At 33.8% G+C, this 72,089-nt stretch overlaps 1 non-coding gene across 1 annotated transcript; it reads right to left on the bottom strand.

Annotated features, from left to right (window-relative positions):
* Positions 1-48,254: 48,254 nt before the first annotated feature.
* LOC128042198 (small nucleolar RNA R71) lies at positions 48,255-48,361 on the bottom strand. The gene has a single exon (XR_008197403.1). It is a non-coding gene; the product is annotated as a small nucleolar RNA R71 (small nucleolar RNA).
* Between the last annotated feature and the right edge of the window lie 23,728 nt (positions 48,362-72,089).

Below are 72,089 nucleotides of genomic sequence, written 5' to 3'. Positions count from 1 at the left end.
TAATAATCCTCCACACTTCGTTGGCCTTGAGTTAAACTTTGTATTTTTTGATACAACTCCCGGTGGTAGTAAGCCGGGATAAATCGCTTCCTCATTATTGCCTTCATTTCTGCCCATGTAGACACAGGACGTTCACCATTGCGTCATCGACTCAAAGTGAGTTGATCCCACCATATTATGGCATAGTCAAAAAATTCTATAGCAGCTAGTTTAACCTTCTTGCTCTCCGAGTAATTATGACACTTGAAGTCTAATTCAACCTTCTTCTCCCATTCAAGATAGGCTTCAGGATCCGATCTTCATTGACAAGCAGGAATCGCCATCTTAATGTTCTTTAAATCATCATCAGGCTGCTCTCGATCTCTTTGTCCCTGTGCTCGTTGGCCTCGTCGCCTTTCGCTTTGTCGCGAAGCTTGTTCACTTTCTACATCGCTTGATTCGTATAAGTCATTTGCATGTTGCCAAAGACGTTCTTGCTCTCTTCTTGGGATCGGAGGGGTGTTCGTACATTGACTTCAATCCTCTATTTGTCCCATTCGTTCATTGAGGGAATCAAATTGGGGTTGGAACAATCGGGAGATTTCTCGTACAATGCCTTGCACTTGAAGATCAGGCACTCCACCTCCGGGAACATTTCTTCTTGGTTGAAGGTTTACTCCTCCACCAGCGGCATTTGAAGCTCCTCCACTTATGACTCGATGTTCAAGACTCCTTGACATGATGATTAAAATAAGAAAATATCCTCACCACAAAAACCTCACAAGTCTTTCACAAGAAAAGATTAAACACTCCACTCGTGTTTCACTCAATTTTTGGCTTTTAACTTGATGTAATCTCTCGTGCCTTTTACCTTTCAAATCCAACTCTCGATATTCTAAAAAGCTACTTTAGACTTATCCACAATTCGTGGGTCGGCTTTAAAGGGCTAATACAAGGGAATATGATGTGGTTTAGGGTAGGCTCGAAAGATGAAAATTTGGTTTAAGATGTGGCGTATAGAACGGGTCACTTCTTGAAAAGAGAATCAATTGTTCGGACAATAATCAACACTTGCAATTTTTTTTATATTTGAAATGCTTTTTTTTTTCAAATACAATTTTTTTAGTTTCGTATAGATATTCTTTCTCTTATATTTTTCTATAATCAATTTTTTTTTGAATTTTTTTTCAAAACTACAATTACGTACCTAATTTAACTAGCTCTGATACCAACTGATACGAGCTCGTTTCGGAAGATGTGACGAGTCGTAATAATTCCCGATCAAAATTAGGTAGTGTTGGATAATGAGTTTTAAGTCAAAGAACTTCAAATATTGAATAACTTGTTCAAACAAAGGTGTACTTGGGTTTATGATGGAGGGTTAACAAAGATGGTAATTCAATGAAACAAGATCGAACCCTTATTAGCAAATAAGGACCTGGGCTTAAAACGTTTCAAAGAGAAAGGAAGGAATTGAAAATAAACCGAGACCCACTATTTAGTGAAATAGGAACCTTTGGTATAATGTTGAACGCCACACCAAGGGTGATAAGTTCAGAAACAAAGTCAGATTGACGCCACTTGTGAAGATAAGTCAATTGAGCTTTGAAGAATAAAGAGAGTGAATTAACTCACCAAAGAAATATATTTTCATTTAGAATTTTCGCAGAGAGTCCTTTTACAAGAAAATTAGCAACTATTTATAGCCTAAAGTCTAGTAGCCGAATGGACATTTCAAAGCTTAAAAACTAAGCAAAACAATGAACTAATTTTCAGCTTGAATTCATGAATGATGACCAAGGTAGGTTCGGCTGAATGGTGACCAATAGGCAGCTTCTAAATTAAGCAAATGAATTTGGAAGATTCATGCAGCAGCTAGATTCGGCTAATGAGTTTAATGAACTCATTCATTAAGCAACTCTTGCTGAAAAATGACCAGCATTAATGAAGAACTTGAGCAGCCATTTTAGGTTTGAATGGACGATTTTGAAGAGTCCCCATGGTGTGAACATGGCTGAACCGAACAGCCATGGTGTGAACAGCTTCATGCTTCCTTGAGAAGAGAATCGGACAAGCTTTTGCTGAATTAAAGCTTGCTGACTCTTGGCCGAATGGTTGCCTTAGAGAGTGCCAAAATTAATCAGCTTCAATGAATGTACCAGCTGCACATGCATCTTCACATACATTGAATCTACATGCATGCACCTAGCCAATGAATCTTCAAATTCGGCTGCACCTAAACAAAACAAGTGAACTTCATTAATTTAAATCAATTCAGCTGAACATAATGTAGAACATAATGTGGACACACTAATTAACATTATGACAACTTAAATATTAACTAGACAAGACACATAAATTCGGCTGGACATAATTAATTCATGTTTTAATTTAAGACATACTTAATGAAATCAAGACACATTTAATTTAACTAAGAGAAGACAAATTAAACACTTATATTAATTAAATAAAAATTAATAAGCTGTAGTAAAACTCAATTGAATGCTTAATTTAAGTGGTCCAAAAATTCCAGCAGCAAATTTATTAGCTGGAACGAAATTCAGCTTCCCAAAAGTTGAAAATGTGGAACTCGTTTTTGAACTATTTGCTATCATCTTCCACTATTCGTTCCACCATTGCTGAAATAGCCTCCTTAAATTATTTAGCTCTAGCTCGCATTATCGGACCAATGGGCAGCTTGATAGCTTCTAGTTCGATCTCTACTTTGTTCACAAGCAAGCTCACATCAAGCTGCCAACTCTAGGTCATGTGTTGAATAATTCTTTTCGTACGACTTTAACGTCTAGAAGCATAAGTTTTTACTTTACCTTCCTGCATCAAAATACAACCTAAACCATTTAAAGATGCATCGCTAAAAATCACAAATTCCTTACTCGATTTAGGCTGAACCAGAACTGGTGCTTTGGTCAATAGTGCTTTCAACTGATTGAAACTTTGCTGACATTTATTGGACCATTCAAATTTCACATCTTTATGTAAAAGTTGTGTATCGGTATAGCTATCATCGAGAACCCTTTGACGAATCTTCAGTAATAACAAGCTTATCCCAATAAACTTCTAACTTCATATACGTTTCTCGGTGGTTTTCCAGTCAACAACTGCTAAAATTTTACTCAGATCAACTCTGATGCCATCAGTCGATACTATATGTCCCAGAAAATTAACTTCTCGGAGCAAAAACTCACATTTGCTAAATTTAGGAAACAATTGTTTATCTCGCAGAGTTTTCAACACAATCCTCAAGTGTTCAGCATGCTCGGACTCGTCTCGCGAATATATCAGAATGTCGTCAATAAATACCGCAACAAATCTGTCTAAGTAAGGTTTGAAAATTTTGCTCATCAAATCCATAAATACTGCAGGTGCATTAGTTAAACCAAACAGCATCACAAGAAATTCATAGTTTTCGTACCTGGTTCTGAATGCAGTCTTCGGTACATCCGAATCTTTCACTCATAGATGATAATAGCCAGAACGAAGATCAATCTTCGAGAAGACTATGACATCTTTCAACTGATCGAACAGATTGTCAATACGAGGCAGTGGATATTTGTTCTTGATTGTAACCTTGTTGAGTTGACGGTAGTCTATACACAATCTGATCGATCCATCCTTTTTCTTAATGAATAGAACCAGTGCACCCAAGGTGAAAAACTAGGTCAAGCAAAACCCCTATCTATCAACTCTTGCAGTTGTGCTTTCAAATCTTTCAACTCAGTAGGAGCCATTCTGTAAGGTGTTATCAATATCGATAATGTCCCTGATACTAGTTCAATAGCAAACTCAACCTCTCTGATTGGCGGTAATCCCAGTAACTCCTCTGGAAATACATCAGGATACTCATAAACCACTGGTACTGGTTCAAGCTTCGACTCGTATAATTTAGTGTCCAAAAAATACGTAAGATACCCATCACAACCTTTTTTCACATATTTTTGCGCTGAGGTAGCTGATATAACAACAGGCAACTCACTTAGACTATCTGATTCAATACAAAGCACCGCACCATTCTGACATTTCAATACAATAAGCTTTCGTCTACAATTCACAATAGTGTCGTGTAGAGTTAACCAATCCATGCCCAAAATCACAACAAATTCATCAAATGGTAATAGTATCAAATCAGCCAGAAAACTATAACCCCGAGTCATCAAAGGACAATTCTTGCAAACTTTATCAACTAGCACATACTGACCTAGGGGATTCGATACTTTAACCACAAATTCAATGGAATCAATAGGTAAATTCTTACTAGATACTAAATTCGTGCATAAATAAGAATGAGTTGATCCCGGATCAATCAAAGAAGTAATATCAGTATCAAAAATAGAGAAAGTACCAGAAATAACATCTGGCACAGAAGCATCCTATCGCGCACGAATAGCATAAGCCCTAACTGGCGTTCGTACCTCAGATCTCACTGCAAAATCTTTCGTTACACCACGATTGGTCTGCTATTTAACATCACAGTAATAATGTGCAAGCGTACACTATCGATGCAAGTATAGTAGACAGATGTGAGTCTGTCAGATATCGATCCCACATGGATGGTTGTCTTTTTCTATTAATGTCAGTGCAATAACTAAATATAAACGAGATAAATTGTGATGATAATTGTCGATGAAATAACTTGAAAACAATAGAATAAAATATGGAAATGATAAACTGGGATCCCAACATGAATCTTCAGCAGAATACTAAGTGCTCACAAGGTATAAAAGGATAGGTGATTGTCGAAGCAATAAAATTCAATGTATATCTTACCCAGCGTCACTCCTCTATTTAATTTGAGACTTAAGTATACACATTAACCCCACCTTCAGATGATGGAAACATGGCACTATTAAGAACAAGTGGACAAAATTCCTCTAATCCTCACTCAACTTCCATTGTAATACTTGTTGGCTCAAACTGTCACTGCACTTTCCAGTTTCAATGAATGTAATAACACTTCCGTGTTAAGAAACATTCAAACCCCAAGATTAAATAATAAAAGCAAGATTGAATAAGATAACATTTAACCAAGAATTCATGTGTACTTCCATATAAACAGAAAATAGAGAATAATCACCAACATTCAAAAAAGAAATAAGAAAGAATTGAGTGGAGAATACTATTTCTAGAAAACTCGACTAAATCTCTCTATTCCCTCTTGCCTCGCACTTAGGTCGCCTCATCAAAAGCTAGTCTGCATCAATTTTCACGTTGGCTCACCCAGGAGAGGGTTAAGCTACCATAGCCGTAAGCTTCAAGGTAGGATGAATAAGATGATGATCAAGAAAAACCTCTCTCTTTTCTTTTCAGTCAACCTTTTTTGTCTTCCTCTAACAGTATATGTGTCCTTTCCTCAGAATTATTCTATCCTTGTACGTATAGGTTGGTTATACCAAAATGGATAGCTCATGCATTTTTAGTTCTTATCCAGACAACTGTCAAGTACGGTGACAATTCTGGACGAAATCTGGAATTAACTCATGCAGCGACATTAGTGTAAAAAGATAGCAAAATTAAGGATAAAATATGCTAGGATTCACTGAGTTATAAAATGCAATTTACTACACTAAAAATGCTAAAATATATGCTAAGGATAATTAAACGGGAACAATTTAACCAATAAGTAAGGGGGAAAACCTAGGTTGCAACTTCATGAATGCTAACATCATGCTTCAAACCCTAAATTCTATCTACCATTATAGCATTTATTTTTCAATACTAAGTATTTATATTATATATATTTTCGGAATAAGGGATATCATTGCATTACTGTACCTTTCTTCCTGAGAAGTAATGATAGAGTGCAACAAACCCCCAGGGAGTACGTAATTACGCTGACACACACTCATGCTGCGACAGCCTTTGGCCAAATTGACTTTTCTAACACTTGTATTAGAGTGTTCCCTCTTTAACATTCGATACTACACCCACTTTGGAGTGTCTCTAATTTATAACTATATATACATATATAAGTAGCTGTAAAAAGCAGATTCAATCAAAATTTCAAGAATGATAGCAGTCATCCATTACTAATGCAACCTAATCCATTCATCAAAGAATTGAAGCTACAACCTTCTATCAAATTTATCCAACTCATTCATTGATAATTCACATGATTCAAGAATTAAGCATCGAATGTAACAACAATTTTCGAACAATTTTCATTAACTATAATTAAACCTTGCATGCTTCATTACCAAAAGAAAATTTTGAAATGTGGGTGCATTTCTAAGCCCCATGTGCATTCCCCCAAACTTAAAGTTTGCATTGTCCCCAATGCACTAACATGAAAATGCAATGACAATAAAAAAATGCAATGACAATGTATACTTATCAAAATAAAAATTACAGCTACATGTAATGCATGAAGACTACAACTAGAGCTTAAATAAACTAACTCAGTTATCCTCAGTCATCAATGTTTCTTCCTCCTTTTCTTCTCTTCCTTCATTTTTTTTATCCTTGGAGCGCTTCCTCTTCTTTTCTTTGGGCTTTGCATGGTCCTCAGATTGCCCCTCAGTTCCTGGCTCTATCCTGGCATCACCGACTGCTTCCTGTGTAGGAGAGGCCACCTGGAGTGGTCCAGTGTAGACCACTATTTCCAATGAATTTCATTGCTCCTTACAGGTTACCTCAGTAACTTCCACCGATCTCGCTCCATCTCGCTCTAAAGTGTTAATATTTGCACCCACAGACTTGGGTGAGTGGCAATGTTCACAACTGTCTCTTTCTCTTTTTTTTCTTTTTCATTTTTAGCAACTTATTCTTCTTCAACAACAACTTCCTCTTCTGCAGCAGCAACTTCTTTCTCAACAACAGTGTCCTCTTCATAAGCAAAAATACCATCTTCGAACAAGTTATCAATCTTTCATAGGTATTCTTCAATGTCCCTGGATTCCTTTTCTTTCTCATTATCAGTAGTCTGCACAATAGATGGGGATGCCACTGATCTATCTCGGTCATCTAAGTCGTCATTCGCGGAAGAGAGGTTATAATTCCAAATGATTAGTAGAAACACAAGGAATACTGGTAGTGGAGACGGGCTCAGTTGGCCTAATGCAGCTACAATAGAACTATTCCAGGCTTTGGTATAAGCATAAAACAAATTCTGGGATTTCTCCATATCCTCTACTGCAGCGACAAGCCTGATCTGCCTATTGTTGATGGAATTGACCATTTTTTCGACATCCTTCAATTTGTGCCATAATGATGTTTCTACATTCAGGTTAGTTCCTTTATTGTCGGCTTTGGTTTTGCCCTTCCTTGTCTTGTTAATTTCTGCCTCCTTCAATATCGACATATCTTTGCCATGAGTCATTCTTTCTACAGAGGCTTTATTGATCGGGCCCTTATTCCTCACCAGCACAGGGCATGATTCTTCTTTGCTAGCACAATAACATCACCAATGATTGGAAAACCAAGATTCTAGTTTGCCTTGCAGTGTAGCTAGTAATTTCCTGATGAAGTATTATGCCTACATCAATCTTTATGCCCTTGACAATGGAATGTGTCTGACACATTCTATCGAGGGTTACTGTGGTGTTGTGAGTAGAGGGCTTTAGCCTGCAGTTGACAATGAAACTAGATTTTGCCTTGCAGCGCCAGGAAGCGAGGATGCATCGTATAATTCTTTTGATAGGAAACCATCCACAATTCTCCTTCAACACACAAGTCTTTCACCAGTAGGTCTCGTTTTTTATTTGTGATGTCTTCAATAAACTCAGAGTGTTCATCTACATCCACCTTGGTGTTGTACAGCTCGTTGATTTTTTTAGCATCCCACGGTATTAAGCCTTCTCGAACAAAAGTGAACTCTAACTCATGGTCATAAAGGTTAGCATAAAACTCACACACCATCGAAGGAGAATAGCTTCCAGGATGGGTGCAAAAAGTTTCCCACTTCAACTTCGAGATGGTTTTGTAGACTTGCTTACCAAAGTCTTGTTGTGGTAAAAGGGAAATACCCTATTTGGGATGGAAGTTTCGCATCAACATGTTGTCTTGAAATCGTTCCTTTGCTGCTTTATTCAAAAAGATTACTGGTTCCTTTGTCTGTACTAGTTTAGGGGATTTTGATTCATGAACTGCGGTAGTAGAGGACACATGTTCTCTAGTAGATTTGGTGGCCTTCTGGACCGAGCCTCTTGTTTTTTCCATCTTTTGTTAAGGGAAATAGTTTAAAGTTAAAAAGATATGATCTTGAGAAGAGAAAAGAAATAAAAAATGGTTGCTGGAATGCGTTATAGTTAGTATAGTGGGGGAAGATTTATAGTGAGTGAAAGAGGAAGATGGAGAGGTGTGTTATTTTTTGGAGAGATATAAGGCTGGCGGGAATAGTTGTGTCCAATAGAAATTGTGCCCACTTAGAAGGATCAAACGGCTGAGTGATTTTTATCCAATGGTGGAATCTAAATTTCCCTGAATTCTGATGAGTTATATAAACAGTAGTACAAAATTTCAGAATGCGTTGACAGTAAGATTTCAATGCGTCGACAATGGTACCTAATTATTCTGAAAAAAAGGAAAGAAAACAAACTTTAACAAAACATAAATAAAATAAACTAAAATTATGGAGTAATAATTAAAAATTAAAATTGTTCGACCAATTTAATGGTCTCTACCTGCTTTTGATCACTGTTGCCGAAATAGGGTTTTAGCCTCTTTCCATTTACTTTAAACTGGTGTCCATCACGTAAATCTTGAATTGTGACTACACCATGAGGAAATACGGTAGTAACTTCAAAAGGTCCAGACCAACGTGAGCATAATTTACCTGGGTGCAATTTGAGTCGAGAATTGAATAATAAAACCTGTTGACCTGAGATAAATTGTCGCTGCAAAATAATTTTGTTATGCCATCATTTGGTATTTTCTTTATAAATCATAGTGTTTTCATAAGCATTTCTCCTAATCTCCTTTAGTTTAGTGATATCCAACAACCTTTTCTTTCTAGCTGCTTCATAGTCCATGTTCACTTGCTTAATTGCCCACATTGCTTTGTATTCTAGTTTAACTAGCAAGTGACATGCTTTCCCAAAATCCAATTGATACAGCAACATCCCTAATGGAGTTTGGTATGTTGTTCGTAATGCCCATAAAGCGTCATCCAATCAGAGAGACCAATCTTTCCTTGAAGGGTTTACAACCTTCTTAAGAATGTTCTTAATTTGTTGATTCGAAACTTTGGCTTGTCGATTGGTTTGTGGATAATAGGTAGTAGCCATTCTATGATTAATTTCATATCTCTTCAGTGCGGTTGCCACTTGGTTGCAATGAAAGTGTGTACCTTGATCACTAATCAATGTCTTTGGTGTGCCAATGCGGGTGAATATATGCTTGTGAAAAACTTTTAGCATTGTGTTTGCATCATCCTTTGGAAATGCAATAGCTTCAACCCACTTCGAGACGTAGTCAACAGCTACTAATATATAAAGATTTCCAAATGAACTCAGAAACGATCCCATAAAATCTATACCCAAAACATCGAATAATTAAACCTCTATAATTGGCTGCTGTAACATTTCATTGCATCAGGATATAGAATCGGTGCGCTGACACCTACCACAATGATTCACAAAATTGTGGGCATCTTTGAATAATGTCGGCCAGTAGAATACTGATTGGAGAACTTTAGCAACAGTTCTCATACCACCAAAATGACGTCTATAAGGAGCATCACGACAATGCTTCAAGATTGAACGCATCTCCTCTTTTGGAACACAACATCGAATGATATTGCCATTGCATACCTTGAATAAATATGGCTCGTTCCAATTATACTTCACTACGTCACAAAGAAATCTTTCTTTTTTATGGCCTGTGACACCCAATGGGAGTTTTCCACACACTAGATAATTAACAAAATCCACATACCAAGGAGTTACACCTACAGCAAATAACTTTTCATCCGGGAATGTGTTGAAAATTTGACTTATGTTTTCATCTTTGCTGCCAACTTCCAATCGAGATAGATGGTTTGCAACTTGATTCTCTGAACCCTTACAGTCTTTTATCTCAATGTCAAATTCTTACAGCAGTAATATCCAGCGTATCAGTCTTGGTTTGGCATCCTTTTTCACAAAGAGATATCTCAACGCCAAGTGATCAGTGAATACAGTAACCTTTACACCGACAAAATAGGAACGAAACTTGTCAAAAGGAAAGACTACAACCATCAATTCTTTCTCTGTGGTGGTAAAATTGAATTGAGACTCTGTAAGAGTTTTGTTAACATAATAGATGGCGTGAAATAATTTTCCCTTTCTTTGTCCTAGAACTGCACCCACATCAAATTCATTTGCATTGCACATAACTTCAAAAGTTGAGACTAATATGGTGCAATGACAATGGTTGCATTCACTAGTTACTTTTTTAACTGAATAAAGGCATCCAGACATGTACCATCAAAGAAAATTTTTTGATTCTGTTCCAGCAATGAGCATAAGGGCTTTGCAATTTTTGAAAAATCTTTAATGAACCTTTGGTAAAACCCTGCCGCATATCCAAGAAAAATGCGAATACCTTTCATGTTTGTTGATGGAGTTAATTTCTCAATGATTTCCACCTTAACTTTGTCTACTTGAATACCTTGACTAGAGATGCGATGTACTAACACAATTCCATCAGTTGCCATGAAATGTCATTTTTCCCAATTCAGGACAAGATGTGTGTCCTCACATCGCTTCAATACTTTATCCAAATTGTCAGCACAATGTTCAAAATCATTCCCATAGACTCAGAAATAATCCATAAAAACCTCTAAAGAGTCTTCGATCATATCTGAGAATATTGCCATCATGCACCTTTGAAATGTGGTTGGTCTGTTGCAAAGACCAAAAGGCATACGGCGAAAAGCAAAAGTACCAAAGGGGTAGGTGAAGGTTGTTTTCTCCTGATCCTCCAGTGCAATAGCAGTTTGATTCTATCCAGAGTAGCCGTCTAAAAACCAATAGTAGGCCTTTCCAACAAGCCAATCCAACATTTAGTCAATAAAAGGAAGTGGGAAGTGATCCTTCTTTATGGCCGCATTCAATTTGCGATAATCCATATAAACTCGCCATCCCATGGGAATGCATGTAGGAATTAATTCATCCTTATCATTGCAAACCACAGTGATGCCACTCTTTTTACGCACGCATTGCACTGGACTTACCTAATTGCTATTAGAAATTGGGTAAATAATTCCAGCATTAAGCCATTTTACGATTTCCTTTTTGACAACTTCCTTCATCTTCTCATTTAATCTTCTTTGTTGTTCAATCGATTGCTTGCCTTCATCTCCAACTTGATCTTGTGCATGCAAAAAGAAGGACTAATACCTTGAATATCAACAATACTCCAAGCGATAGCTCATTTTTGTTGTTTAAGAATATGAACCAATTTCTCTTCTTAAGTTACATCCAATGTTGCGGAGATAATAACTGGGAGAGTATTGTCATCACCTAGAAAGACATTTAATATGAGGAGGTAGTGGTTTCAATTCCAGAGTAGGAGATTCTTCAATAGATGGTTGGCTAGCTCTAAGGATTCAATCTGCCATCCATGCTTAAGTTTAAGATTATTAGCTTCAACCATGCTATCACAATTGTCTAAAGATTCGGCATCAGATGTCACTGCAAACTCTTCAGAAAGTATTGTTCTTTGGTCATTGAATTCTTCCTCAATTAGATCATCTAACACATCAACAGTATGGCATTCTTCTTTGTCTTTGCATTGAATAGATTCAAAAACACTGAAGGTGACTTGCTCATCATTAAGTTGCATGGTTAGTTCACCTTCGTAAACATGAATAAGAGTTTGGCCGATGGCTAAAAATGGTCGTCCCAAGATTATGGGAACCTCCTTGTGTGCCTCGCAATCAAGTATGATACAATCAACCAAAAAAATGAATTTATCTACACGAACTAAGACATTGTTGATTTTCCCTTCAGGTTGAGCCAAGGATCGATCCACTAGTTGTAATGTCACTGTAGTAGATTTCATGTGACCAATTCCCAACTTTCTGAAATTAGATAGTGGCATTAGGTTAATTCTAGCTCCCAAGTCGCATAAAACCTTGCCCAAATAATGATTGCCAATTGAACATGGGATGGTAAAGCTCCCAGGATCTCTCAATTTAGAGGGTAACTTGTTTGTCAAAACAACACTAGAGCCTTCTGTGAGTGCAATAGTTTCAATATCAGTGAGCTTCTTCTTCTTAGACAAAAGATCTTTCATAAATTTCCCATAACTTGGAATTTGTACCAAAGCATCTACTAAAGGAATATTGGTTTGTAGTTGCTTCAGTGTGTCTAGGAACTACTGATACTGCTTGTCATGATCATTCTTCTTGAATCTTTGTGGGAAAGGTAAAGGTAGAGATATATCTGCTTGCACCGACACCTTTGATTGCATCAATAGTTTCGAAGGTCGGACATTAGGCACATGAGTGAAAATTCGTGGATCTTCTTTGTCTGATTCGTCGACAAATTCTTTAAATTCAACATTCTCATTGGTGATCATGCCATCTGTATCTTAAGGTGCTATAGTAAAACCTAGAAACGGTTTGCTAGTTTATTTACCACTTCTAAGAGTGATAGCCTTACAATGTTCTTTCCCCCTCGAACTAGGATTTTCTGTGTCACTAGGTAATGAGCTTGGTGGTCGAGTATTCAAATTTGAAGCAAGTTGTCCTAATTTTGCTTCTAATACTCAAATGGAAGATGAATTCCCTTGTACGATAGCTTCTGTGCAAGTAATATGCTCCCGCATTAACGCCTCAAGAGTTGTTAACGGTCAGAAGTAGAAGCGCTAGTGTACGATTGATGTCGATGTCCTTGAACATGTTGATTTGGTATTGAAAAGTTTTGTGGCTACATCAGATTTTGGTGTGGATGTGTCTGGCCTTGTTGTGGATGCATCTGAGTATGCTGATTGTAGTTCTACTATTGTTGATTGTAATTCCCTTGTCTTGGATTATAATTTCCCTGAGTAGATGTTTTCCCATATCTAAATGGCGCAGTATTTTGTCCAGCATTTTGAGTTCCCCAAAACGGTTGGTTGCGTGCAAGTTGTTGTAAGAGTTACCATAAGAATTGTTGCGGATATTACTAATATAATACGCTTTCTCATGGTCTTAGCCTTCTCTTTCTCAAATTTCTCTAGGAAATCTCCAAGATAGTGATCAAGGAACCACACCTGAAACCTCTTTCAACTCAAGAATTCCAACTAGAAGCTTAATGTCCTCATTCAGCCCTTCTTCTAACCTCTTACACATAGCAATTTCGTTCGAAATACATTCTCGGGCATATTTACTTAGTCTGACAAATTCCCGCTAGTATTCTGACACAGTCATACGGCAATGTTTGAGCTCAAGAAATTCTTTACATTTTTGATCCAGAAACCTCTAAATAATATATTTCTTTCGAAACTCAATTTGGAAGAATTCCTAGGTGATCCGTTCTCTTAGCACAACAGAAATCAATGTTTTCCACCACTGATAAGTCGAATCTTTCCACAAAGATACTACACATTTAACACGTTAAGCCAATGAACAAGATAGCTCATCAAAAACCATGATTGTATTCTCTAACTAGAATTCAGCTTTATCAGGATCATCTTCAACAGTAGCTCAAAATTTTTCAACCCTGTACTTACGTATCATATCAACAGACGGCTTACTAACTTGGATTGGTTCCATACCTTGAAGAATAATGGGAACTAGATGAGGAGTAAGAGGGGGTGGACATTCGAAATAGGGACACACGGCCTGATATGATCTCGGCTGCATCATGTCACGATACAATTCGACGACATTAGAATTGGCCCAAGCACGAGGGTCCCAAGTACAAAATGAACTGTTGGACGGTTCAACAAGGGATATCTTCAATTTAATTAAGGCTGAATTTGACTTTGCTAGATAGCTCAGCTGCTAAGACTTGGACATTTTAATTACATTAATTACTTAATTATGTTTAGTCATCTACAGCTTTAATTACATGTCTAATTGATTTGTCTATTAATTTTGCCATTGTCATTCGGTCATTATTTTGTCTTAGCATGCTACATATTTAAATCATGTCTTAGTATATTACAATTAAAAACATGTCTTTATTTGTCCATTAAGCATGTCCAATTTCGGACAGATTTATTTCATATTAGCAAATCAGTTTTCTAAATGTGTCTTAGCTTATTACATATTTAATTGTGTTCAATATTGTCTTATTTAGGCTTTCACCGTTTGTTTAAATGTGTCTTAACAGGTTGCTGGAATGGGAGGCTGGACCTTCATGCACATGTTCAGATTCATTCAAGCTAATTAATGTGGAGCATGCACCCGCTTGTGTATGAACAATGGGAGCTGATTTTAGCTGGACATTCATGTATTTTCCAGCTTCAATGAAGCCAATTTAGTGAAGAACATGCACCCGATTGGGCATGTCTCTTTTAGAGCTGTTTGGTGCATTCACTCAGCTGATTGTTCATGCATCCATTGCCAATAGTTTTGAACTTATTAGCTAAATATTTAAGAGATCATTCAGTTCTTGTTCTTCACACTCAAATTCTCTTCATAACCGAGCTTTCACATGTAAAGGGACCATTCAGCTGGCAATATAAAGATCATCATGAATTCTCATTAAGGTCGAATACATGTACAAGTACATTCAGGGAATCTTGAAACACATGCCTTCATTTTTGGAGCATGTGATCGTTCATATGAAGGAGCCAAATAAATGGATTCATGCACTTGAAGTTTGGCCGAATTCAAAGGATCATCCATATGCATGAACGGTAAGAGGAGGAGTTTTACATTAAAATGGAAACATTAAATGTGATCATTCATGAATCTACTCAAGAGTAATGAATTTATCCATCCATACACTTCCTAAGGGGGACGACTTGACTCTTCAACAACCCAAATGATTCATGAACAACCAAGGAGGAAGAATGTGACCATTTGGTCATACATTGCAACCAACTATTCATGTATCTACATTATACATTGTACGGCTTTATGCATGTAAGCCATTAGTGGACGAATTTGACCCTTAGCATTCTAGGTCTATAAATTATTTTATCATGCCATTGTAAAAGGTTGCACAACTTGACTTTGATAATTTTATGAAATATTACAAGCTTTGTGAGTTGTTCACTCTCATTGTTCTTCGGGGTTCAATTTGACTTATCTAGTTTAGCTAGTGGCGTCAGACTTGTTTCTTCTACGAACTTATCACTCATCAAAGTCTGTCATTCACCTTGATACCATTTGTTTCCTATCTTGTTAGATAGTTGGTCACGGTCCTTTTTCATTAGACCACCTTTCACCTTAAAATGTATAAGAATCGAGTCCCTAATTGCTATTACGGGTTCATTCTTGTTTTAAGTTTTTTTTAACCATCCTTCCATCAATCTATCTTTACTTTTATCCGTTGTTTTAAACTATCTTCTTTAAAATATAACCTTTTGTTAAACCGAAACGTGAACTACTTAATTTTTCGATCGGGCATTCAACGACTCCATTACATCTCGTAAGCAAGTTCGTATCATTTGGTATTAGAGCTTTTCAAATGAAGTACATTTTCATCTTTTTTATACTCTCGAGATTGAAGAGATGTGTTAAAAAAATTGAGTAAAAAAAAGAATCGATATAAAACAAATTTTGTGTAAAAAAAGTTCTATTCATACAAGTTGAAAATACAAAAAAGGGGGAGTTCAGTTTTGTGTATTTCGAACCAAAGAAAAACTATTCTGGAAAGTTTATTTCCCGATCTTTCTTATTTGCCTTTTAAAATTATTTTCAGCCGCACACTTCGAAATTGATTTTCTTTCAAGCCTACCTACCTACACCTTCATCAATCCTTTTTATTTTTAGCCTTTTGAAGCTGACCCACAAGTTTGCTAATAAGTCTAACAAAATCTCCAAGAACTTCGAGAGGTGAACTTGAGAGGTAAAAGGCATTGTGTGGAGCTTCAATCATTAAGAGGTAAAAGCCAATATTCGAGTGCAAACATGAGTGGAGAGCACATCTTAATTTTCTTTGCAAGAGATTGGTGAGGTTCATATTCTAATTAATTTTTTCTTTTTGTTTTCTAATCCTTTATTGAATTCATGTCCCAAGAGCTTTCTGAGTTGGAATTACAAATGTGGGACAAAGAAATGAGAAGGATTATTCGATCTAAATTCCAACAAATACAAAAGGAGTTAGATCGTAAAGAAGCAAGATCGTTAAGGAGTTTAAACCTTTAAAGGGAGGAGAATAAGCAGCAACGGGAAAATTTCTTCCATACCCGCTAACGTGTACAAGGTAAAGTTTGTTGCGTCATCATTGGTGGTGACAATTGCTCATACATAGCCAGCACGTCGATGGTGGAGAAGCTTGGCTTAACCACTACCAAGCATCCGCATCCTTATAAGCTACAATAGTTTAACAATGGTGGAGAATTAAAGGTCTCCAAACAAGTCTTGTTTCATTTTCCATTGGAAGATATCAAGATGAAGTCCTATTCGATTTGGTACCTATGCACACCTGCCATTTTTTGCTAGGAAGGCCATGGCAATTGGATCGAAAGGTCATTCATGATGGCCATACCAATAGGTATACATTTAAGCATCAAGGGAGGAAAATAACCTTAGTACCACTCACGCTGAGACAAGTCTACAAAGATCAACTCAAGATGAAAGCTTCTGTTGAAAAGTCGAGAGAAAATGAACAAGAGAAAAAGAATGAAAAAGAACAAAAAAGGAAAATGAAAAAAATTAAAAGAAAAGAGAAAGAAAAAAAAGTACGAGCAAGAAAAGAACTTTGAAAAAGAGTTTGAGGATGAAAAAGAGAAAAATAAAAGGAGTGAAAGAAAAGAAAATGTGAGAAATGATTGTTTCAATGAGATTTCAAAAACAAAAGAGAGTGTGAAAAAAGAGAAAGAGCTAGAAAAAGAAACGAGTGAAGAAAATGTTCAACCACAAGGGGGAATCTTTTTGCTAACCGATATTCAAATCTACCTTTTGATTCTTCTTCATTTCAGGTTTGTAAAATTCCACCCATGGACAGGTTCCAAATTCATTACCTTTCTAATGAGAGATGTTTCCTATTGACCGAAAAGGGTAAATTGGAAAGTAAAAATCATTTTCAAAACTTTGGAGGGAAGCCAGGTAAGAAAACCCATGACTTTCAATCAGATTGGTACTCTTTGAATTTCGTTAACAAGTTTTCCCATGTTGTTTATCTTTAAAAAATTCCTCATAATGGCTGGTTTTGTTGTTATACGTTGAATAGAGTTGCTAAATCTGTTTCGAATAGTGTCTTAAAATGTTTCTTTCATTATTTGTTTTACGTTGATTCGAACAACATTAAATTCCAAGATAAGTTGGACATTATTGGAAAAAATTTGATTGTTGTAAGTCACAAAGAATTGTCATGAGATAAGCTTAATTTGTCCGATCTAGAATGCTACCCGAATTCTTTAATTCTATGTGCGAAAATTTTACGGCTATCGTTGTCTATTCAAGAAAATTTTGAAAGTTTTGATTGTTTGTACATACATGTGCCAAAATCTTATTTGTTTAACATTTTTGAATTGTTGCTGAACGAAAACCTTTCATTGCATTCAAAAACAAGCGATCAGAACCATGTGTTTAAACCCGGAGCATGTTTTCCTAGGTTGTTATTACGAGAAGGTGAGCATCATAGTTCTATATTGTATAAACATGTTGGCCTTTTTCATTTGCTCCGTGACTTAACATTATTTTCGAAAAAAAAGTGTGTGAACTCTGATGATGGACAAGTCAAAATCAACTCTTTGATTGCGAAAATTATTGTTCTACATTGTGGTTAAGAAAATTTAAGCTTGTCTTGCATTCTTGATTACTTTAAGTTTCTTCTATGTCTCCAGCTATGAAATTTTCGAGTCAAATTGAAAAGGCCAGAGAAAACTTTGTTTTTTATCTCGGAGATTATTATTCTATATTATTGTTCAAGGGATTTGAGCGATGGAACTTTGTTTTCCAAGATTATAACTTTCAAATGCTTTGTGATTCTGATTTGTTACCATCTATGAAGTTTTTGATTCAATCTGAAAAGGTAAGACCCATTTATAACTTATACTCTGGCATTGGGTTATGCATTCCGTTCTTGAGTAGGATATCAAAAAGTTATTTTGTGCTTGTAATTTATAAAGTCACTAAAATTTTCCATTCTTGTGTAGGTCACAATTTGAAATGGTACCCTTCTAAAGAGGGAGGGCATGCAAATAACCTTCTTTCTTTTCGGACCAATTGTGAATCTCACGTTTTTGGAAACGACCTTGCTATTTTCATAAACAAAGGGGTTCGTGATCTTGAAAGATTTTTCGCAAGCAAATGGCCCGATTTAAGGACAAACTGTTTTCAAGAGGGAGGGTATGATGGGATCTCAGCTGCATCATGTCACGATACAATTTGACGGCATCGGAATTGGCCCAAACACGAGGGTTCCAAGTGCAAAATGAAGTGTTGGACAGTTCAACAAGGGATATCTTTAATTTAATTAAGGCTGAATTCGACTTAGCTAGCTAGCTCAACTGCTAAGACTTGGACATTTTAATTACATTAATTATTTAATTATGTTTAGTCATCTACAGCTTTAATTACATGTCTGATTGATTTGTCTATTAATTTTGTCATTGTCATTCGGTCATTGTTTTCTCTTAGCATGCTACAAATTTAAATCATGTCTTAGTATATTACATATTAAATTCATGTCTTTATTTGTCCATTAAGCATGTCCAATTTCGGACAGATTTATTGCATATTAGCAAATCAGTTTTCTGAATGTGTCTTAGCTTATTACATATTTAATTGTGTTCAATATTGTCTTATTGAGGCTTTCACCGTTTGTTTAAATGTGTCTTAACAGGTTGCTGGAATGGGAGGCTGGACATTCATGCACATGTTCAGATTCATTGAAGCTAATTAATGTGGAGCAGGCACCCGCTTGTGCATGAACTATGGGAGCTGATTTCAGCTGGACATTCATGTATTTTCCAGCTTCAAGGAAGCCAATTTAATGAAGAACATGCACCCGATTGGGCATGTCTTTTTTAGAGCTGTTTGGTGCATTCACTCGGCTGATTGTTCATGCATCCATTGCCAATAGTTTTGAGCTTATTAGCTAAATATTTCAAGAGATCATTCAGTGCTTGCTCTTCACACTCAAATTCTGTTCATAACCGAGCTTTCACATGTAAAGGGACCATTCAGCTAGCCATATAAAGATCATCATGAATTCTCATTAAGGCCAAATACATGTACAAGTACATTCAAGGAATCTTGAAACACATGCCATCATTTTTGGAGCATGTGACTGTTCATATGAAGGAGCCAAATACATGGATTCATACACTTGATGTTTGGTCGAATTCAAAGGATCATCCATATGCATGAATGGCAAGGGGAGGAGTTTTACATTTAAATGGAAACATTAAATGTGATCATTCAAGAATCTACTCAAGAGTAATGAATTTATCCATCCATACACTTCCTAAGGGGGACTACTTGACTCTTCAACAACCCAAATGATTCATGAACGACCAAGGATGAAGAATGTGACCATTTGGTTATACATTGCACCCAACTATTCATGTATCTACATTATACATTGTACGGCTTTATGCATGTAAGCCATTAGTGGACGAATTTGACCCTTAGCATTCTAGGTCTATACATTGTTTTATCATGCCATTGTAAAAGGTTACACATCTTGACTTTCATAATCATATGAAATATTACAGACTTTGTGAGTTGTTCACTCTCATTGTTCTTCGAGATTCAAATTGACTTATCTAGTTTAGCTAGTGGCATCAAACTTGTTTCTTCTACAAACTTATCACTCATCCGAGTGTGTCGTTCACCTTGATACTGTTTGGTTCCTATCTCATTAGATAGTAGGTCACAGTCCTTTTTTATTAAACCACCTTTCACCTTAAAACATATAAGAATTGGGTCCCTAATGGCTATTACGGGTTCATTTTTGTTTTAAGTTCGTTTTAACCATCCTTCCATCAATCTATATTTACTTTTATCCATTATTTTAAACTATTTTCTTTAAAATATAACCTTTTGTTAAACTGAAACGAGAGCTACTTAATTTATCGATCGGGCATTTAACGACTCAATTACATCTCGTAAGTGAGTTCGTATCACGGTCGTGTCTCAAGCCATGTGGGCATTCAAAATTGGGACACACGATCATGTCCCAACCCGTGTCTGTGCCCGTGTAACTCTCTGACTTGGTTACACGGTCAAGCCACACGCCTGTGTGCTAAGCCGTGTACCCTTCGAAATAACCTCACACACCCGTGTGTGAGGCCGTGTGTTAGGCGATTTAATAGCCTGACTTGCAACCCGTTGAAAGCTACAGGGGAAACACGGCCGTGTCACCTGGCCGTGTGTCACACACGACTAAGATACACGCCCGTGTCTCTGCCCGTGTGGATGAAAATAGGCCATTTTACAAGTCATTTTTCTCACTCAACATGTCATGTACCTACAACCAAAAATGCACATATGCACAAGCCATAATAAGGCACCAAAATCTTTCAAAATCAAGTTATAAACAAGTTATATACATATGGTATAATATCATACAACCAATATGCGCTTAGGCACCTCAAATGTCAATACGCAAACAAGTATAACCATGTATTTAATTTGACCAACTAATCAACTAACTTGCATGCATATTTGCATCAATACATACCATATGATTTACTTACCAAAACACAATCATCTAGTACCAAAATGTTATTCTACAATTAGCATCAATAGTCGTTTAAGCTATTCAAACGAAGTATCAATTCTCAACAAGTCACAAGCCATATATATATTGCATATTCATCTATCATTTCATCTTCCATCATTCAACCATATTAAGTCATTCATCAACCATATTAAGGCTACTTGTATACATACCAAAATATGTCAAAACACAAGCCAATTCAATTGACCATATTCAGAACAAAACATATAGGCCAACATTGGTCAAAATACTTATACATGCCATTATAACCAAAATTTAACAGCCAAATGTACCAAAAGAGCCGGTGGATAGTGTGATATAGCTCCGACAAGCTTCCAACACAAACGGGCTTCCGATTCACTATAAAACACGGAACATAACATAGAGTAAGCATTTAAGCTTAGTAGGTTCATATAACATAGAATATAACTTACCATTTAGTTACATATTAAGTAAGTAAACAAAACATATCCCAACAAAATTTGGCCAAATGTCTAAGCACATATTCACCAACCATGTTAGCCATGTAAACACATATATATAGGTCAAATAATAATGGATGAACAACACAAGTTATCAAGTTCCATATACATGTATCATCCATTTCATATATCTATCTAACATGTAACATCATTTCTATATATTTCATGTGTACACCTGTAATAGTTCGTATCGAACTCATATCGTTTTGTATCAGTTAATTTTCCATTGAACCGTTTAGAATACTGTTGGATACCCGAGATAGCTCACACATAATGTGCTAGCTCATATAACTGTAATCCGTCAATTCATGTACATGTATGCTCATACGAGCTATGAATCAGTATGCTCATTTAAGATATAGATCGGTATGCTCTCACGAGCTATAAATCGGTATGCTCACACGAGCTATGGAGTGTCCGCAACACATGCAGGACCTCATCCATCGGTAAGACATTCAGTACCAGTACCCAAATCATGTAAACCTTAATGACATGTCATTTGTATCCTACAGAATTCCTAAGGTTCAAACGGGCTCGGTAATCATTGTACGTCGTTAGATATATGATCAATACTCATGTATGACAATTCATAACTTATATATATTTCAATTAAAAGCATATAAACATGATTTAATTACACGAACTTACCTCGACAAGTATACGTAGATACAGAGGCGATTAATCCAAGACTTTCTCTTTACCTCAATCTAACTTCGTATGAGGTCTAACTGGATCTATACGGAAAAATTTAACTCAATTCAACATATAATTCATTCAATTTAATCCAAAACATATTTTTGGCAAAATTACCAGTTTGCCTCTATATTTTTAATTTCTTTGCAATTTAATCCCTTTTCTCAAAAAATAAAATTCATGCAATTTTACCCTTACCCAAGCTTATCCGTTTATTATACAAACTTATAGCAGCCCACATATTTCATAAATTCACAAATTATATCATGAATTTATCACATTTTTTAATTTAACCCCTAATTGACAATTTCATCAAAAATCTATTTACAAAAGTTGTTTATCTAACAACAACCTTCTATTTTCTATCATCAAACATCAAAACTCATATGTATTCAATAATGGTGGAACCCTAATACTTTAACAGTGTCACAAATTACTCCCCGGGCTAGCTAAATTAAGCTACAACGATCCCAAAAACATGAAAATCATTAAAAATGGGACAAAAATTCATACCAATGCAAGGTAAATTGTTTTGCCGAAACTTCAAGCGCCCATGGCTTCTTTTCTCCCTTAATTTCGGTTACTAAAAGATTAAAGATGATCACTTTGCCGTCTTGTTTTATTATTTTATCATTAATAACCAATTTACTAAATTAATCTTTAAAAACATTTCTATTTACACCTATACCAAGCCATGTACATCCACTATCTCTATTTATGGTTTAATTACCATATAAGGACTTAAAATTTAAGGTTCTATAGCTATTTAATGCCTTTAGCTACTAGAACTCAACTTTTTCACTTTACGCGATTTAGTCCTTTTTATCAAATTGAGCATATAAACGGTATAATTTCTTAATGAAATTTTTATACGGTATTACTATCATATTGTAGGCAATAAAATAATAATAAAATAATTTTTTTAACTTCAAATTTGTGGTCCTGAAACAACTATTCTAATTTTACTGAAAATGAGCTATTACATACCAAATTGGTCATTCAAATTATACCTTCACTTGACCATTTCAACACCAACATTTAAACATCAAAATGCCAAAAGTTCATCAACCATAATACCACATATATATAAGCCAAACATAACAACTAGATCATTAGTACAAATCCACCTATACATGCCATTATAACCATGACCAAAACATCAAAAGCTACCGATATATCCTTGGGATAGTGTGATAGGTCTCCAACAAACTTCCAAACCGAACGAGATTTCGATTATCTATAAGAAATAGGAAAGATAACTACATAAGCATATAATGCTTAGTAAGTTCATATAACATAAAACATAACTTACCATTTCATTACATAACATTAAAATTTAACATGATATAATCCAACCAATAGCTTTGCACAAGCCTAAGCACCAACAACAACACATGTTAGCATACTTGAACATAATTCATATGAATTTAACACAGATAACTATTACACTTGAAAATAATTCAATTGGATTTATCATCTTTCATAACATAACATGGTTTCCATGTATCTCACCATTTCAATCTTTTTCATAAATACATGTCTTGGTTCATATTGAACACTTACCATTTCCTTTCTACTTCATGCCCGTTGAACCATTTAGAATCATTAGATACACAGGATAGCTCACACGAAGTATGCTAAACATATAATCGTAACCTTCCCTTTCTTTTACATCGTTGCTCACACAAGCTGTGAAATGGGCCTGTTCTCATGAGTTGTAGGTCGAAATGTAAGCTAGATGTTGCTCACATGAGCTGTGGAGTATCCACAACAAATGCAGGACCTCAACCATCGGTAGGACATTCAAGAACAGCACCCAAAACATGGAAACCCTAATGACATGTCATTTGTATCCTACGAATTCCTATAGTTAAAACGAGGCACGATAATCGTCATAACATCATTGGATTTACATTAATTATTTACATAACAATCAACAATTTACATATAGCTCAAAAGATAGTATTAAAACATTACACAATTACACGAACTTACCTCGACGATAAAGGCGTAAAAATGGAGTCGACTAATCTAAAGCTTTATCTTTACCCCGATCTAAAGTCGTACGAGGTCTATCTTGATCTAAATAAATAAATAAATTCAGTCTATTTAATATTCATTCTATTCAATTCAGTCCAAAATTCATATTTTTGCGAAATTATGCTTTTGCCCATATTATTTTAATTTCTTTACAAATTAGTCATTAAGCTCATAAATTGAAATTCATGAAATTTCATCCCTAACCCAAGCTAGCCGAATTCATCATGAACACATACCAATTCATGCAAACCATTATTTCACAATTTCACCATGCATATTTACTATTTTTACAACTAAGTCCCTAATTGGCATTTTCATCAAAATTCACTTTACAAAACTTGTCTATTTATCAACAAGGACTCATAATCTTTCATTAAACTTCAAATATCAAGCTAGAACATTCATGGAAAAACCCTATACCTTTAAAAGTTTTGCAAATTAGTCCCTAGGCTAGCTAGATTAAGCTACAACGACTTCAAAAAAATAAAAATCATTAAAAACAGGACAAAAATCACTTACATGCAAGCTATAGATTGAATCGAATGTTTCAAAGCCCTAAATGTGTTCTTTCTTCTTCAATTTGGTGGAGGAAGAAGATGACTAAAATAAAAATGGATTTTGTTTTATTAATTTTAGCCTCAATTACCTATTTACCTTTATACCCTTTAAAAACTTTAATAATTTCCATAAAACCAAGCTCATAAATGTCCACTAACACAAAAATTGTATAACTACCACCTAAGTACTCTTATATTAAGGTTCTATAGCCATTAGATACCTTTAGCTACTAGAGCTCTACTTCTGCACCTTTTATGATTTAGTTCTTTTGACTTAATTAAGCATGCAAATGTTAAAATTTCTTAACGAAATTTTAACACAACCCTACTATAGTCCCATAAATAATAAAATAATAATAAAATAATTATTTTCATGTCAAATTTGTGGTCTCAAAACCACTATTCCAATTTCATTGAAAACGAGCTATTACACATCTTATTCATAAACTACACCTATCAACATTTCAAAACCACATATTTATCTATATATACATGCACTACCCTAGGAGATACAAAAACTACCAACTTAGATGGATAGTGTGAGTCGGTTGATTTATCCTTCCAAAATGTCAACAACCCACAAGAACTGGTAAGCTTACATAACTTAGTAAGGACATAGTATAACATTTAATCTAAATACAATTAAACATGATTCACATACTATTTGATTCAGGGTTACCAAAGTATAAACAGAGGCACATATGTGCATTTAGGGGTACCGGAGTACAAACAGGGGCACGTATGTGCATTCAGGGGTACCGAAGTACAAACAGAGGCACGTATGTGCATTCAGGCAATAATTATCTAAAAACATATTAAATAAAGAAAAATAATATAAGATTACAAGTTGAACTTTATTTATGTATTGAAATACTATGGACTTACCAACGATTTAATTTTGACCAACACGCAAGGACTATTCCGCTATTTTCCCTTTTCCTCCATTATTATCTTTTTTATTCAAATCTTGATCTATATAATAATTAAACACAATATATTAATCTCATACAAATTTCACATTCCATTCAATGCATATGACAATTAATTTTTCATTAATTACACATTTTCCCTAAACTTTTACAACTTTTGCAATTTAGTCCTCTAATCCAAAAATCATCAAATTGACAATTTTCTAATAATCAAATTACAACCAAATATTATAGGCCTTTTAATAGTCCCTATTATACATCAAATTCACTATCAAAACTTGAAATTTTTACATTTTAATAATTCAATCCTTAAGTCAAAATCTAACAAAAATCACTTTACAATACAACCAAATACCACAATCAAAGCTCCAAACCCATAGTTATCATAAAAAAAAACATTCAAGATTCATTAATGGCAACTTCTAAAATTTTTAATAGATTCAAAAACGAAAGTACGAGCTAGCTGGACCTATTTGTAGTGATATCAAAAACTTAAAAATTACAAGAAATATGTGAAAATTTAGCTCACATGCATAAGGAAAATGAAACCGAAGCTTGGAGCTCCCTTCAATGGTGATTTTGGCATCCAAATGAAGAAGAAAATGTTTGTCTTCCTTTAATTTTATTTTAATTTTTCTTTTATTAAAATTTTGTCATTCATCCCATGTTATTTTTTTTCATTTTCACTCTAATAGCCGTCCAACACTAATGACTAAGGGCTAATTGCTACATAGGTCCTTTCTCATTTAATAATTAAGCTATTTGATCACATAATGCAATAATTACTAAGTTTTTCACTTTTTATAATTTAGTCCTTTTCTTTAATTAGCTATCTAAACGTTAAAATTTCTTAACCAAATTTAATGACCCCGTAAGTATTCTATAGATAATATTTAAGGGTCGACACAACAGAAATTTGTGGTCCCGAAACCACTATTCTGTCACCACTGAAAAATGGGTTGTTATAGGATATCCTTAATCTCTTTGGGATAATATTCATTCTCACAATATGATCCTATTTTATCTCATGGTAACAATTGCATCTTCCTTCATGAAAAGTCAATTACTATCAAATAGTAATCAAGTAATCCATCACAAAGACGAACGACCGATGGCCATGTTTACTTTTCATCAACCGTGTAATGCCAATAAGAGGATATCATTTACTTACGTCTCGAGATATGAATTCCACTATTGTGAATGACACTACATAAGACAAAATTCATACACCCGATGCACCAACTTTCGGTTCCTTATCTATTTAAACTCAGTATGGTGCCCCAAACCTGGCCGGGATGGTTCGACTCGAATCTGAAGCGTCACGTTGCCAATTGTTTGACTCTCTTCACAAATCATCACTCACATCACAGAACCACCAATCCCCATAATAAATGCATAACAATCATTTCTTAAGAAAAAGTAAACATACAGACCTAGAGTCATGCTTTCTAACATAATCATAAAAATATCAATCAGGGGTAATTTCATCATTTTGCATTTATCATGTAATTGCTTGAAAAACATCAAATTAGACATGCATACATACAGTAGGGCTTTAACAGAGACAAATTTACAAGAATCGTTTAAACCCAACAAGCAAAATTCGTTGGATATCAAAACAAAGATTCAAGGATTAATTTGTAAGTATGGAAAAACATTCGGAACATCTTTTCACTAAATTAAATGTATATTTATGAAATTAAGTATATAAAACTCAATGATGAAAATTTCCAAAGCATTTTGGCCATCCAATACCTATCATAAAGTCTGGAACTAGATTGCAATGGAAGCAAAACGACTCAAAACAAATAGGGAGTCATGTCGTGACCATGTGATTTATCTCGTCACGACGTGGTTTGGGATAGGTTCCTCATGACGACGACGAGAATTTGGTCATCCTGAAGTCATCTCTTCATCACGACACTGCTAGAATGACATCAAAATGTCAGTTGCATATTCTACAATAACAACCCAACAACCTACAAGTTCGTGTTTTAGGTACTCCCTCACTTTCCATTTCATGCATTTAAGGTCTAAACTCAATCCACACAAGTCATATTACCCATTCAATGTTCCAAACATGCTCAAACATACCATAACATATCCTAGCATAATTTGACTTACCAAGTAATCAATTCATGCTTGTATACAATGCTAGTTTTTAAAATCAAGTACCCAACTTACCAAATCAACATACCATGCTTTTCTAAAAAATCTATATGTTGAAAATGAACTATTTGGGTAATTAAAACATGCTAAAAGTTGTGGTATACTGTGCTATCCTTTAAATCACCTTCAAGGAATTTTCAACCTCTTTTACCATAAAAATATTAAGCAAACACAATATCCATTATCCATAAATCTCACTAATTCTAAATTAAACACAAATCATGTTCCAAATATTAAAATAACAGTTTATAAAGTCTAATCCAGAATAAAGTCTGTTCACCACTAGATCACGCCATGGCTAACCATGGACTTTTGATTTTGAAGAATCAATAAACCCCTTTTGAGGTGTTGCTCTAAAGGACATATATACCACTTACACGGTGTCGCCCTAAACGACCTGCATATCATTTACACGGTGTCGCCTCAAAGGACCAATAGATAACCGTTCCCCGATAGTGCCAAACTCCCTTGAATTCCCTCCCAATCCGCCCATTCCTCCATTATTCCAATTTTTTGTAAATTCAACTAACCCGTCATAGGAGCTCCCTCCGTATTCCCTATTTTTTAAACATGCATTTCACGCATATTGTTACACTTATCACTAAAACTATATAGTCCGCCACTTAAAATTATGTTAATATACAACCACATTTGGTATCTAGAGAACATACTTGCAAGCATCCATGTATTTTCACCACTTTATGCATGCATAGCATACTCATTCACTATAATCACATACAACTATGGAATTCTAACCGAGCTTAGAATAGACACATAAGTACAACATTCAAGGAGCAAACACCTAGAGTGGAGTATAAGAACCCACTTGAAATCCTAAGAGCCCCCTTCGTCCTAACAACAGTTCCTAGATTCTCTACTTTCTGGTCTCAAACCTCACGATCATTGCCCCATGCAGAGCTTTCATCATCTTTCTCTTCTTTGAAACAACCAAAGAAGATGATGCAAAAGGGAAAAAGATATAAACAGAGTTGGGAAGAATTCCTTTGTAGAAATATCCCTTCTCACATATAGAACCCTATTACACATGGTCTCCACAGTAAAAAATAACCTTCCAACGTTAATCATCATATCTCCCACTAAGGAACCAACTATTTACAACTTACTCGAACCAGAATTGAAACTCAATTAATTACCGATCATCCATAAATATTTCCAAGTTTTCCAGTAGAGTCCGCCAACTTACTATTTTATTCAATTAACTCTCAACTCTCCCTTATCTTGAAATATTAATGAAAACCGGGTGTAACAGTCAACTTACAAGATGCTCCGATATGTGTGGTGACAAGCTTGCACTAGTAATATTGGTGAACTGTCCTAGTACGGATAAAGTCAACTTGAACCTAGAACTATAAAGTCCATTCAAATGAAAATTTTGTAAGGATACGAGGTATGGATAACACACTAAGTTCAATTTGAACTTACAAATGTGTTATTATGTATTGTAGGTAAAAAGGAAATTTAAGTATTTAAGAAGGGACCAGGCTAGAATCTGTCGTGCTTCAGTAGACTTTCTTCTCAGTTATAATATGGTTATAGTGGGGCAACCTAGAGGTGGAGCCTTAAGGTCATAGTGAAATTTGTAATTATATATGGTTAGAAGATGAATTTCAAGACTAAGTAAATATTCAATATGTTAAAGTTAATTTGTGAAATTCTTGTATCTTAATTTAAAGTTATATAATTGAAATAAATTCATGTATGTGCGAAGTCACTTAGCTAACTATGTTAGATAATAATTGTAGTACGTGACTATAATTTTTTGAATGTAATAAATAATGTGTTAATTAAACTCAAATATGGAGTGTAGCACCCTGTAGTCTGAATTCAATGATTGGATCAGGTATGAGGTGTTACAATTTAGTGGTATTAGAGCATGGGTTTAGCCGATCCTTAGGAAGTAGAATTTTGAAAGTTAGCACCTGTATGCATGTTACTCAATTCTAGCTTAGTTCCTTGAACTATTATTAATATGTGTTGTGTATTATAGAGTTAAGTCTTGCTAGCGAATACTTTCTAAAAGGTGGGAGGGAAAACCCAACAATTTATTAGAATACAAGTATCCAAGAATCACAAGGTAGAGAAAGTAAGCAATCATGAAAGTCAAGAGAAGAGTTAAAAATTTTATTGATGAAAAAGAGGTAGGTACAATTACAAAAAGAAAATTCTAATTCCCTTCCTTAGCTAGTGGGACAAGAGTGGCGATATTTCTGGGGTTTCCTCCTCTTGGCCAGTTCCTTCAGCAGGAGCAAGGTTTGTTACCCTAGCTTATTGAGGGAAAAAGATTTTGCCTGAATCTTTCTATTCTTTTTGGAATTCTTCCCATTTCGAGCCAAAAGGGTTGAGAACATCAAAGCTGAAGTCCGTGTTGGTAAGTCTCCACATATAGTTGAAGTCCACTTGACTTACGTCAAAAGGACCCATAATGACTTGGGCATGCAACATAAGGTTCGACCTCAACTTAGGTAGAAAGTTTTTCATATTATCTTTGGCTTCTAGGTTATAGTTCTCTAGAGTCTAGAGCCTCGTGGCTTTCCCTTCGGAGCTGCTTTAGGTCAGTGAGGCGTTGCTCTTCCAAAGTTTTCTTCTTAGCCTCCAGTTGGCAGACTTTCTCCACCATCTCCCACTTCTCGTCCTCTAGGGATTTATACTTAGTCTCTCAGGTGCAGACAGAATTAGTGAGCTCTTGGTTCTAGCAGACTGTGTTCTCATGAATTTGGCGAAGCTGGTTAAGTGATCCTTCAACAGAATTTAAGGATTTCTCAAACTCAGCACACTTGGCTTTGTTCTCATTACAAGCTTTAGACAGGGCCCAACCAAAGAGTCTGCACTCTGCCATCAACAGACTCTTCCAGTGAAGGTTTTTGGGTAGTTCTTGAAAAAGAAGTTCAGAAACACACTCTCTCAATATGGAGACAAGTCCCTCTTCCATTTCTATCTGATATTTTAGAGGGAGAAGGGATATTTTCCTACTTTGGTATGATCTTTCCAAGGGAGAAAGGTATGTAACTCACCAAATGGAGAAGTTAGTTGTAAGGATCAGAAAGGAGAAACCTATGGAAAGGAGCAGGTTGTACCAAAATTAAGATCCGCAAGAGGTGGCGCAGTAGGAAATGCAGGCGGGTCTGCAAGGTTAACAGACTCTGTTGGAGACTCAGGAATTTGAAGGACATCAGGTGAAATGATCCTCCCTCGGATTCATTAGTGCTTTCCCTAGTCTGCGAAGAATCAATCATTCATCACTACTATCTTTAGTGTCTGGAGACCCTTCCTTCACTCGAGGCCTCTTGCGACCAGTACTTCTAGCCCTTACTCTCAAGGTAGCAACTTCTTTACTCTCTCGTAAATTGTCCACCAACTCAGCCATGTCCATTGCGTGTGTTAGAGAGTTTGAAGGACTGGAAGAATCGGAGGAGCCTTGTCACTTCCCAAATTTCTAATTTAAAATGTTGGAAGGCTATAATAAGAATGAGTAATTGGCCTAATGGTTAAGAGTTATTAAAGTTGTCCTTGAAACCCATGTTCGATTCCCCTCTCCCGTATAATTTTTATTTATGGATTTTTTTCTTGGAAACCCTAGTTGTGTCACCCCCTTATTTGTAACACAGGTATAAATGTTAAAATTTTTATTCAACCTCTTTTTTTCTCATTTTTCTTTCCCCATTATCGTCCCCTCTCTTCTTCCTCTCTATTTCTCTCCTTTTTTTTTCTCTTTTCTTCCTCTTTGTGCAACCCTTAAAACCCTAAAACTCCACAATTATATTGCCCCATTGATCATCAATTCCTCTTGTTTCCTATTTTTTTCTGCTCATATCATACTATATCCATATAGCCAAATTTTCACTGTTATTTTTTTCCGGCATTGTAATGCCCTCAACTCGATCTGATTCATCTGATCTGAATTTTAAGTGTTACTGTAACACCCTAACCCATATTCGTTGCCGGATTAGGGTTACAAGGTATTACTGGACATAGCACCGATCAAAACAGGCATTTACTATATTTTTTTAATCTTATCAATACACATACAATTTAAATTTGAAACAATATAACGCAATTTATAAATCATAACACATGCAATTAATTATAATACATATAATTCATTTAATCAACTAAAAATCAAATAGAATAGATAACTTAAAATTCATATATAAATCATGCTTTAAAAATTTAAGCATGTCAATGTCTATTGTTTACTCACATATTCGAAATAACTAATGTACAATGAAACTAGGTTGCATGCACTAAGTGTTTCTAATATTCAAACTATATGTCTTCAATGATGGTGTCATTTTACTTCGAATGCATGTTCAAACTTATAACCTTATGTTTCATGTATTGAATAAATATTAATACTAATATTCTATAGACTACGTTAATCCTATCATTATATAAATTCTGAATATGCTCAAAAATCACACATAGCAACTATGTTACATGACCTAGATTTAATTTGTTCATATGCATATATGCGGCAATAATAATTTTAAACAATGACCAAACATATTGTATACCATATTTAACTACAATAGCTATAATAATAATATACATAATCTACTAAAGTATTCGAATAATAAATATCTTTATTATACACCCTTTATAATTAATAATACACCTCCTTTTAATAAAATTTTACTGAAACTTAATACAAGGCTTATTAACTATGATCATATATAACATATGCAAAGCATGAATACTTCCAATTACAAGCTTACTTACATATATAATTATATATTCTTTAAAAGCAAGCTAATGTGCATTCGGTTTTGCATCATAACAAATAACATATACATACCTTTGATGTTTTAATTATCTTTTTAAAGCTAAACATTACGTAATCGGTCGAAACATGCCATTTCATCTTGATAACAAAACTACAAATTTCAATTCAATACCCAACCGAACACATATAGACACTCTTTTATCCCATTAATTAATCGAATATAAAAGCTACTAAACTCTATAAGCATTCTTCATTTTATAAACCATAACCATTGCTTATATAACTACTAAGTTCAAATATATCATACATTTCACATATATATATCACAAAACAACGTCACTTAAACCTAACATTATTCATCTTAATAAAAGTTTCAAACCTACTTACCTCAACCACTTGATTACCAAAACACATAGATAAATACCACCATATACATACATGCCTTACCAAATAGTTACTATCCGTATAAGTTTAAAACTATCATTAACATATGCTTAGGCCATAATTCAACCCAAAAACTGAACACAAATAAGAAAGTTAAGCCATATTCGCAAGGCTACATTACATATACTCTCGAATTTAAGCAAATTCCAAAACTAGCCTATACATATTCAACTTAATATCCTCTATTTCATATACATGCTACATTCAATTAATATCACAAGAAATCCCACACAAAATACATACCAAACATACATATATATTATACACTAAACCACACCCGAATATAAATAAGTAAACCTCCATTTTTGATCATCCACCATTTGTGTCAATACCAAGATCACGCAAAAGAGGTTAAGCCATTTTCGTGTGGCTTTTATATGCATAACCAAAACCAGACCAAAGTATATATATATTCTAGCCTATACATGCCATAAGTGCTTAATGAAACTTTTAAAAGTATCGAATATAGATGATAGTGTGAATGACTTCACCGATGATCCCCAAGCACATAACGACCTTAAAATCTATAAAACAAAGACAAATAAAACACAAAGTAAGCTAACTTAGCTTAGTAAGCTTTAAGCAAATGTATATATAACATATAATTTCATAAGAAATTTTATCAAAACCGAATACCTACATATATAATCATTAATAATACAATTACAACTTTCAAGTTATTCTTGACATGGTTATTCATTTATACACAATTTTCCATTCATATACCTACATTTTTACATAAGGCCGAACCTATCTATTATATACATATATAAACTTATAATAGCATTATATATCATTTTTGTTATATATAATCAACCAACTTACTTACCTAGTTATCAAATAGGTAATTTAACATTTCATACCTGATCATTTAAGCTCATTAATCTTACTCGATACCACATCGACGTAAAGCCTACCAAGCACAAATCTTAACATGATACACTGATACAAAGCCTGCTAGGCTTAAAGCCTGATATGGTACACCGGTATTAAGCCTGTTAGGTGTAAAGCCTGAAATAATTCACCGGCATAAAGCCTGCTAGGCTGAAAGCCCGATTATCACTGATACAAAATCAATCTCACACATAATTCATATATATATAAAAAGTTCTAATCATTTTTTAAAATTCATACTATACGTTTTAAACATCGTATCTCAATAAAATCGAACTTTTACTCAAATTTCATAAACCATTATACATTCGGCTAACATGTGAAAATCCCTACCAATATATTCAACATATAGATTTCATATACATTCTAATTTAACGACGTTTATTTGCTAAAAGACTTACCTCGGATGATGAAAATCGGAACAAGACGATTAATCGACGACTTTGGTTTTTCCTCGATCCAACTCCGATTTTTTGGTTCTTGGTCTAAATGTATTAAAAATAAAATAATTTAAATATAATTCAATTCAATTAAGTCCAAAAACACATAAATGGGAAAATTAACATTTTGCCCCTGACATTTTACAATTTTTACAATTTAGACCCTAGTGCATAAAACACAAAATACACAAAATTTGTACACACCATGCTAAGGCCGAATGTTCCTTGTCTTAATACAAGTCCACACATTTAATTTATTTCACATTTTAGTCCCTTAAAATTTTATTTTCACTAGTTAGCCCCAATTACTCAAATTCACCAAAAATTCAAAAACAAAACATGTTAATCTAACACACATATTTCATAATTCACCTACTAACATCATAAAACTCAAAAATTCATCAATGGCACATTTCAAAATCATCATCAATTCACAAAATTAAGACATGGGTTTTGAAGTATTCAAAGCAACGATCTCAAAAACGTAAAAATTATTAAAAACCGAAGCAAAATATACCTTTAATCAAGTTAGTTTAATGCCGAAACCTAAACAAGCATGAATGGCTTTCTTCTTTGTTATATTCGGCCAAGAAAGATTATGAAAATGGCCATTTTTCATGTTTTAATTTAACATATGTTAGCCATTTATTATATTAATAAAATAACCTTTAATAAATAATATAAAAAACATATATAATAAGGTCATATTAGTCCTTTGCTGGCCACTAGCTATGTATTGGTCTTATTGCATCATAAATCCTCCATTTTATAAAGACAACAACAATTAGGTACTTTTAATTTAACCCCTAAATTTTCATTTTACGCAATTGAGCCATTTTCTTTAATCGGTCACTCAAACGACAAAATTAAAACACGAAAATTTCACTCAATCAAATTCACACATAATAAACACATAAAAATATTAAAATATTTTTTCGACTCAGATTTCTGGTTCCAAAACCACTATGTCCAATTAGGGTCAAAATCGGGCTATTACAGTTACACCTTTATTATAGACTTATTCAAAAACAATTAGATGTATTGTAGATAATTACAACCATTGTACAAGACTTCAAATAGCGAGGACTTACAAGTGAATATCATAACTTAAATACGTTATTCTATTTATTTTATGTATAATATCCCTTAGTGATAATACTAACTACAATTGTGCTGCCAATACATTCTGAATGCATAATAGCCCTTTTCGTCACCTTCGTCGTAGCCTTGGCGTAGTCTTGGCATAGACCCAAATAGCTTACCAGTTACATAATACATAGTAGTAAGTTCATGAGAACTTAGTGAGGTAAACTCCATTTACCTGTATTGTCTCAATATAATGCATATGGGAATTTCATTATCATCTCATTATTCTTCATTCTTCGACTTGACTCTGGTGAGTACCTATCTTCTTCATACCATACACGTCATACCTTGCTTTGTGATCATGCCAATCCCTTCACATCTTCAGTACATTACTTACGTTCTTCACCCAACCCTTTTGTGATTTCTTAACTGTTCTGATTCTGGGACCCATGCATATAAATCATTATTGATCAAGTTGTTCTTCTAGACTACTTGGTTTATACTATGAATTTGCCACTTACCTTGGTGCGTTCCATCTTCTCTGTACATATCTTAGGACTATGCAAGATACGCCTTAACCTTTCCTATGGAACCGTTCCTTCAAAGTTCGCCACATGTGCTATTCCTTCAAATTTCACTATACACATCATTCTCTTAGAGTTTGCCATACTTACCAGTCTTTTAGAGTTAGCCACACATATAATTCTTTTAGAGTTTACCGTACTTACCATTCTTTAGAGTTAGCCATGCATATCATTCTCTCAGAGTTTACTGTACTTGCCATTCTTTAGAATTAGCCATACATATCCTTCTTTTAGTGTTTTCTGTATTTATCATTTATCTATTTTAGGGTCTGCCACAAAGGCATTTCCTTTAGATGATTGCCACAAGGCCCTTCCTTTAGAATGCGCCACGAACGTGTTCCTTTCTATAGATCCCACGAAGGCTTCCACTTCATAAATTGCCACAAAGGCATTTCCTTCAGATGATTGCCACAAGGCCCTTCCTTTAGAATGTGCCACGAACGTGTTCCTTTCCATAGATCCCACGAAGGCTTCCACTTCATAAATTGCCACAAAGGCTTCCATTTCATTCATTTCCACAAGGGCTTCAATTTCATAGATTGTCACAAAGGCCTCCATTTTCTGGCGTGTTCATGATTTGGATTTTTTCCTATACTCATTTTATGTGAGGTTTGCCCCTCATTGTCGTGGATCACATAGAAAACCCCATTAGGTAATAATCTTCCTTTAGTTCTTTCTATATGATGACATAACCCACCAATTACAGTCTTACACGATATAGTTTCTCCATATGATTCCATAACCCACTAGTTATAGTCTTACACAATATGGTGCCATGACTTTTTCATTCAGGGAATAATGTTTAAAGTCCCGATGGACCCCCTTTTAGGCGACTTTGTAGAGACAAACACAGACTCACTTAACAAATCATTCATGCTTTGACACCATACAAAAATTAACATACATTTCAGAAGCACTCATATAGTTTTATTCCATCATCAGATCATTCATCTCATACTTAACCTATTAGATTCCCCATGAACTATACATGCATGACTCAAGTCCAACCATTTTCTATAGAAACATCATTATTAGAACAACCATCTCATATAATCTTATTTCATTGTTAAAACATCCATCTCATAATTAATGCCAGTTTGATCTTAAGATGATTGCCACAAGGGCCTTCCTCTAGAATGCACCACGAAAGCTTCCATTTCATAGGTTGCCACGACGGCTTCCATTTTCTAGCGTGTTTACAATAAGGATTCGCTTAGACTTAATTACGTAAGGTTTGCCCCTCATCATCTTGGGTCATGCAAAAACCCTATTAGGTAATAACCTTCTTTGAGTTCTGTTCACATGATGTCATAACCCACCAATTATGGTTAATATGGTGTCGTGATCTTTTCCTTTTAGAAAATTGTGTTTAAAGTCTCGACGAACCTCTTTAGATGACTCTGCGGAGACAAACACAAACTCACTTAATAGATTATTCTTTCTTTAACACCATACATAAGTTAAAATACATTTTAAAAGCACTCATACAATCGTATTTCACCATTAGAATATCCATCTCATACTTAACTATTATATTCGTCATGAACTATACATGCACGACTTATTTAGCGTTCAGAGTCTGACCATTTTCTATAGAAACATCACACATACTACCTTACATACGATAGTAAACTTTGGTACTCATCTGACATCTACGAATAGTAGCTTGATCTCCAGATCCCAAATTCAACATGAAAACTCAGTAATCACTGCCTATAGGACATAGGGATACCATTAAAAACTCATTCATATAACTTTTATTATCATTAAAAACCCTGTTAACTTTTATGCAAAACCTTACATCTTCATTTACTGTTTACACTCGTAAACAGACTTACTCGATCAAAAGTCCACATGCATGTCCAGATTACTTACCCTGAACATGAAGCAACCATCTGCATGAACTCCAATCCTTAATTTTAGCTTAGCAAGAAATATCTCTGATCAACTCCAAAGTAAGACAGAAATGATGTTTTCAAATAGAAGGAAGAAGACAACTCTCTCCATTCTTTTCTTAAAGCTCATATGAAGATATATATAGTTATATAGAAAACCCATATTTTCATAGTGGAACTTCACACATGTCATCAACCTTCAACATTGCCTTCTTAGGGGTTAATAGCTGTATGGAAACGTATACAAGAGTCCATAATCTTTAGGTATCTTTGATTTACCCCGATTCATTCTTGACTATCTCGTTAGAATGTGACTTGCATAGTAACTAGGTAAAATATGCGTACCTTACCTTTGGCATTATATTCATTACCCAAAGAACCCTTAATACTCTTACCATTCCCTTCATTTTCACATATCCACATCCTTTAAAAACATTCCCTACCTTATACTCTATTATCAACTAAACACCCTAAGTATACACCAAAGGCGTCAATTGGGCGAATAAGACCGAGCCACTCAGATTCCTTCGGGCTACTTGCCCAATGTAGGACCTGCCAATTCTAGGTGTTATAGTCATTATCGCTGCCCATTTGATTCACTTCTTTTGTTCTTTATTTTTGTAACATCCCAAAATAGGGCCTAAGAGTTTGAGGCTTGGCGAGCTGGGGATTTGCCCGTAGGCCTGGCAAGTTGGTGTTCGCCAAAGGGCCTAGTGAGTTACTGTTCGCTAGTAGGCTTTACAAGCTCAGGTTGCTGTAAAGGGAAAAATATATAGGATTTTTCCTAAGTAATTTACCACCTTTTTACTTAAATTTGTTGTTAAAACTAAGTAATTGTTTAATAAATTAATGAAATATGTGAAAATATGAAATTAGGACATAAAATTATTAAAATGTGATTTTATGCTTTATTATATAGTTTTCATGCAATAAATTGATTATTTTATATTAATTTGAATATATTATATTTCTTAGGACATAAAGTGGATGCATGATTAAATTAAATAATAAAATATTATATTATATTTAATAATTTATTTTAAAATATTCCATTAATAATTTGGATTTTAACTAATTAATTAAATTGGATAAATTTTATTCTTTAGTCCTCTAACTTGTTGATTTATTCTGGATAGGTCTGATAGCTTTGTTGGATTACAAAACTGTCTAAATTGGAGACAAAGTCAACCCAATATTCAGCTACACATGGCTATTCATTTAAATCATTCTTTGGTTTAATTACACAAGGTCCTTGCAGTGTTGAAGAAAATAGAGATTTGCCTGAAGATTTACGATTGACAGAGTCTCAGTCCTGAGTTGTGTGGCATCCAAAATTGCTTAAAAATCAAGCAAAAATCAAGTCAAAAGCCACTAAGCATGGCCGGCCACAATTTGAGGAGATTTGAAGAGGTTAACATCCACTATTTTTAGCAAACTATCCCCCTTTCCTCACCTATAAATAAGACCCTCTCATTCTGTCATTCATCACCCCTCAAGCATCCCTTAATCATTCATCATCCATTCTCATCGATCATCATTCTCTCTTTTCTCCAAATTCTCTTAGTTTTTTTATTCCAATGCCTAGCATCATCTCTTCATAGAGATTTTAGCAAGTAAGCCTTTTAAAAAATCCTTGGTCGGCCACCTTGGAGAGCCATCAGCAAAGGAGCAAAGTAAAGGAACGAAGGAGCCTCGTTAGTCAGAGTCTTGGGTGACAGCCACTCTGAATTGGGTTTAATCTTCCTTTTCTTTAATTTAATATAAAGATGTTTGCTATGTGTTCTTTATTCTTGTTTACAACACTGTTAGCTTAATTTTATTTAAGTTAGGATGATTGCTTTGATTAAATAATATTTATTTGATTCATGCTTATAATGTTTGTGCCTCAATCGATCATGTTTTCAATTAAAATCAAGTCTGTATTTCATTCATACGTGATTGAAATGCACCTAAATTAGCTGTGCGATCCTGACCGGACGACGGCTAATGGGCACATAATTGAAATGTGCATACTCAATTTAGATCCTGACCCGATTAAATTGTAGGTTGCATTACAACTCTGACCAAGATCTGTTATCTGCATAGTTTTTAGATTTGTGTGATTAAATTGTTTCAACCCTGACACGTCCCTATTACCTCACACGAATGCTAAGAAACCCTTAATAAATAAGGATCAGTAAAATGCGTATTTACTAAGTAAAGGATTCCGAAAGGACCTAATGTGGATTCCAAACTCATGAAAGATCAAGTTGCTATGGAATGTTTTTCCAAATGTTATTAAGCATGTTGATAATAAATTGAGTTTAATTAAAGTAATTGTCCTAGTTTATTTATGTTATAATTGTTTCAAATTGTGTTTAATTTTACTAAAATCTATTTCATTCATATAGTTTGCATACTTAGGATAATTTGCATTAGGGATCATTGCATTTAGTTGAATATATTTTAATCACCACTTCTCAACTATATTGTGTTTTTATTTACCAAATTGTTAATATAATTTTACAAATTAAGTGACTTAGCACAAATACAATCCCCATGGAGACGATAACTCGATACTTACTTATTACTTAATAACGACTGTGTACACTTGCACAAACCTACGCGTTACAAGTTTTTGGCACCGTTACCGAGGATTGTCAACTGTTGCCATAGTCATTTTTTTCGTGAAATTATTTATTTTCAATTTGATTTATTTCTAGCATTACTAATTTATTCTTTTTAATTTTTGTGATTTTCTTTTCAGGTTTTTATGAGCATAGATCGAATTATCGATTTACTCCTTGTAGACCCTGAAATTGAGCGAACTTTCAGACAAAGAAGACATGAACGAATAGCACAAAGACAAGACGAGATAGACCTTGGGAATCAGTGTAACAACCCAAACTCGGTCTAAAAGTTATGACCGAATCTGGCGATGTCACATTGTAACACCCCTTACCCGTATTCGACACCGGAATAGGGTACGAGGCATTACTAGAAGACATACATTTGCATATGTATTAAACCGAGCTACAGAATTTCATCCGAATTAAAACTTTTAAATTATTAGCGTTCTTTTATAATTCTTTACAACATATCCTCGAAATATTATATTCATAAAAAATAGGGCCTACGAGACCTGATATTTTCTCATGTAATTCAAAGTTTCATTTCCATTTCATTCAATTCACAATTTCTCATGTTCACAATTCAAATCAATTTCTCAATCCAATATATATATATATATATATTTCAATCATCTAAGAATATAATTCAAGTTACACGAACTTACAGGCTAAATTACGTAAATACCAAAATTCAGGACATTTTGGTAATTTTCTATTTTCTTCAATTTCCACCCAATCTTGATATAAATTAATATTTCATTAAATTTATTAATTTAAATAATAAAACAATTCATTTCATGCAATTTGGTCACTTTTTGACATTTTTACAAATTTACCCTTAAAATATTACTTTTATTCAATTTAGTCCTTAAACCTAAAACATGCAAATTAGCCATTCTTAATGAAAACTCATGCTAGTTGAATAATCATATACTTTCCTCCTCCTCCTGTCCATTCCACATCCTTAATGTATATAACATGCTTATATGTAACATTATCTATAATTTCACTATTTATTTATTTGTTCATTCAAAGCTGTCCACTTGAGTCATTATCACAAAATTATTTATATCTTGAGCTATCTAACTTCGAATTGAGATCCGTTAATTTTCACTGAAACTAGACTCACGTATCTTCTTACTATAAAATTTTTAGCATTTTTTATTTATCCAATAAGTATATTTTATTCTTTAAAGTCATCCCTATTCTGCTGTCTGACAGTTTCGACCCTTCTTCACTAAAAATTAATTATATCCTCGTACAGGATTTGGATGATGTTACCGTTTGTTTCCATTGAAATTAGGCTCATTCAGGATTTTAAACATGGAAATATAAGCCCACAATTACCTTTCTCCAATTTTTTATAATTTTCCAAAGTCAAAACAAGGAACCCAAATTCATTCTGAACTTGTCTCACATAATTTATTATATTTCATGATTTAAAATTCCATTACTTACACCGTTTCTTCTGTGAGAAACTAGACTTAATAAGATTTAATTCCATATTTTAGTTATCCTCTAATTTGGTTTCCATAATTTATGGTGATTTTTCGAATTTAGCCTACTGCTACTGTCCAAAACTGTTTTAGTGCAAAATGTTGATTACTAAGTTTATAACTTCCTTATTCATTTTCTCTATAATACTTTCCATCAGTTTCTCTTATTTTCCTTCACTAATATATCAAGAACATAATACTTTATTTAAGAAAACTCTACTATAACATCATTTCCATGCTTTTTCAATAATAACAAACTTAAAAATATATTGAAATCTTGATGTTCTTACCTTGTCCTATTGATTTCAATCTTTAACTTGATTTTCTCTCCTCCAACTTCTATTTCTTGAATCTAACTTGATATTCTAGCTCCCCATAGTCTCCTTGTTATCTTTCTCTCTTGATGGATATGAAACTTCTTTTGATTTCTAAGTGAAAATGGTGAATTTTTGCTTAAATGACCAAATTGTAAAGAAAAGAAAGTTTCTTTCTTTCTTTTCTCTTCATACGTTGGATGCATGGGAAGAAGATGAAGATTCTTCATCTTTCCTTCCATATATATACTAAATAGAATAATAATAAAATAATAAAATATCATTTAAAAATTAAATTAAAATATTAATAAACTAATATTCATTTATTTAATTAATCTAAAATATCACCAACATCATCATTGCCTTTTAGATTTCTCTCTCTTCTAATTGACCATTTTGCCCTTTATAATCTTTAAAAATTCCATCCTTAAGTCATCACATAATTTGGTAAAATTATGATTTAGTCCCTCAAAATTCTTCACCTTTTCAATTTGGTCCTAGTCCATCCATTTTCCTTAGTTTCTAGATTATTACACCCTTAAAATATTTACACTATTGGTCCTTCAAATTTTTCATATTTACACTTTAACCCCTCAAATTTCGAGTATTTACTCTTGGGCAACAAAACATTTCTCACTTTTATGATTTAATCCTTTCTTGAATTAATATATCATAATATAATTCTCAATGTTGCCATAACTCAAAATTTCACTTTTTTTCCTTATTTTACTATCAATGATACCTACTTTCTTCTTGTAGTAATTTTCGGGGTATTACAGTAGTAATTTTCAGGATATTACATTTCTCTCTCCTTAAAATAAATTTCGTCCTCGAAATTTCCTTGTTTTGTTTTGATCATGAACTTCATCATTTCTATATTCTTTCAATTATCATTTTCTATCCATTCTTATCACTAACATTTATAGTTTTTATATCATTTTGTACTTCCTTTTCAATAATATTCTTCTTTTTACTTAATCGAGCTCTTATTTCCTCTCTTTCCACTTAACCGTAAGTCATTTCTTCATTTAGTTTTCTTAAAATCATCTCTATAATTCTATAGTTCCCTTCTGCACATATTTACCTAGCTTAGTATTTGTATTCATTCTCTATCCTTTCATTTCACAATTTATTTTTAATTCAATATTTCAAACATGAATCAGAGGTAAACCTTTACCTTGTAGCGAAAATTATTTATCTTTTTTTAGCAGAGGCCCAGTAGATTATACAGAACACTTAGGATAAACGAAACTGATACGGAGGTGCATTATTATGCATTATTAAATAGAAAGCACTAAAGTGTTATATAGAGACATAAATGTGCTAATAATCGGAGAGCACTAGCGTGCTATTAATCAGAGAGTGCGCTAGGGTCCATTAATGATATACCACTAATATCCTAGTAGTTCTAATCTCATCTACTTGGGCAAATTATATCATGCATGCATATCACTTTTACACTTTTCGCATAATGCTTTTACATCCTTTACAATTTAATCATTGTACCAATAATCTGTATATTTATATCTTCTCTATCTTTAATACATGTATTATATTTCAAAATTCATTATTCATCCGTAATTTACTAATAATCCATATCATGTACTTCACATATCACGTTCACATGTTTTGCAATTTAGTCATCAGTACAATATTTCTTTTAGCAAAACAATAAACTTTCTAAATATGCATGCAAAACAGAACAATAACCAGTCATAAACCGACCAGACCAACAGGGATTTCGTCTAGCATTATAATTAGCTAACATTCTCACAACATAAGAACTCTATCAGAACTAAACAATTACACATACATATCTCTGAGGATAAAAGAATATATATAATATCCAGAAAAGATCATCATGTTCATTTCGACTGTATCCTTCACACACAGACATCTTTACCACTTAATTATCATTTCTTTGACTAATTATGTTATCACAAACCTCACTTTATTCCACTCAGTAAAACAAAACCTTCCAGTTAATACATACATTCTTTTAGGTATCATACCAGAATATTTTGTCTCATCAAATTTAACTTCTTCTTTATTTACTCTCTTACTTGTTTACTTACTTGCTTGCTTAAACAACTCATGATTATAACTTACTCATTCCTTGCTGAAATTCTTTTCTCAACTGATAACTGAAATATTCTTAATCCTTATACTTACCTGAATCTGTTTATTGTACTTTTACCTAAACATTCATGTAACATAATTTCTTTACTAGCCCGTTAAATCACTTAGAATACTAAGGATACTCAGGTCTCCTGTCTGATAATAACATGCCAAAGTCATGTCCCAGACATGGTCTTACATGAGATGTTTCCTGTACTGCCAATGCCATATCCTAGATATGGTCTTACATGGGAGTTCTCATATCGATGCCCATGCCATGTCCCAAACATGGTCTTACGGGGGACCTCTCATCCAGGTGCCAACGCCATATCCCAAACATGGTCTTATATGGGACCTCTCATCTCGATGCCAACGCCATGTCCTAGACATGGTCTTACATGGGACCTCTCATAATCTCAATGATGCCAATGCCATGTCCCAGACATGGTCTTACACTGGCTCACAAATCGATGTCGATGCCATGTTCCAGACATGGTCTTATACGAGATCGTACCCGATGCCATATCTCAAATATGGTCTTATATGGAAATCACATATCACATGTTGCCATGGTCCAACCATGGTCTTTTCTGTCAATTCATCACAAATCACTGAATGAAAGTACTCATTCTTGTGTTCTACTCAATTTGATCTTTCAATTCAATTTTCATACTATTATAATATTCATGGTTCAATAGCAAAGACATAAAACAAACATCATATTATTTCTAATTTAACAATTAAATATAAGATTCTATCATATAAACATATTGATTACACATATTCAAGCAAGTGTACATAAATATGCATTCCATCTATTTGTGTATATCTACTTACCATATTTACTTAATAAAATATGTTGAGCACATAACATCATATGCGCGCCAAGCAAACGCGGATGAGCATATCACCATATAAACTTTCATTTTATTCTACGTTTCTACATTTCTCAACTCATGGTTGTCTTACTTCATACATTAACACATACTTATCATGAATTTTCTATTCATACCATTCTAAATTTCGTTTCATCATAAACATATTTCAATCACCTCAACATAAATTCTTTTTTTAGCATTATTGAAAACAACTTGGTTAGAAGTCATCTCTGTCTTACAAAACAATTTCATTGGAGTCAAAAGATATTACATTATCACGAGTAATAATATGGCATGTATAGCTAAACTCACATATGCTATGTTAGTCCGAGAACCGATTACACATAGCTCTGATACCAATAAATGTAACACCCCAAATTTGGTCTAAACATTATGACCAAATCTGGCGAAATCACATTGTAACACCCCTTACCCGTATTCGACACCGGAATAGGGTACGAGGCATTACTAGAAGACATACATTTGCTACGTATTAAACCGAGTTACAAAATTTCATCCGAATTAAAACTTTAAATTATTAACATGCTTTTATAATTCTTTACAACATATCCTCAAAATATTATATTCATAACAAATAGGGCCTACGGACCTGATATTTACTCATGTAATTCAAAGCTTCATTTTCATTTCATTCAATTCACAATTTCTCATGTTCACAATTCAAATCAATTTATCAATCCAATATATATATATTTCAATCATCTAAGAATATAATTCAAGTTACACAAACTTACCAGCTAAATTGCGTAAATACCAAAATTGAGGACATTTTGGTAATTTTCCATTTTCCTCAAATTTCCATCCAATCTTGATATAAATTAATATTTCATTCAATTTATTAATTTAAATAATAAAACAATTCATTTTAGACAATTTGGTCACTTTTTACATTTTTACAAATTTACCCTTAAAATATTACTTTTATTCAATTTAGTCCTTGAACCTAAAACATACAAATTAGCCATTTTAATGAAAATTCATTCTAGTTTAATAATCATATATTTTCCTCCTTCTCTCCATTCCACATCCTTAATGTATATAACATGTTATATGTAACATTATCTATAATTTCACTATTTATTTATTTGTTCATTCAAAGCTGTTCACTTGAGTCATTGTCACAAAATTATTTATATCTTGAGCTATGTAACTCCGAATTGAGATCCGTTAATTTTCTCTGAAACTAGAATCACATATCTTCTTACTATGAAATTTTCAGAACTTTTTATTTAGCCAATAAGTACTGTTTATTCTTTAAAGTCATCCCTGTTCTACTGTCTGACAGTTCCGACCCTTCTTCACTAAAAATTAATTATCTCCTCGTACAGGATTCAGATGATGTTTCTGTTTGTTTCTATTGAAAATAAACTCATTCAAGATTTTAAACATATAAATTTAAGTCCATAATTATTTTTCACAAATTTTTTATAATTTTCCAAAGTCAGAACAAGGGAACCCAAATTCATTCTGAACTTGTCTCACATAATTTATTATATCTCATGATTTACAATTCCATTACTTACACCGTTTCTTCTATGAGAAACTAGACTTAATAAGATTTGATTCCATATTTTTTTCATCTTCTAATTCGATTTCCATAATTTATGGTGATTTTTCGAATTTGGCCTACTGCTACTGTCCAAAACTATTTCAGTGCAAAATTTTGAATACTAAGTTTATAACTTCCTTATTCATTTTCTCTATAATATTTTCCATCACTTTCTCTTATTTCCCTTCACTAATATATCAAGAACATAATACTTTATTTAATAAAACTCTACTATAACATCATTTCCATGCTTTTTCAATAATAACAAACTTAAAAATATATTGAAATCTTGATGTTCTTACCTTGTCCTATTGATTTCAATCTTTAACTTGATTTTATCTCTCCTCCAACTTCTATTTCTTGAATCTAACTTGATATTTTAGCTCTCCATAGTCTCCTTGTTATCTTTCTCTCTTGACGGATATGAAAATTCTTTTGATTTGTAAGTGAAAATGGTGAATTTTCGTTGAAAGGACCAAATTGTAAAGAAAAGAAAGTTTCTTTCTTTCTTTTCTCTTCATACATTGGATGCATGGGAAGAAGATGAAGATTCTTCATCTTTCTTCCATATATGTACTAAATAGAATAATAGTAAAATAATAAAATATCATTTAAAAATTAAATTAAAATATTAATAAATTAATATTTATTTAATTAATCTAAAATATCACCAACATCATCATTGCCTTCTAGATTTCTCTCTCTTCTAATTGACCATTTTTCCCTTTATAATCTTTAAAAATTCCATCCTTGAGTCATCACTTAATTTGGTAAAATGTTGATTTAGTCCCTCAAAATTCTTCACCTTTTCAATTTGGTCCTAATCCATCCATTTTCCTTAGTTTCTAGATTATTACATACTTAAAATATTTACACTATTGGTCCTTCAACTTTTTCATATTTACACTTTAACCTCTCAAATTTTAAGTATGTACTCTTGGGCAACAAAACTTTTCTCACTTTTGCGATTTAATCCTTTCTTGAATTAATATATCATAATATTATTCCCAATGTTGCCATAATTCAAAATTTCCCTTTTTGTCACTTTATTTCCTTATTTTACTATCAAGGATACCTACTTTCTTACTGTAGTAATTTTTGGGGTAAGATAGTAGTAATTTTCAGGATATTACAATCAGAATCAAGACCAAGGCAATGAAGCCGATCATGTACGAAATCCTATCCTTATTGCGGATGATAGGGATCGATGCATCAGATAGTATGTTGTGCCACTTTTCAGTGAGTTAAACCCAGGAATTAGAAGGCCAGATATTGAGGTAACCCAGTTTGAATTGAAACTAGTGATGTTTCAAACGCTACTAACGGTGGGCCAATTTAGTGGTATTCCCACAGAAGATCCACATCTCCACCTTTGATTGTTTATGGAGATGAGTGATTCATTTAAGATAGCTGGTGTGACTGAAGACGCACTAATGTTGAAGTTGTTTTCGTACTCGTTTCAGGATCGAGCACGAGCTTGTCTCAATTTATTGCCACCAAGTTTCATATCTACATGGCAAGAATTAGCAGAGAGATTTTTGGTTAAGTATTTCTCACCTAATAAAAATGCTAAGTTGAGGAACGAGATCACAACTTTCCAACAATTGGATGTTGAGTCTTTGTATGAGGCTTGGGAGCGATTCAAGGAGTTACTTTGTAAGTGTCCTCATCATGGGATTCCTCACTATATCCAGTTGGAGACATTCTATAATGGTCTCAATGTACATACAAGATTGATGGTAGATGCTTTCACGAATGGTGCAATTTTGTCTAAGTCTTATAATGAGGCTTACGAGATCATCGAGAGGATCGCGAGTAATAACTATCACTGGCCAACAAATCGAACAGCTTCAGGAAGACGTGTAGCTGGAGTTCATGAAGTTGACGCCCTCACTTCATTATCAGCTCAGGTATTGTCTATTTCCTCTATGATAAAACAGTTAACCGCTAATAATACTAATAATTCTGCAGCTCAGCCACCAAGTCAGTTTGAAGTAGTTTCCTGTGTGTATTGTGGGGAAGGTCATTCTTTTGACAATTGTCCATCAAATCCCGAGTCAGTGTACTATATGGGGAACCAATATCAAAATATGAGTGGACAAGGACCCCAGTCCAACTTCTACAATCCTTCATGGCGTAATCATCCTAACTTTTCTTGGAGCAACCAAGGAAATGGACCGAACAATAACTTATTGCAGCAAAGACCCAGCCAATCTCAATGGTTTAATCAGCAAGCTCCAAAACCACCTCAAGCTGAGGCATCAAACAGTTTGGAAAACTTGTTGAAAGCGTACATGTCAAAGAATGACGATTTGATCCAAAGCCAAGCAGCAACACTGAAAAATTTGGAAAACCAAATAGGTCAATTAGCTACGGAGCTACGTAATAGACCGCAAGGAACCTTGCTGAGCGATACTGAGAATCCAAGAAATTTGGGTAAAAAAACATATCAAGGCAGTGGCATTGTGAAGTGGTAAAATTCTAGAACCCTGATTGATTAATGTCAAAGATAAGCCCGTTGAGAAGAATCAACCAGTTGTTGAAGTTCCTACACGAAAGGAATCAGAATCTGCAAAGGCTAACAAGGTAAACCCTGACTTAGTAAATTCAGATATTTTAACATCTTCTTTGGATGCAGCTTTACCTACTCAAAACAGTTGTCCGGTTCAACCGAAAGTTCCATCACCTCCATATTCGCAAAGATTGTAGCAAAACAAGCAGAAACAGGAGGTGCAATTCAAGAAGTTTTTGGATGTTCTAAAGTAATTACACATCAATATTTTGTTGGTGGAGGCTTTAGAACAAATGTCAAATTATGTGAAGTTTATGAAGGATATATTGTCCAATAAGAAACGACTGAGTGAGTGTGAGACTGTTTCCTTGACAAAGGAGTGCAGTGCGTTCCTGCAGAACAAACTGCCACCAAAATTGAAAAACCTAGGAAGCTTTACTATACCCTGTAACATTGGTGAATCTTACTGTGGTAAAGCTTTAAGCGATTTAGAAGTGAGCATCAACTTGATGCCTAAGTCTACTTTCAAGATGTTACGGATAGGTGAAGTAAGACCTACAACTGTGACACTTCAGCTAGCAAGCCGATCTTTAGCATATCCCAAAAGAAAGATCGAGGATGTTTTTGTAAGAGTCGATAAATTTATTTTTCCTGTAGATTTCATTTTCTTAGATTTTAAAGCAGACAAGAAAGTACCGATCATCCTTAGGCATGCGAGAAGAACGTTAATTGATGTGCAGAAAAGAGAACTCACCATGCGAGTTCAAAATGATCAGGTAACCTGTAACATTCTTAAAGCGATGAAACTTTCTGATCCGGTAGAGGAGTGTTCAGTTATGGAAGAGGTAGAAACCTTGGTTTCTATGGAAAGTAATTTTGAAGAAGATCCATTGGAGAAAGCCTTAGATCTTGACCCTTTGGAGGATGAAGAATGTGAAGAAAACATGGCTTTGATGGAAATGAATTCGGGAAATTTTATTCAATCCACACGGTTTGAACCGTTGGAGTTAGAAGTCAGAGAATTTCTGCAACCCAAGTTGTCAATTAAAGAACCATCTAAACTCGAACTAAAGGTACTTCCTTCCCATTTGAAATACATTTATTTGGGTCATTGTTCTACTTTGCCTGTGATTTTTTCAGCGGAACTGACGAAAGATCAGGAGAAGCAACTAATTGCTGTTCTAAAGAAATTTAAGAAAACAATTGGTTGGACCATAGTTGATATTCAAGGTATAAGCCGTTCCTTTTGCATGCATAAAATCATTTTAGAAGAAGGTGAAAAAGCTCGAATTGATGGGCAAAGGAGGCTCAATCCTATTATGAAAGAAGTTGTGAGAAAAGAAGTGATCAAATGGCTAGATGCAGGAATCATCTATCCTATTTCAGATAGTTCGTGGGTAAGTCCGGTGCAGTGTGTGCCAAAGAAAGGTGGAATCACGATTGTTAAAAATGAGCGTAACGAGTTAACTCCAGCGAGAACTATTACCGGTTGGAGAATCTGTATTGATTACAGAAAGTTGAACAAAGCCACTCGGAAAGACCATTTTCCGTTGCCTTTTATGGATCAGATGTTAGATCGACTAGCAAGTAACGAATTCTATTATTTTTTAGATGGTTATTTGGGATATAACCAAATAGTTGTAGCTCCAGAGGACCAACATAAAACAACCTTTACTTGTCCATACGGTACGTTTGCTTTTAGGCAAATGCCTTTTGGTTTATGCAATGCACCTGCAACTTTTAAACGATGCATGATGGCAATATTTACTGATATGGTTGAACATTTTGTTGAGGTTTTCATGGATGATTTTTCTATTTTTGGTAACACTTATGATATATGTTTGAGTAATTTGGCTAAGGTACTGAAGAGATGTGAAGAGATGAATCTTATCCTTAATTGGGAAAAATTCCATTTGATGGTCAAGGAAGGGATTGTCTTAGGTCATAAGATCTCAAAGAAAGGAATTGAAGTCGATAAAGCAAAGGTGGATGTAATTGAAAGATTATCAGCCCCAATGAATGTGAAAGGAGTCAGAAGTTTCTTAAGTCATGCAGGTTTTTATCAAAGGTTTATCAAATATTTCTCAAAAATTTCTAAACCGTTGTGTTTGTTGATAAAGAAAGATACAGTGTTTGATTTCAACAAAGCATGTTTGGAAGCTTTTGAATATCTAAAGAAGCGGTTAATCTCAGCCCCAATAATCATTACACCTGATTGGAACTCACCTTTTGAGTTAATATGCGATGCAAGTGACTATGTTGTTGGAGCTGTAATGGGACAAAAAAGAAATAAAGTGTTTCACCCTATTTACTATACAAGTAGAACTTTCACGAGAGTCCAATGCAATTATACGGTAACCAAAAAGGAACTCTTCGCTATAGTTGGTTTTGACAAATTTCGCTCATATCTTATAGTTACCAAAGTTACAGTATTTACTGACCATGCGACCATTAAATACTTGCTCACAAAGAAAGATGCAAAACCAAGGCTAATTCGTTGGATAGTTTTACTCCAAGAATTTGACCTTGAGATCCAAGACAAAAAAAGGTGTTGAAAATCAAATAGCTGATCATCTGTCGAGGTTGGAACAAGATGAGGTAACTCAGTCATGTGTGCCTGACAATGAGAATTTCCTAGATGAACACATATTTGAGGTAAATAAAATTCATAAAATACCCTGGTTTGCTGATTTTGCCAATTATCTTGCATGTGAAATAATTCCTCGAGAAATGACATACCAACAAAGGAAAAAATTCCTTCATGATAGTCGGTATTATCTTTGGGGGGATCCGTTTTTGTTTAAACAATGTGTAGAAACATAATTTGAAAATGTGTAGCTGAAAGCAAGATTACTGAGATCTTGTATCATTGCCATTCATCTCCAAGTGGGGGACACTTTGGTGGTTCACGTACTGTAGCAAAGATTTTGCAAGCAGGTTTCTTTTGGCCTACACTATTTAAAGATACTTATGCTTATGTGAAGAACTGTGATAAATGTCAAAGGACTGGAAATATATCAAGGAGGAATGAGATGCCCTTGACAAACATTTAGAGATTTAATTGTCCAACGTATGCGGCATTGACTTCTTAGGCCCGTTTCTTTCTTTGTATGGGAACAAATACATCTTAGTTGCTGTGGACTATGTATCCAAGTGGGTTAAAGTTGAAGCATACCCTACAAATGATGCTAAGGTAGTCATGCGATTCCTACATAAGCATGTGTTTATATGATTTGGGATACCAAGAGCTATTATTAGTGATGAAGGTTCTCACTTTGTGAACAAATGACTTAAGTGGTTGCTTGACAAATATGATGTGAAGCACAAGATTGCTACTGCTTATCACCCCTAGTCTAATGGGCAGTTGAAAGAGTGAATCGTGAAATCAAAGGTATCCTTGAAAAGGTAGTACACCCTAGCAGAAAAGATTGGTCTCGAAGGCTCGATGATGCATTATGGGCCTATCGAACAGCATTTAAGACTCCGTTAGGAATGACTCCTTATCGGTTAGTCTTTGGAAAGACATTTCATTTGCCACTAGAGTTGGAGAATAAAGCTCACTAGGATTTGAAGCAGTTGAACTTTGATCTTAAGCAAGCTGATGAGAGAAGGATGTTACAACTTGATGGGTTGGAAGAGCTGAGGTTGTTTTCCTATGAGAATTCCAAAATGTGTAAAGAAAGATCAAAGAGATGGCATGATAGTCATATAAAAGAGATGGCATGATAGTCATATACAACCTAGCGAGTTTAAAGAAGGTTAGAAGGTTTTGTTGTTTAATTCAAGGTTGAAGTTATTTCCTGGGAAGCTTAATTCCTGATAGAAAGGACCTTATACCATCTACTGAGTTTATCCTTATGGAACTATTGAATTATACAATAATTACGGAGGTATGTTTAAAGTTAATGGTCAACATCTCAAACACTACTGGGATGGTGAAGTTGAGCGAGTTGAATCCTCGTTCAAATTAACAGACCTTTAATTTTTCAAGAACTTATTTTGTAAATAAAAAAATAATTAGAACTTATTTTCTTAACTTATTACATTTAATCAATTATGTCTAAGGAGATTGGAACTTAAGCGGGATCGCTATGACCCCTCAAACCTTTCATGGGAATTAATTTAATGTATTTTGTTAAGAAGAAATTTTCTAATTAAGAATTAACTTTTTTTTTCATTTGTTCTGTTTAAATTTTAAATTTCTATGTTAATAAAGGGGGTCAAATTTGGCCCAAGTACTAATCAATTTTTTTTAGTAAGATACAGTCTGAGTTTAAGGCCCAAGACAGTAAAAAGGAGGGAAAAATCCATGCGTTTCCATCACACCCATTGCTTGCCGCCCAAGTAACCCTAATGTAGCTATTTTCATATCCCTCAAAGCAATTTGCTTACACCCTAAATATCCTTAAATCTCCCTTTTGTGCCGTCAACCTCAAATCCTAAAAGAAACCCTAGTTCTCTTCCCTTTTTGCTGAAATTCCCTATTGCCGTCGCAAAATTTTTGCCGTAGCAAGTTCAACCCACTTTGTCAATTTCCCTTTTCTCTTTTGTGCAGAAACTTTGTCGAATTTTTGGGAAAAGAAACCATGTCTCGCAAAAGAACTAGATCTTCAAAGACTACTCTTGAAAACCCAATTTTGATCGATGAACAAGCGAAAGAGAGATTTGATTCAATCTTCAAGCATCAACCTATGATGCCGGAAAAAGGTTTTGACTTGAAGAGTAATGATTTGATGGTTGTTCCTATACCAATTAGAAAGAAAATAAATGCTCTCAAGTGGGAATGATTTTGTTATGCTCGTTCACTTCCCGATGATGAACTAGTTCGAGAATTCTATGCTAGTTTAACTACGCAAGATGCTACTGAAGTCATCATTCGAAAGAAAAAGGTACCTCTTACTCCTAAGTCCATCAATGATTTGTTTAATTTACCTGATTTTGAAGAAGATGAGTACTACCCTATGATGAACAATATCAATTGGGATTTTCTTCAACAAGTTCTTGATGTTGTGACAAATCCGGGATCCCAATGGATTATAAGAAAGTATGGAGCCATTATTGTTAAAGAGAATACTTAAAACGAGTAGCAAAGGTATGGTTTTATTTCGTTCGCTATAGCTTTATGCCTATCTCACATAGTTTCACCATTTCGATGGAACGGATGCTTTTGTTATATGCAATTTTGACAGAAAAGTCCATTAATGTTGGGAAAAGTATCCTCAAGGAGATTCACAATTGTGCTAAAAAGAAGGCAGGAAGTGCTTATTTCCCATCATTAATCACTTCACTTTGCTTAAAGGCCCGTGTTAAAACACAAGCAAATCTGAAGGGGCGATATATTTAAGGATGCATTACAAATTATGTTCTTGAAAGATTAGTAGAGAGGGTGCATGAACTGAATCAAGGCGAACAAGAAGAGCCAACTAAGCCAGATACAGAGGAGTCAACAGATGGAATTGAAACTGAAGCTAATTCAGTCACAGACACTGAAGAAGAAGAATTTGATAAGGAACCGAACATTCCTGAACCAAAGGTTGAGCCAGAAGAAGAACCAGTCAAGCTAACTGTTGAACCTGAATATACAACTCCCATGCCGACTTCTGCAAGTACTTCAAGGAAATCGAAGTTGTCAATTTTGATGGATATGTGCAAGTTCATGCACAATCAACAACAAACTTACTGGAAATATGTAAAAATTAGAGATGACTCAATTCGAAATACTTTTAAGAATATCTCTAATACTTTTGTTCCTGAGTTCCCAGATACTATCTTTGAGACATGGATGGAAGATACTGACGATGCAAGAGGAGATGAAGCAAAAGAAGACAAGGGGAATGAGTCAGGAAAATAAGATGGGGGATTCTTGTCCTATTATTTATTTAATTATTTTTAGGTCTTTAGGAATTTATTTCTTTCGTAATTAGAATTTAATTTCTATAGAATAAAACATAGCAAGCATGAACAAACTTAGCACTTCTTTAGAAAGAATAAGACTAAGTGATGTGGTAATGGGAATGAACATGTCTAGGATTGGGTTATTAGAGAAGACTTGGTATTTAAGCAATCTTAATGACTCACCTCTCTTTCTTTACAACCCTACCTGGTGTTCAGTTTTCATTCATTACTTTGTTCTTGCAATGAGGACATTGCTTCTTTTTAAAGGGGGTAAGGCAAATAAATTGCTCAAACTTTTAAAAAAAAAATTTCAAGTATGCTTCAATTATTTCTTTCATAAGTATGTTTTAATAAATGAATGTTTAGAGATTTTTTTCTTTTGTTACTGAGATAGTTTGTATGTAAGTATAAATGATGATTTTATCTAAGTGAAAGTATGTTATCATGAATAATGGAATACTTGTATGATCTTAGCCTTAGTAATGTTTGCCATGAAAACTTAGTTTCTTCTAAGATTAGACATGCATGAAGGTTTATATCTTTAGAATTGACTTAGTAACTTTCTTGAGGCAAAATCCTAGGGGACATAAAAGTCTAAAACGATATAGGCATTATTTTTTTAGACCGTTTGAGCCTTTCAAGCCAACCCTATGATATTACACCCTTAAAACTATAATTTTGAGATTAAAGGCCTATTTTTGCAATGAAACTACATTATAAGCCAGTTACCATCTTTTTAAAATTATCCTAATTTTGTGCACCTATCTTAACTAAATTTGTCTTGGGAATCAACATTTGAAGAAATTTTCATAAAGATGTATGTGCTCATGCTTAAAAAAAATAGCAAAGAAAAGTTTGCTCAGTCTCCAAAAAGGAAAAATGTATGAGCTTGAGTTCAAAATAAGTTTGGGGGTGTTCCAAAGGTTCACTTAAAGAAAAAGGTTGTATTATGAGAAAACCAAGACAAAGTTAAAGGTTAAGATTTTTTAAAATCGAAATGTCCCATCTCTTAAAATCCCTACCTTTAACTGAGCCCCATTACAACCTTATAAAAGACCTATTGATTTGATGATTATGTCACCTACATTAGTGGAGAGGAAGTCCTAAGTTCAACATATGAAGATCATAAATAATCCTTGTGATTGTTTGTTTGATTGATAAGAAATCATGTTGAATGAAGAATGTTATCTATGGCTGTGACATACATGCAAACTATGATTCATGTTGGCATATTTTAAAGCTTAGTATAATCTTAAGGAATGTTTGCATATGAATTACTTGTTAATAAAGACGATTGATAAGCATGAAGTTATTAATGCATGATTACGGGACAAAGATTGATGCTGCTTACACAATTAGCAATTTTGTCTTAGCAAGACCTTTTACTGTGCATAAACATTACTCAGGACGAGCAATGATTTAAGTTTGGGGGTGTGTAAACGAAAAAATATATAGGATTTTTCCTATGTAATTTATCACCTTTTTACTTAAATCCATTGTTAAAACTAAGTAATTGTTTAATAAATTAATGAAATATGTGAAAATATGAAATTAGGATATAGAAATTATTAAAATGTGATTTTATGCTTTATTATATAGTTTTCATTCAATAAGTGGCTTATTTTATATTAATTTGATTATATTATATTTTTTAAGACATAAAGTGGGCCATGCATGATTAAATTAAATAATAAAATATAAAATTATATTTAATAATTCATTTTAAAATAATTCATTAATAATTTGAGTTTTAACTAATTAATTAAATTGGATAAATTTTATTCTTTGGTCCTCTAACTTGATAATTTATTCTGGATAGGTTTGATAGCTTTGCTGGATTACAAAACCGTCCAAATTGGAGAGACCAAGTCAACCCAATATTCAGCTACACATGGCTATTCATTTAAATCATTCTTTGGTTTAATTACACAAGGTCCTTGCAGTGTTGAAGAAATCAGATATTTTCCCAAAGACTTATGATTGATCGAGTCTCAGTCCTGAGTTGTGTGGCATCCAAAATTGCTTAAAAATCGAGCAAAAATCAAGTCAAAAGCCACTAAGTATGGCCAGCCACAATTTGAGGAGATTTGATGAGGTTAACATCCACTATTTTTAGCAAACTATCCCCCTCTCCTCACCTATAAATAAGACCCTCTCATTCCTTCATTCATCATCCCTCAAGCATCCTTCAATCATTCCTCATCCATTCTCATTATTCATCATTCTCTTTTCTCCAAATTCTCTTAGTTTTTTTATTCCCACGCCTAGCATCATCTCTTTATAGAGATTTTAGCAATTAAGCCTCTTAAAGAACCCTTGGTCAGCCACCTTGGAAAGCCATCAGCAAAAGAGCAAAGCAAAGGAATGAAGGAGCCTCATCAGTCAGAGTCTTGGGTGACAGCCACTCTGAATTGTGTTTAATCTTCCTTTTTTTTAATTTAATATAAAGATGTTTGTTATGTGTTCTTTGTTCTTGTTTACAACAATGTTAGCTTAATTTTATTTAAGCTAAGATGATTGATTTGATTAAATAATATTTATTTGATTCATGCTTATAATGTTTGTGCCTCAATCGATCATGTTTTCAATTAAAATCAAGTCTGTATTTCGTTCATACATGATTGAAATGCACCTAAATTAGCTAAGCGATCCTGACCGGACAATGGCTAATGGACATATAATTGAAATGTGCATGCTCAATTTAGATCCTGACCTGATTAAATTGTAGGTTGCATAACAACTCTCACCAAGCTCTGTTATCTGCATAGTTTTTAGATTTGTGTGATTAAATTGTTTCAAACCTGACACGTCCTTATTACCTCACACGAATGCTAAGAAACCCTTAGTAAATAAGGATCAGTAAAATGTGTATTTACTAAGTAAAGGATTCCGAAAGGACCTAATGTGGTTTCCAAACTCATGAAAGATCGAGTTGTCATGGAATGTCTTTCCAAATGTTATTAAGCATGTTGATAATAAATTGAGTTTAATTAAAGTAATTGTCCTAGTTTATTTATGTTAAATTGTTTCAAATTGTGTTTAATTTTACTAAAATCTATTTCATTCATATAGTTTGCATACTTAGGATAATTTGCATTAGGGATCATTGCATTTAGTTTAATATATTTTAATCACCACTTCTCAACTATATTGTGCTTTTATTTACCAAATAGTTAATATAATTTTACAAATTGACTTAGCACAAATACAATCCTTATGGAGACGATAACTTAATACTTACTTATTACTTGATAACAACTGTGTACACTTGCACAAACCTATGCGTTACAGTTGCCAATGGGCTTGGTGAGTTGCAATCATTGGTTTGGACCTAGCGAACTATGATCGCTAGTGGGCTTGGCGAGCTGTGATTGTTGTTTTGGGTCGAGTGTCAAAAGTAGGTATAGTCAAATGGCAACTATACCAATATTAGGAAGTCAACTTAATTTTCTCTTCACAACACCATTCATACACGTTAATATTTCCTACTTCTACCACAAATAGGGTATCTTAAGGATATCAAAACACTTAGTGCCTATAAATTAAGCCCTTTCTATTAGAAATTTCATAATCTGTTAAACAACAAAACTCTCTCAAATTCCTTCATTGATTAACATGTTGTCTAGTTTTTCCAAAAATAAGATCCCAACACTTAGCTCTTAGGGTTTAAGGTATGACTATGTTCTCTATTGTGTCAGTGTTTAGAAGAAACTAAGAAAATTCGCAATAAAGGACACTAGGTACGCCAAAAGACTAGCATATGCGAACCTAGGTTCGCTTGTGTTTATGTATGAGTTTTAATGTGTTTTTCTGTTTGTGACTTGTGTATGTTTGAGAAATTACGAACTTGACAAAAGCGTCTACAAGGAAAGACAAGGGAAAAATGAAGCTTGTTTAAAGCTTTTAGAAAATTGGTGAATGTTCAGGGATCGCCACTTGTATGTGTGAACCATAAAGTTAACTAGGTGCTTAGGGTTTTATCCTAACTTCCGAGAGTAAGTCTTCTTTAAACTTTGTTTTGTGTTTGTATTAAATATGTGTTTTTATGACTAGATCAATGTGAGCTTTATATTGCGAGCTAGATATGAACAATGATCTGCGAGCTCCTCCTGATTTGCAAGCTCTATTTTTAACAAAATATTTTTACACTAAAATCTTCTAAAACTATTGGATATAACAACATGCCATAGGATTGTGAGTACTCACATTTGTCTTTTGGGAGAAAGGCCTTGGGACAGGTTGGAGAGCGATACGAACTCACCCAAGGACTCAACTAAATCCATTCGAGATCTAATCGAGCTACCAAGTGGACCGATCACTCGAGCCCGAGCCAAGCAATTCAAAGAGGCAATTTCGACTTTGGTTGAACGTGTTTAGGAGAAAGCTACAACGGAACTCGTCAATCATGTGTTGGATGGCTCAACAAGTGGCATTTACAATCTACTTCAGGCCGAATTCGACTTAGCTAGCTAACTCAGCTGCTAGGACTTAGACGTTATAGTTATTTCAATTATATTAACTATGTTTAATTTCCTACAGCTTTATTACATGTCTGTTTGTTTTGTCTATTAATTGAGTCCTAGATTGTACAACATTAATATTTGTCTTGGTATTTTACTTTGACTTATGTTTATTAAGTGTGTCCTAATCCGGACAGCATCAATGCATGTTTTAAGTCGGACTTTTTAATGGTGTCTTAGTCTATTACACATTTAATTTATGTTTAGTTTGTCTTATTGATGCTTTTAACCAAGTGTCTATTTTGTCTTAACAGGTTGTTTAATATGCGGTTGGACATTCATGCATTTTCCAAATTCATCGAAGCTATTTAATGAGCAACAATGTACCCTATTGATTAATGCATTCTAAGACAGATGAATACATTCTCCTAGGTGTCCATTCATGAAGGGTTGCACAACCATTAAATTTGTTCTTGAGCTGATCAGCCAACCTTTCAAAACCTGGTGTTCACACCCAAACACCCTTTCAAATCCAAGTGTTCACACTCATGACTATTCGACGCCACAAAGAACATTCATTTGTTGTTCATGCATTCAGCACATCAAGAAAGCATTCATTCCAGCTATTAAAAACCTTTGACCGAACAAGTTAAATGCTCATTCAGCTTAGCTATTAAGTCTTTCTCAAAGGCTATTCAAGAACACCAATTGACATATCATCCAAGTCTATTTGGGCACTTCAATGGACAAGCTGATCATTAAGTCATTCAATGAAATTGTTCAACTGAAATTAAGTCAACTTTAGTTTTATTAATTTGCAATCTTTTTGTGGCTATTCGGCTGGATCTCTAGTAGCATATAAATAGCTCATTTTTAGCTTGTTATAAGAACTTTTTGATCCTTTATGAAATATAACATATTTGTGAGTTGTTCATCTCTCATTTTTCTTAGTGATTCAAATTGACTTATCTAGCTTGCTAGTGGCATCAATCTTGTTTCCTTTACGAACTTATCACTCTTCGAGTGTGGCGTTCACCCAACTATACCGACTGGTTCCTATCTTTCTAGACAAAGGGTCACGGTCCTATCCAGCTATTTGCACTTCCCCTTGATAGCATTATAAGATTTGGGTCTCTATTTGCTAATAGAGGTTCTTTCTTTGCTGTTGAATCTTTATTCCATTTTCCAACAACCTATCTTTCAATTATTTACTTTGTTTTAAACTATCAACCCTTTGTAAACCGCTTTTATAAAATGAAAACCTTTGTTACTTAATTTATCGATCGGGCAACAAACAACTCAATTTTGACAACGAATGCAAGTTCATATCAGAGAGATAAGGGAATGTCAAGCTCAGTTGCCTTCAATGGGATATATTTGTACCCTTACTTGGTGCGGTTACCGAACCCAAGTCATGGAATGTTACAAACAAATACAAATAAATTACATGCAATTTATAATTTAAAATCTCAATTAAATATTAATACATCACATATAATCAAGTATAAAAAAGCATTACAACCAAATTCAGGTTTATATCGAGTTTACGAAAGCTTAAAATCAACCCGGTATTAAACAAGGATCAATTTGAAACAAAATAAAAAAGATAGAAAACTTCTGCAATAGGGGTCACACGGACGTGTCCCCTAACCATGTGGAAGGCTAAGGTCGTGTGAGGCTGGAGTCACACAGTCGTGCGAACGAACTGTGTAACTCATTTATGTCGTGTGTGTAATAACTTATTTTTAGTGAAATCAGAATAGTGGTTTTAGGACCACAAATCTAATGAGCAAATTATTATTTTATTATTATTTTAATGTCTATGGAATGTTAGTAAGGTCGTATTAAAATTTTGTTAAGAAATTTTGACGTTTACATGATTAATTAAATGAAAAGGACTAAATTGTAAAAAGTGTAAAAATAGAATTCTATTAGTTAAAGGTGTAAATGGCTATGAAAATTTAAATTGAGAGGACTTAGATGGTAATTATACCATTTATGTAGCTAGCGAATGTTTATGGCAAGGTTTTATTGAAATTATTAATGTTTTTAAAGGGTAAAATGGTAAAATGGTAATTAAAATATAAAACAAAAGTAAAGAAAAAGATGGTATCATCTTCTTCATTTGAAAACCTAACTGAAAATCACCATTAGAGAGGGGTTGATATTCGGCCAAGCTATCCCATTGCATGTAAGTGTAATTTTGTCCCATTTTTAATTACTTTTATATTTTCGGGATCGTTGTAGCTTAACCTAGCTAGCCTGGGGATCAATTTTCAAAACTGTTAAAGATTTAAGGTTTTTCCATGAATGTTCTTGCATGATTCTTGATGTTTAATGATAGATTATGAGTCCTTATTGATAAATAAACAAGTTTTGTAAAGTGATTTTTGATTAAAATTGTATTTAGGGACTTATTTATAAAAATTATAAAAGTTCAAGTTAAATTTATGCAATGATGGTTTGTATGAGTTGATATAGGTCCTTAGAGAAATCGACTAGCTTAAGAAAAGGATAAAAATGCTTAAATTTCAATTTGTGAGCTTAAAGACTAAATTGTGAAAAGTTAAAATATTAGGGGCAAAATAGTAATTTTGCAAAAGTATGAAATATGGACTGAATTGAATAATAGAAGTATTAAATGGATTGAATTTTTTAATTTAGATTAAGATAGACCACACCACGTACGGATCTAGATCGAGGAAAAGTTAAAGCCTCGGATTAGTTGATCTTGTTTTTACACCCTTGTCATCGAGGTAAGTTCGTCTAAATAAATATTGTTTTAATGTTATTTTCAATTATACCTTAATATGTTAGTTGTTATATAATTGAATGATGAATATCCAACAATGCCATGATTATTTAATTGAATGATGAATATCCAATAATGCCAAGATGGTTACCGAGTCCCGGTTGAACCTTAGGAATTCGTAAGATACAAATGACATGTCATTAGGGATTTCATGTTCGGGTGCTGGTTTTTAATGTCCTACTAATGGCTGAGGTCGTACATTTGTTGCAGATACTCCACAACTCATGTGAGTAGCATCGTGTAGCTTATATCCCGACCCATACTCATGTGAGTAAACCTATTTCACAGCTCGTGTGAGCAACGATGTAAAGGAAAGGTTACGGTTATATGTTAAGCACACTTTGTGTAAGCTTTCCCGAGTATCCAATGATATTCTAAATGGTTCAACAGGCATGAAAAGGAAAGGAACGGTAAGTGTTCAAATGAACTATATTATGTAATTATGAAAAGTATTGAAATGGTGAGCTTAAATAGAAGTATGCTTATGCTAGTGAAAATGATGAATTCAAATGAAGTATGTTCCTGTATAATGGCTTGCCTTAAGTTAAATTCAAGTGAATTATGTTTGAATGCACTAACATGTGTTGTTGATGGTGCTTAGGCTTGTGCCAAGCTTGTGGTTGGATTATATCATGCTTATTCTTAATGTTTACCAATGAAATGGTAAGTTAAGTTTCATGTTCTATGAACTTACTAAGCATTATGTGCTTACATAGTTTTCTTTCCTATGTTTCATATATAATCGGAAGCTCGATCGGTTTGGAATCTCATCGGAGATCTATCACACTATCCAGCATAAATATCGGTAGTTTTTTATGTTTTGGCCAAGGTTATAATGGCATGTATAGGTGGTCTTATGATGATGTTTAGTTGAACGCTTAGATGTTGATTTGGTATGTGTAAGTTGGTTGATTTGGTACATTTGATGCCTTGTTAGTTTATGCCAATATGGTTAAGTTGTTACATGTTAGAAATGGCTTAAATGGTATGTGTTATGTTAGTTTGATTGTGGTCAAAATATGGAATGTTTTGATAATGAATTGAGCTAAATGTGAATGATGGAAATGTGACCAAATATGCATTTTTAGATAAGTTTTGTGTGCTTGCATTTGAGGTGCCTTATATGGCATATTGGTTGAATGATATGGGACCATTGAATTGGTCATTTCTTATAGGTTTTGGTCATGTTTTGATGTTTTGATTATGTGCACAAAAATGATTTTAGGTGGTTGCATGAGTTGATGTTGGACATGGCTTGATTTTGACTAATTTCATGTTCACACGGCCTGAAACACTAGTGTGTGACTCAACCGTGTGTAACACACGGCCAGGCGACACGGCCGTCTGCCCCTTGTAGGTTTTAATGCATGCAAGTCAGGATGTTACATGGCCTGGCACACGAGTGTATGTGGTTATTTCGAGAGTTACACGACCTGGCACACAGGGGAGTGGCTTTGCCGTTTGACCCTACTCAAAGAGTTACACTAGTGAGGATACGGGCTGGGACACACCCGTGTGTCCTATTTTGATTGTTACATGGCTTGAGACATGGGCGTGTGTCTCAGTCGTGTGAGGCACACGGCCATTTGAACCCTGCAGTCCAAATTTTCTAACTTTTTCTTAAACTTTCCAATTGTTTCCAATTTGGTCCTGAATTGTTTCTAATGTATTTCTATGGCCTCAAAGGCTCGATTTAGGGAATATATGTATTTGAATGAATGAATTTTATCATGTTAAATCAATGTATGAAATGTGTGTTTAATGTTCAAGTTTGCACGGTAATGCTCTATAACCCTATTTTGGTGACGGATACGGGTTAAGAGTGTTATAATGTAGGTCAAAAGTGCAATTATTCAAAAGACGTCACACAGTTGTGTCATCGAGCTGTGTAACAGACTATGGTTGTGTGCACCAAATATCACCCAAAACATATAGACCACACGACCGTGCCAAATTCTCGTGTATGGCACACGGTCGTGTGTCAGGCCGTGTATACTTGAAGAAACCTTTCAAAACAAGTTTTCTAACCGTAGTTCACTTATGCCACAAGCAAACATTATACCATATCTCAATCAATTCAAAAACATCATAATCATGCCAAAAACATCACTAAGTCCACAAAGTGGGACTTTACATGTGTCACATTCTTTCACAACTGTCTTTAATAATAGCCTACAGCTTATGAGAAAAACATAAATAAAAATTAAATATTTTAAATACCTGGTTATTCAATGCAATTGACTCTTAACTAGATTACCTTGTATCACAACTTGAACAACATTTACAGGCGCACTATACCTTTGGTGTGAACTCATACCATAACTGCATTTTACTTTGTTGTTATCATTTTCCAATTAACATAGTAATCTGGAAAAGAACTATCATTAAATTATAGAAATATTTGAATACGCCCATCTTATACGCCAAAAGAAATATTTGGGCGGATACTACTTCGCCACACAGAATATTTTGAAACTATGTGAGATAACCTTGAATCCACCAAAATTGGGATGTTACATTTCCTGATGAAGATGAAGCATTTGGTCTTTTTGGAATCCTTTGACTTTTTAGTCTTCTTCTTATCCACACGAGGTGGAACCAAAGAATTAGTCAGCTTTTTCTTTCCCTTAGCTTTCTATTTTCCCTTAAAGGACGAAGGGCCCACAACTACGTTTGCCTCAGGTTTCTCCTAAACCGACTTACCACCATTAAACATCAACTCATAGGATTGTAATTCCTTCATGAGTTCAGTCAAGGTAAGCACCTTGTTCCCCAAGTTGTAAGCGGCCCTAAAACTAGCGAACTCATTGGTTAAGGATTTGAACACTATTTCAATCTTAGTGTTCACGTCCAATTCAGCCACTTTGTCCTCTGCTTCTGCAACTAATCCTATAAGCTTAAGATATGTTCTTTGATAGGAGTGTCGGGTTTCTGCTAGGAGTCGTTCAAATTTGTAATAGATGATTTTTGAGCCAATACGACTTGCCCTCTGGGCAAATCCTTAAAATTTGTCATGATCTCTTTAGCAGTACGATAATTCTCATGTTGCTTTTGCTGCACACTACTCATGCTCGCTAACATATAACATCGAGCAATCGAGTTATAATCTCTCTAACGATTTCTCACTTTGAGCTGAGCTTCAAGCAAGCACGATTCGTCAAGAATGAATTTTTTTTCTCACTGATGAGAACTATCAGCAAGTCTCGTTTCCATTCTCAAAAGTTATCCCCATTCAATTTATTCTTGATAAGAATGCTAATAAGAGGAGTTGAAGACATATTTGAACTAAAAAGCAATAAAGATTCACTAATCTTTGTATTAAGCAAATATTTTCATTTTAGCAACACATCAAGAATGCAGTATGATGCATGTTTATTGTATTAAAACCTTCAAAAACATTGTTTCGTTGCTACAATCATTCTCACACCGATCAATGATGTCGCCTTTTGGTTTCATGATTAACTAGCAAGAACATGGTTTACATCGAATAGTTCATGAATCTTTATTCTCAAAACGCCACACGAACCAATGACCGTTTAACGTTTGGCCATCATCTATAGCTTAAATATCATTTCTTGGGAAACTATTTAATAAGAGACTATTTTGAGTGTGTAACCATTGACTTAACACCCATCATGAACATGCTTTCATTTGTGAGTCATCTTGGGACAATCTCACTAAGAGTTATGTATGACTAGTTGTCCTTATAAAGAAATCTCTTTTAGTGAACTCGCATGATAAAGTTTACCTTGGGGCCAGAGTAGGAACCGACTTGAAACTTTATCATGCTATCATTTAGGGACCATCAATGGAGGTCGTAGGTCTTGTTCAAGGATCTTCTCTCACTCAATATTTTAAAAATTTGCAAGGTTTTTATCCTAGATTTCAAGAATGATTCCTAGTGGCATTCTTACCTAATCTATATGACATGCTTCCAATATATGCATGGCATGTTCTGACAATTTTATAATATTCACATTCATTCATTCACAAAAATCAATCATTGGAAGGTGTGTCTTTACGAAGTTTGACTTACTAAAAAAATAAAATGAAAAAGAAAAAATATTTTACAATATGAATTTTGAGACTATGTATAAGAGAAAAATGATTAATGAAGAATTTGAAGTTTTTCTCTTGACTTTGATGTTTGGATATGTCTATATTTTGACACTATGTTTGGTTAGTTGTAATGGAATATAGCTGTACTAGAGTTGTAAAGTAATAGAGCTGTAATGGAATAGAGTTGTAATCAATAATTCAACTTTTTGGTTGAATGAAATGGAATAGAACTGTAATAGTATTCTTGTGTTTGGTTGAATGGAATGATGTTGTAATAGCATAAGGAAAAAAACTGAAATGACTAGAGTACCTATAATAGTCCGTTTTCAGTGAAATTAGAACAGTGGTTTCAGGACCACAAATTTGATGTGAAAATATTTATTTTATTATTATTTTAATGTTTACAGTATGTTAGTAGTGTCATATAAAAATTTCGTTAAGATGTCTATACAATTGAATTCTCCTTTCTATTTATAGGAGGACTTAAAAATTCTATACAATTATATTTTGAATCCCGAACAATGTTTTTGATAACGATTCGGCTTCAAATGGATGTGGCTGCTTCCACGTCTCATTTGTCTTGTTGTTTCTTTAATTGCATGGTCATGGTTGTTTCCACGTTATATGCTTGAGTTAAGAAAGAAAGATGCAATTTAGGTTATCGTTGATCATCTAACGAAGTTCGCACATTTTATTCCAGTGCATATGGATTATTCTCTTGAGAGATTAATAGAGTTATATGTTGCCAAGATTGTCAGATTGCACAAGGTCTTAGTTTCTATTATTTCTGATAGAGATCCACGGTTTATGTCTCGATTCTGGAGCAAGTTGCATGAGGCTCTAGGTACCCGTTTGCATTTTAGTATCGCATTTCATCCTCAGATCGATGGTCAGTCAAAGCGAGTGATTCAGATACCCAAAGATATGCTTTGATGTTGTGTTTTAGAGTTCGAAGGCAATTGGGAGAAATTTATACCGTTATTTGAATTCGCGTACAATAACAATTATCAATCGAGTATAAAAATGGTACCGTACGAAGCTTTGTATGGTCAAAAGTGTCAACAGTGCCGAACTCCCTTGTATTGGACTGAGCTCAGTGAGAAAAAGCTTCACAAAGTTGATTTAGTATGAGAAATCGAGGAAAAGGTAAAAGTGATTCAAGATAGTTTGAAAGCAACTTCAGATTGACAGAAATTACACACGAATTTGAAAAGAAAAGACATTGAATTTCAAGTCGGCAATAAAATGTTCTTAAAAGTGTCACCCTAGAAGAAAGTCATTCGATTCGGTCGTAAAGGAAACCTAAGCCCATGATTTATCGGGTCGTATGAAATTATTGAAAGAATCAGACCAGTAGCTTATAGATCAATGTTGCCTTTAGAGTTAAAAAAGATTCATAATGTGTTTCAAGTGTCCATGTTACGACGGTACCGATCAGACCCTTCGCATGTCATCTCACCTGTTGATGTCAAGATTCAACCTAATATGTCGTACAGTGAAGAATCGATCAGAATTTTAGCTCAAGAGGTTAAGGAATTGAGAAATAAAAAAATAGCTTTGGTAAAGGTCCTTTGGCAACAACACGGTTTAGAGGAGGCCACTTGGGAACGAAAATTCTTTTAGGGGGAAGAGTTGTAGCAGCCCGTTTTCAGTGAAATTGGAACAGTGGTTTTGGGACCACAATTGATGTGAAAATATTTATTTTATTATTATTTTAATGTCTATAGTATGTTAGTAGTGTAATATAAAAATTTCATTAAGAAATTTCGACGTTTGCATGCTTAATTAAGTAAAAAGGACTAAATTGTAAAAGGTGCAAAATTAAAGTTTTATAAGCTAAAGGTATCAAATGACTATAAAATTAAATAGTAAAGGGATTTATGTGGTAAATAGACCATTTTCATTATGAGTATACTTTTATGGACATCATTTAAATGATTTTTAAGGTTAATGCTAAAGGTTAATTTGGTAATTTCGTAAATAAATTAAAACTAAAATAATGAAAAGATGGTATCATCTTTTCAATTGAAGTTCAGCACCGAAAATGAGAAGGAGGATAGCCATTTTTGGAGCTTAATTTTGGCTAAGTTTATAACCTTGCATGTAAGTATGTTTTTGACCTGTTTTTAATAACTTTTATGTTTTTGAAGTCGCTGTAGCTTAATCTAGCTAGCCCAGGGACTAATTTGCAAAATTTTTAAAGGGTTAGGGTTTTTCCATGAATGTATTCATGTGGTTTTTTATGTTTGTTGGAAGAAAATGAATCTTTGTTGATAAATAAACAACTTTTGTAAAGTGATTTTTGTTAAAAATGTCAAATAGGGATTTATTTGTAAAATGTGAAAAATACATAGTGAAATGTTGAAATAATGAATTGTATGAGTTGCTATGGTTGTGAATTGAATTCGACTAGCATCATAAATGGATGAAATTGCATGAATTTCATTTTATGAGCTTAAGGACTAAATTGTAAAGAAGTTAAAATATTAGGGGTAAAATTATAATTATACAAAAATATGGTTTGTGGTTTGAACTAAATAATTGAGATTCATTTAAACACTTAATTGAAAATACTTATTTATTTAGATCAAGATATATCCCAACTAGTTATAAATCGAGGGAAGGCAAAAGTCACAGATTAGCTCGATCGTACTCCTACGCGCTAGTTGTCAAGGTAAGTTCATAGAATTTAAACGTATAATTGAATTTCCATATGTATTTTAATCTTATAAATATGTAATTAAATTTTTATGTAAATTATACCCTGGTTGCACATGCGTGCCCTTGTTTGTACTTCAGTACCCCTAATTGCACATACGTGCCATTGTTCGTACTTCAATACCTTTGATTTCACGTACGTGCCCTGTTTACATTTCGATAATTTCAATCAATTAAAATAAGAGTTGCATTCAATTGGTGTTAAGTTAAAAGATTTACTATGTTCTTACTAAGCTCTGTAAGTTTATACATATTTGTATATCGTTTTGTAGATCGTTATTGCTGACCTTTGGACAGATCGAATCTTCAGTTCACATTATCCATCGATGTTGGTAGCTCTTGTACTCTTTAGGGTTGTGGCATGTATATGTTGCTATATAGGTTGTTTTGGTATAGTTTGGTGAATTACTAAACTAGGTGATTAGGTATTTTTCTAAGTTTGTGAATACATATCTTTTGGTACAAATAGAATGTTATGAAAGTAAACACTTATGGATTTTTTTGATTTGTTGATGAATTAAGTTGATATGTTTGGTTTATAAATATGGTATATTGGTTGGTGTCCTTTTGGCACTTTGATGCTCTGTGAATTGGTATGGATATGACCAAGTGAAAGTATGTTTTGAATGACCAATTTAGTATGCTTGAATTACGGTTAATTAGGAAATGTTTTCATATAAAGATAAGCTAGTTGATGAATGGTTAAGTGTGATCATGTTTAGGTATGTTTTATGTATGTGTTTGAGATGACGATATGACATATTGGTTCTATGGATTATTAGCCTATTGTATGGATCATTTTATGCAGGTTTTGAACATGTTTAGAAGTCTTTATCATGTGTACAAAAGTGCCTAAGTTTATGCTTGTGAAGGGTGAAAGAAATGGCTTGATTTTAGCCATTTTCTTGTCCACACAGCCAAAGACACAGTCGTGTGTTACACACGGCCATGTGACACGGCTGTGTGTCTCCTGTAGGTTTCAAAGGGTGGCAAGTCAGGTAGTTACACGACCTAGCACAAGGCCTAACACATGGGCGTGTGAGGCCATTTCGAGAGTTACACGGCCTGGCACACGGGCGTGTGGCTTAGCCGTGTAGCCTAAGGCAGAGAGTTACACGGGCATGAACACGGGCTAAGACATGGTCGTGTATCCCTACTTCAAAAGTCCACACGGCCTGAAACACGGGCGTGTGTCTCAGCCGTGTGATCCTTGCAGTATGAAATTTTCTAACTTTTTCCTTAGTGTTTCAAATGTTCCCAAATTAGTCCCGAATCATTTTTAAAGTGTTTCTATGGCCTTGAGGGCTCGAATAAGGGATGATATGTATGTGTTTGAATGAGCTATGATATGATATATGAAATTTTTGAAAATAAATGCTTTAAGTTGCGTATTTAAGGTAATGCTCTGTAACCCTATTTCGGTGACGGGTACGAGTTAGAGGTGTTACAGTACCCTTAGCAGAATTTGTTTAGGTACATTATTATTGTTATTATTATTAAATTTTAATAGGATTATTATTAAAAATAATTTAATAATAAATAATAAATAATTTAATCAAATTTTAATAATATTATTATTAAATATAATTTAATAAAAATAATATATGATTTAATAATATTTTAATATAATTATTTTAATATTAAATTATATTAAAATATTTAAAATATTTTATTTTTATATTTTCTAAGTCCAAGTTTTAAAGAACTAATCTAGAAATTATTTTTTTTGTTATTTAATGTTGCAGGGAATAGCCATTCACCAAAGAATAGTTATTACATGAAGACGAGTAATAGGGAAGTAATGGTCATTCCATTGAATGGGTATTACGTTCAACCAAACAAAAGAAATGATTTACCATTCAATGAATAAGGGGGAAGGTTATTCCATTCCCCCAACCAAACATGGTGTGAGTCTTGAAGTCTTCTTGAAGAGTATTTATACCAAGGAACAAGTTTGTGGATGTTTGTGGTCATTAGGAGTCTAATCTAGCCATTGTAAGCATTTATTTTGAGCTTAATAAGTGTTTTTGCAACATATGTCTTAAGACATATAGTCGTTATATAGTTGTTAGGAGGTTCCGTCTCGAGACATACATATCATGTTTTGAGACATGATTATTAACTTTGGATTGACTTGACTATCAAAGTGTCTTAAAAACATTTTAAACATCTTATAATACTTTAGCATTGACTAAAAAATATTTTGATAAATTAAAACATTTAAAACTTATTTTTTAGTATATTGCAAGTCTTTGAAAATGTTTGATAGAGTTTCCAACCATATTTTCATCAAATTTATCTTAAATGTTCAAATGCTTGGAACATTAAAGACAATGTTACACGCTTAGATCTAGATAGGCGAGCTTTTGTGTTCGAGTCTGCTTTGCCAGCTCTAGATGCAAATATAATATTAAATAAATTTTTATTTTATTTTATTCTATTTTTATTTTTATTTTTATTTAAATTTAATTTTTTTAATTAAAAATGCCATATGTCACGTTATGATACGCTAAATGAATTTTTTAAGGGAATAATGGTTGGACCATTTTCTATAATAACATCATAGTTTAGATTTCACTTTCGACTAAAAATATTTAGGTAAATATACTTTTTGGTACCTATGTTTGACTTTTATGTTCATTTTGGTTCATATGTTTTTTTTGTTTAAATTGGTACTTATATTTTCATATTTTTCCAATTCATTTGACAAATTCAATATTTATAATGTGTCACTGATAATTCGAGAATTATAAAAAATTTAGAAATTTTAAAATTAAAAATTAAAAATATTTTATAGTGTTTCATAAAAATCATAATGTTTTATAAAAAAAGTATATTTTATAGAAATAAAATATAATAAAAATAAAATGTTTTTAATTAATTTAAAAAATTAAATCAAAACCATGAATAAATTTATATGAAAATTAAAATAATTTTTTATAAAAACATT

This window comes from Gossypium raimondii, chromosome 6 (assembly GCF_025698545.1).
Source record: "Gossypium raimondii isolate GPD5lz chromosome 6, ASM2569854v1, whole genome shotgun sequence".
NCBI lineage: Eukaryota > Viridiplantae > Streptophyta > Magnoliopsida > Malvales > Malvaceae > Gossypium > Gossypium raimondii.
The sequence above is the reverse complement of the archived record's forward strand: the minus strand, read 5'-3'. Positions and strand labels throughout refer to the sequence as shown.